Below are 68,346 nucleotides of genomic sequence, written 5' to 3'. Positions count from 1 at the left end.
ACCTTAACTGCCTCTCTAAAGATTCTGTCTCCAGAAACAGTCACATTCTGAGGTGCTGCGGGATAGGATTTCAACCAATGAATCGGGGGTGGGGGGTGCAACTCAGTCCATAACACCCTCAGTCCTCCGCATTCTCACTGCCACTGCTTGAGCTTCAGCCCTCCCACTTCTCTCCCAATGGCACATAGCTCGGCCCTCCAGTGCCCAGCACCCACGCTCTAGATACACTTCTTGGTCGGCCATCCCTGACAGTGATCAGGAAGCTTCCATAGCTCCCTGCAGATTTCAGAACGAAGACCAAACTCCCTAGCCTGGCATCCGAGGCCCTGCAAAACCTGGCTCCACTGGCTTTCCCAATCACCACTGCAATTAGGGCCAGGGGAAAAGACAGTGTTGGCTAGTGCCCTGCTATTCGTGGACCTATAGCATCTCTACCACCTGGGAGCTTGTTAGCAATGCAGACCCTCGGTGGGCCAGGCCCCTGACCCACTGAATCAGAATATGCATCACCTACACAGACCCCAGGCGGTAGATGGATCCTTCGTATGCACCCAGGAGTTTGAAAGTTCACCTCTAGAGGGACTCCTGGGAGCAGGATCTGAGGTCACCTGGTTGGCTCAGAACTTGACTTTGTCCCAACAGAACTATTTCATTCACAGCACTCTGAGATACACAGCAGATGACAATTCTGAGCGAACAACTGAACTTGACATCCCAAGGCAATTAAGAATGCCTAAGTCACAAGTACTAGAATAATCAAATGAAAAGGTTGCTGGAGCCAGCGCTCTGCTGGGAAAGGCACTGTTCTCCTCTTTCGTTTCCCTTCGGCAAACATGCATGGAAGCTTTGAAGAGTGCCAGGCTGGGTGCTCGGTGGGTGTTGGGCATATGGAAAGAAAGGAGGCATGAGTTGGTTCTGCAAAAGCTCACAAAACAGGAAAGGAGACAGACCATAAAGATATGCACTCAAGCCGAAACTGGTTTGGCTCAGTGGATAGAGCGTCGGCCTGCAGACTGAAGGGTCCCAGGTTCGATTCCACTCAAGGGCATGTACCTTGGTTGTGGGCACATCCCCAGTGGGAGTGTACAGGAGGCAGCTGGTTGGTGTATCTCTCTCATCCATGTTTCTAACTCTCTATCCTTCTACCTTCCTCTCTGTAAAAAATCAATAAAATATATTTTTTTTAAAAAAAAAGAAAAAGATATGCACTCAACGACCACGTTTAGACAGTGGTCGTTGAGTGCATATCTTTTTTTTTAATATATCGACCAGCTGCCTCCACCACAGCCCGCCCTCTCACTCTATTCCTCCAACTTCAGTTCTCTGGACCTTTGCACTCTCCATTTCCCCTGCCTCAAACCCTTCCCATGCCCCCCATCTCTGCCCACCCCCGTGTCTGGGTAAATCTTATTCATCTTTTAGATTTCAGCTGAGATGTCATTTCTCCCAGGAAAATGCTGCTGACCACCCCAACCTGAGAAGAAAGGCTCTTCCGTGTTCCCATGCCCACCCCCGACTCCCCCAGCCAACCACTTCCCTTATTGTGGCATTTTTCACAATTCAGAGTGAATTTCCTGCCTATTCACCTATCTCTCCCAGCAGGCTGAGATCATTATGAGGGCAGGGCCCTTATCTGCTGGGTTCACTGTATTTGTAGGTATTTCCTAAACATAGAAAAACAATGGTAATACTAGTCAGCTTTTTTAATTTAGCTCACAACGTGTGCCAGGCACTGACATAAGTATTTATATGTACTATATTCACTCATTTAATGGTGAGGTGTGTGCTATTTTCCCATATCGCAGATGAAGAAAGAGAAGCACAGAGAAGTTAAGTAAATTGCCCGAAGTAACACAGCTTGTAAGTGGCAGTGAAGGGATTCAAACCCAGGTAGTCTGGCTCCAGAATCCATATTGGAAGAGGTGGTGATTAATTCCATTGGGGAGAAGTTAAAAGGTCAGGGAGGCTTTATCAGAAATAACATCTGCCGCCAAGACCAGTTTGACTCAATGGATAGAGCGTTGGCTTGGGGACTGAAGGGTCCCGGGTTCGATTCCGATCAAGGGCATGTACCTTGGTTGCGGGCATATCCCCAGTAGGGGTTGTGCAAGAGGCAGCTGATCGATGTCTATCTCTCATCGATGTTTCTAACTCTCTAACTCTCTCCCTTCCTCTCTGTACAAAATCAATAAAATATATATATATATATATTTTTTTTTAAAGGAAATAACATCTGCCAAACTGGTTTGGCTCAGTGGATAGAGCGTCAGCCTGCAGACTTGGGGGGTCCCAGATTCAATTCTGGTCAAGGGCATGTACCTTCGTTGCGGGCACATCCCCAGTGGTGGGTGTACAGGAGTCAACTGATCAATGTTTCTCTCTCATTGATGTTTCTGACTCTCCCTTTCGCTCTGTAAAAAAATCAATAAAATATATTTGAGAGAGAGAGAGAGAGAGAGAGAGAGAGAGAGAGAGAGAGAGAGAGAAGAAAAGAAGAAAGAAAGAAAGAAAGAAAGAAAGAAAGAAAGAAAGAAAGAAAGAAAGAAAGAGAGAAAGGAAGGAAGGAAGGAAAAAGAAAAGAAACACCTGAACCAGGTTTTGAAGAGTGAAGAGGAGCTTGCCACAGGGGCGAGGAGCAGGGCTTTGCATACTGGACAACCTCCAACAACTTCTTTCAGTGCAAAAGCATTTTCCTGAAGGGCAAATGGAAAGCAATGGACAGGACTGGCCAGTGAGGCTTAGACAGGGTGAATGCCTTAGATGGCATCCAGTTTCAGCCTGAGTCACCCAGGGGTGGGGCAAGGCAGGTTACATATACCCTGGAGCCCTGCTCCTTCTGTCCCTTACTAAGCAGCCCCATCTCTTCCGTCCTCTCTGTCCTGTCCTCTCCAGTTGACCTGAGGGACTCTACCAGGCACCTCCATGCGTGCCATTCATTCATTCATTTATTCATTCTGCAAAGCTTTATAGATCTCCTTCTAAATGTCAGACAATGAGCTGGGCCCCTGACCTCAGGGGATGACAAACTGATGTGTAAGACAAATACATTAGCAGACTTTTATAATCCCCTCTGATTAAGCCACAACAGAGTCCTTTTGTCACCTTATTCTCAGGGTAGGCACACAGAATATATCATATGTATGGACCACTGAGGACAGAGTGACATGGGGATGGTGAGTGACAGGGTGGGAGGGCCGAGTTAGACCTCAGGCTTTCTTCAACCTCTCGGTGTCCCTATCACTCAGCACCTCCTCCCTGACCACAGGCCGAGGACAAGAGCCCTCAGCCCCCAGGTGTGTGGGTTGGTCTAGACCTGGGCTCTGATCTGATGGCCACGAAGCTTGTGTGCACGTATTAATTTAAATTAATGAAAATTAGATAAAATTTAAAATTCAGTCCCTCGGTCTCACTAACCACATGTGGCAACCATACTGAGCAGCACAAGTCATAGATCATTGGCGGCATCCAGAAAGTTCTTGTGAACCATGATGCTAGTTCACAGCAGCGACTCGCCTTTTGAATTCAAACATATTTGGGAATTGACAAGTCTTCATTTTACCAGAAAAAAAAAATTTAAGCAGTCATAATGATTTTTTTTTAATCACCTGGCCTATGTTGCTCAGTGGTTAACCACTGACCTATGAGCCAGGAGGTCACAGTTCAATTCCAGGTCAGGGCACATGTTGAGGTTGCATGCTCCATCCAATTTCCAGTCAGAGGCATGCAGGAGGCAGCCAATCAATGATTCTCTGTCATCACTGATGTTTCTATTGCTTTCTCTCTCTTCCTCTATCAAATCAATATATATATATATATATATATATATCCGAAACTGGCTTGGCTCAGTGGATAGAGCATTGGTCTGTGAACTGAAGGGTTCCAGGTTCGATCCCGGTCAAGGGCATGTACATTGGTTGCGGCCACAACCCCAGTGGGAGGTGTGCAGTAGGCATCCTCTCTCATCGACATTTCTAGCTCTCTATCCCTCTCCCTTCCTCTCTGTAAAAAGTCAATAAAATATATTTTTAAAAATTATATATATATATATATACACACACACACACACATATATATATATATATATATATATATATATATATATAAACCATGAACACTAAAAGTAATATGAAAGTTTTTTTTTTATTAGGCCTGGGGTTTAAAATGGCCATATTAAGACTGGCCGCATCCCCGCCGCCTCCCCGCAACCACCGGTCCCGCCGCTCCCGCCGCGACCTCACCAAAATGCCGTCTCAAATGGAACACGCCATGGAAACCATGATGTTCACGTTTCACAAATTCGCTGGGGATAAAGGCTACTTGACGAAGGAGGACCTACGAGTACTCATGGAAAAGGAGTTCCCTGGGTTTTTGGAAAATCAAAAAGACCCTCTGGCTGTAGACAAAATAACGAAGGACCTGGACCAGTGCCGAGACGGCAGAGTGGGCTTCCAGAGCTTCTTCTCGCTAATTGCTGGGCTCACCATCGCATGCAATGACTATTTCGTAGTACACACGAAGCAGAAGGGGAGGAAGTGAGCAGTCGCTTTGTCCTGATAAGAGTTCTCCCAATGGGTCCCTTAAGGAAGATATCCATGAAACAATTGGAGAAATTTGAATATTGATTGTGTATTGGATAATCGTGTTGTGGTTATGGAGGAGACTGCCTGTTATTTAGAGGATTTAGGGGTGACATATGAAGTTGTCTGCAGTTAACTCCCTTGTATCTGAGGGAAGAGAGAGAAAGAGAGAGAGAGAGAGAGAGAGAGCGACAGAGAGAGACAGAGAGACATGGTAGGGGGAGAAAATGTGTCTACATGTTAACAACTCATGAACCTAGGTGAATCTTATAGAAAGTTTGAGAATTCTTCAAAATAAAAGTCATGGGAGGGGGGATAAGCAGTGAAGACAGTGGTTACTCCACTGCCCAGCAGATCATGAGGGCTCTTTTTAGGGCTGCACTGATGTTCCAGTTCTTTTTTTTTTTTTTTTTCCTTTTTTAAAAATATATTTTATTGATTTTTTTTATAGAGAGGAAGAGAGAGGGACAGAGAGTTAGAAACATCAATGAGAGAGAGTCATCAATCAGCTGCCTCCTGCATACCTTCTACTGGGGATGTGCCCGCAACCAAGGCACATGCCCTTGACCGGAATCAAATCTGGGACCCTTCAGTCCGCAGGCCGATGCTCTATCCACTGAGCCAAACCGGTTTCGGCTGATGCTCCAGTTCTTGACGTGGGATGCTGGTTACATGAAGCTGCAGTGGGTTGAACTGTACCTCTCTCCCCGGAAATCTATGAAAGTAACCTTATTTGGAAGAAGGGTCTTTGTAGCTGTAATTAACTTAAGGATCCTGGGATGAGATCATTCTGTATTAGAATGGGCCTAAACCCAATGATGGGTGACCTTTTCTGAGAAAGCAGAGGAAGACTGAAACCCAGAGAAGAACGCTGTGTGGAGATGGAGGCAGAGATACCGGAGTGATGCAGCCACAGGCCAAGGAACCGCAGGAGCCCCCAGAAGCTGGAAGAGTCCAGGAAGGATTCTCCCCGAGAGTCTTCAGGGGTGACTGGTCCTGCTGACACCTTGATTTCAGGCTTCTCTCCTCCAAAACTGAGAGAATAAAAGTCTGTTGTTTTAGGCCACCAAGTTTGTGGTACTTCATTACAACAGCCATAGGGTGTTCACATAGTAGCAATTCATTAAGCTGTGCACTTACGATTTGTGTACATTTCTCTATGTATGTTATACTCCATAAAAATGTACTGAAAAATAAATAAACTGACTATTATCAGTATTCATTTAAAAAATGAATAGGCTGACGCTCTATCCACTGAGCCAAACCAGTTTCGGCTCATTTTAAATTTTTAAAAGAAAAGACCTAGGAAGGACATAATCTCAAAATAAAAACAGGCCCTTAAAACGAAATCTCGCTTTATGATACTTTTCCCCTTCTTTTTGCTAAGAATGCGCAAACATAGCCATTCTAGCTCAGCACCAGCTGCAGATCAGCCACATCGGAATCCCCTGGGGGTTTTGAAAAATACAGAATCCCAGACAGAGAGGTCACGAAGACAAGATAGGGAGTCCAGAAATAAACCCAAATGCATGTGGGAATTTAGGATATGCTAAAGGTGGCATTTCCATGTAGTGGGGAAGACAGATTATTCAATATGATGTAGGTTCAATTGGCTAGCCACTTGGAAAAAAATAAAGCTGTGCCTCTACCTCATTCTATTCACCAAAATAAATTTCAGATGGATGAAACTTTTAATTAAGGGGGGAAATACCCTAAAAGGACATCAAGAGAATATAAGGCGTTTTCTTCTTATAATCTTAAAGTAAAAATTGCCTTTAATAAACATTTACTCAATACTTATTCTCTAACTTTGTGCTTGGTGGAGACAAGGGGAGGTCCTTGCCTTCTAGAACTCTAGAACAGTGGTTCCCAAGTGTTAAAATTTCCCTGACCATTACAAATGATTTAATTAATTAATTTATTTGTTTATTTTTGCTTTTTAATAATTTCAGAGTGAGGGAAACAAATTTATATGCATCATCGCAAAGCAGTTATAAAAAAAGATTCATACATTTCACTAAGTAAAACCAGATGGTCACAAACAACAAAACAAGAACAAACAGCCTTGATGGGAAGGGGCGTGGGAATGAAGATAGATTGCTTGATGAGTGTGAGATTTCCTTTTGGGGTGATAAAAAATGTTTTGCTCTCGGGGAAAGGGAGGGAGGAAGAGACTGAACATAAACTGTGCACCTATGGATGAGGACAATGGGGGGTGGGGAGGGGGCAGAGGGTGGGGTGCAAACCTGGTGGAAGGGGGAAGAAATGAGGAACCTTTGTAATAATATGAACAATAAAGATTGATTTTAAAAAAAATGTTTTGGAACTAGTCAGAGGTGGTGATTGCACAACATTATGAATGTACTAACTACTACTGAACTGTGAACTTGAAAAAAAACACTTTTAAACGATTAATTTTATGTTATGTGAATTTCACTTCAATATAAAAATAAATAGGAATACAAATTTTGAAATCAACTTTTAAAAAACATTAAGTGCCTCCCTGGGAAAAAATTATAACATAAGGGGAAGATAAGAATTCATTTCCCTAATATACAAAGAGTTATGACAAATCAATAAGGCAAAGATAAACAATAGGTGTTGGTAAGGACATGGAGCAACAGACAACCTCATTTGTTGTTGGTAAAAATGTAAATTGGTATGAACTTTGGGAATGTAATTTGGAAATAATTTAAATGGACAGAACTTTTGACCCAGCCATTTCACTGCTGAGATCCTTCTCTTACAGATTTACTTACACAAGTGTTCATTGTACTATTCTGGCAGCTCAAGCAGACATATAGGTTCAAAGGTATTTTTTGCAGCACTGTTTATAATAGCAAACAACCTGAGTGCTCATCAGTGGGGAACTAGTTAAACATAGTACATCCTCTGGGTAGCGGATCCTACCCAGTTTCTAAAAAGAACAAGATGTTGTGAACTTCATATTGATTTGTTTTCATTTCTAAATTTTATTACTCCTTTAAAACAGGAGCTGCTTTAAAGAACTTCCTGTATTCTGAAGGTGAATCTTCACTCCTTCACTCATTGGGTAAATATTTATTATATTCAACTTTTAAAGTAACAGACTGGGATTCACTTGTCTTTTTATTCATTCATGTAATTACTGAGTGTCTACAATATTGCAATATAGTAGAGGCTCTCCTAAGTGCTAGATATACAAAAATAATAAAAATGCATTGTCTGTGCAATAAATAAATAAATAAATAAAAAGAACATGATGTATCTATGTGTGCTTAGGGAAAATTATTCAGACAAGAACTATTAAGGGTGTGTTTGGGGGGACCAGTGTCCACTACACTTAGTATTATATATCCAGTGTGTGCAGACCTTTAAACATTTTCTGGAGGGTACACAAGTAGCTAGTAACAGTGGTTATGTATAGAAAGTCACACTCAGATTGGAGGACAAGGAGATTTTTTTTTTTTTACCTAAACTTCATACCTTTTCATACTTGTCGAATTTTTTAAAACTGTGAACATATGTTACTCTTATGTATACTGCTTTTTGAGGTTAATTTTTTAAATTATGCAATAGCTTAGGCAAAGGAAACGTGTAGATAATAATGAAACAGCCCTGACGAGTGTTGCCCTGTGGTTAGAGCAGCTGCCCACACACCAAAGGGCCTCGGGTTTGATTCCTGGTCAAGGGCACGTGCCTGGGTTGCAGGTTCAATTCCTGGCCCCCGTCTGGGCATGTGGGGGTGGCAACCAATTCATCTATCTCTTTCCCTCCCTCCCTCTCTCCACTCCTTCTTAAAAAAAAATCAATGGCTTTGACATAGGGTTTCATGGCCCCTTCCCAGCACGTAGGTCTTCTTTCATAGGTCACTGTCAGCTTTCTGAAGAACATGATGTCCCGTGAACATGGTCCTCACTGGCATGATCTGACGTTGGCTGGGAAAAACTGTTTTGTCTTGGGTTACTTGTTCTGTAAAAACAGGATGTGGTTAATAGACTTAAAAGCGGTCCTACACAAGGGTCGCTGCTGCTCTCTGACCTCCCTGCATGGAGAGAGAACAGCCGCTGGCCGGCAATAAAGGCTCCCTAAATTTTAATTTGGTCTGGACTCCAGTGGTCTTTACTCGCATTCACACCACAACAGAAAAATATCCTTGAGTAAGAATTAACAACAAAAAAAACAAAAAACAAAAAACCCTATATAATAAAAGGCTAATATGCAAACAGACCTAACAAAGAAAAAACCGGTTGCTATCATGCACACTGACCACCGGGGGCAGACGCTCAACACAGGAGCTGCCCCCAGGTGATCAGTGTGCTCTCACAGGGAGAGCGCAGCTCAGCCAGAAGCCGGGCTCACAGCTGGCGAGTGCAGTAACAGTGGTGGGAGCCTCTCCCACCTCTGCAGCAGTCAGACATCCCCTGAGGGCTTTTAGACTGCGAGAGGGTGCAGGCCGGGCTGAGGGAAGCACCCCCTCCCCCGTGCATAAATTTCGTGCCCTGGACCTCTAGTAAATAAATAAACAAACTCAGGTTCCCAACACCCATCTATAATAATCAAAGCGTAATATGCAAATCAACTGAACAACCAAACAGTAGAATCACCCAGATAATCTTCCAGAAAACCATGCTATGACACCCACTAGCACCAGGCCAGCCAAGGCAGGTGCAATGCAATTGGTTGGGGGCCTGGCCATCACCCCATGATCATCCTGAAAAGGGAGGCCCAGGTCACTGGCTGGGGGGGCAATCAATTAGGGGGGCTCCACGATTGCCCCAAAGAGGGAGGCCCAGGCCACCCACGGGAGGCTGTGGCAGGTGGGCAGGGCCTCCCTCTCTGGGGCGATGTATCACGGGCCTCCCAGACTGTGAGAGGGCACAGGCCAGGCTGACGGACCTCCTCCCAATGTATGAATTTTGTGCACCGGGCCTCTAGCATTAAATAATTTAACATGACAGACACAATTTGAAGACCCAAGTGCATCTTTCTGTAACCTCACTCCCCTTCCCCTCCCTAGAGGCTACACCATTCTGAGTCTGATGCTATTAGATAACCATTTTTGTTCATTTGTTTGTTTCTTGCTGTTATTTACTTAAACAACAGAAATTCATTTCTCACAGTTCCAGAAACTGTAAGTCAGAGCTCAGGATGCCAGCATCCTCGGGTTTTAGTGAGGGCTCTCTTTCTGGCTTTGTTTTCACATGACAGAGAACCAGACATGCATGTTTTCATTTCCAGGCATTAAAAAAAAATCTTTGGCCATAGACAGTTTTGCTCAGTGGGTAGAGTATTGGTCTGTGGACAGAAGGGTCCTGGGTTCAATTCCAAGAAAGGGCAGATGCCTAGATTGTGGGCTCTATCCCTAGTACGGAGTGTGCAGTAGGCAGCCCATTATGATTCTGTCTCATCATTGATGTTTTGATCTCTTTCTCTCTGAATTCAGTAAAAATATTTTATAAAAATCTTTTATAACTTCCTGATCTATCAATAGACAGCATATTGTTTTGCATGTTTTATTCTTTATATAAATAATTAGGGACCAGGTGCATGAAATTCATGCACTGGTGAGGGACCCCTTAGCCCAGCCTGCCCCCTCTTGCATACTGGGAGCCCTCAGGGGATGTCCTACTGACTGCTTAGGCCCGCTCCCCATTGAGAGCGGACCTAAGCCACAGTCTGGCCTCCCTTTGTGGGAAGCCACCAGGCTGATCAGGGGAAGGTGTCAGCCCTATCACTCCACTGGTGCAGCCACTGCCAGTTACCACAGCCGCCAAGGTATTTTCATCAACACTGACTCTAGTCCCTTCACCATGTAAAAAATGACAACTTTCTTTAGGCATTTTCAAGATGTATCTTTCATAGGATATGACATTTCTTCCTTTATTTTTCTTTTTATCCTCACCTGAGAATATATTTCCATTGATTTTTTTTTTTTCCTCCTTCCCTCCGATGGCAGACTCAGCCCTTTCCCAAGCCTAAAGCCTCTGCCCCAGGGTTTAGGCTTGGGAAGGCCCCTGCTTCGATAGCCGGCTGGGAGTGACCTGGGTGCTGAGGAGGTCCCGGGACCTAGGTATGTATGCAAATTCACTGCCATCTTTGTTGGGTTAATTTTCATACTCACTCTGATTGGCTGTGAGTGTAGCGGAGGTATGGTCAATTTACATGTTTCTCTATTTTAGGTAAGATGTTCATCTATACAGTATAATTCTTAGACCCAGGCAAGTCGGATCTTGGACCCTGAGTTTTAGAGGGGTCTCCTTCTGGCCCTTCTCTGTCTGTGCCCCCCATGGGGCAAGGAATCCAAGGGAACATGCACACATGGAGTCTGTGAGCCTCTTGTAGACCACGGTCAAGTTACTCGGGACCCTGAAACTCCAGGCCCAAACAGCCTCCCGTGCTATGCTGTGCCTAAGCAGGGCTTTCTCCCGGGCGCACCCTCCTGAGGGTGAGCCATCTACCTAAGTGTGCACCCCGGGCCAAGGGGTGACTGTTTGGGGAGAGGGGGGGTGGGGAGTACATGGAGCTGAACCCTCACTGGAGTGCCCACACACAAAAGGAGGCATGAGGGGGGCAAGGCAGATGGGGATAGACATCCATTTGTATTTCTGCCTTGGACTCTCCTCCCTCCTCCCCCATATGCACATTAAATTCTATGCATTTTGACAACTTGCTTTTCCCCTCAACATTACATTTTTTAGCATTATCTATGGCAATATCTATAGCTCCAGTTTATTAATTTTCTCTCCCTTACAGCATGCCCTCAAAGTTTTAAAAGTTTCTGATCCCTGATGCCTCCTCACACAGAAGATTCTGATGTGGGAGGAGGGGCCAGATGGGCTGAAGCGAATGCATCTTTAGGAAACTGCAGGATGCAGCTCGGCAGCTCGGGTTAAGGACCACGGGGAGACAACCCCTCTCGGAGTGCCCCTGGCTTTGCACAGGCCAAACCTGTCCCTTTCTGCTGTTCCTCCTTGTGCGCCCAAGGTCTGGACCGGCTCTGCACAGGCCACCAGCCCAACAGCCTGGTTCAAGTCTGGGAGAGCTGGCGAAGGCAGCGGGCGCCCCCTGCTGGATGCAAGCGCAAGCTGAGCAGATTGGTCCCTCCTCCGTGGATCTCTGGCCACAGGCACCCAACCTTTCCCCCAGCTTTTACTAGTAGCAGCACTTGGACGCAAATTGCCATCTCTTCTGCTCTCCAAAAGTGTTCTCACATAACAGACTCTCTGTGGGGATCTTTATTTGGGATAAAAGAGTGTGTGGGTGAGAAACTGCCAGGCTCATCTCCTGGTTTATTCTCTGATCATTGTGTGACCTCAGGCAAATCATTGGACCTCTGAATAACTCGGTTCCTCATGAATAAAATGGGACAGTAATGTTGCCTAGCTCATAGGCCTGCTTTGAAGATTCGAGTTTAAAGGGGCACCTGCAGGACTAGTTGCTATGCGATGCCAGTTCCGGATTTCTCAGTGATCCAGAGCTTACTGGTCCGGGAACCGCTGTGTGTCTTTCTGTTGACTGACTATATCATTTAATCATCAGAACTCACGATGTGGGTGTGCTCATGTTCACCCCCGTTTTACAAAGGAGGAAACCGAGGCACAGTGAGATCAATCAAAGGCTCACAGCTCACAGCTTGTAATAACCATGATTTGAACCCAGGCAATTACACTCCAGAGCCCATGCTTTTTGGTGTTTTTTTTTTTTTAATCAATTTTAGAGAGGAAGGAGGAATGAGAGAAAGACAGACAGACATCGATCCATTGCCTCCTATATACACCAGAAATCAACTGGGATTGAAACTGAAACAGCCCAGCTGGTGTGGCTCAGTGGTTGAATGTTAACCCATGAACCATGAGGTCACCGGTTCGACTCTAGGTCAAGGCACATGCCTCGGTTTTGGGCTTGATCCCCAGTAGGGGGCATGCAGGAGGCAGCCAATCAATGATTCTCTCTCATCACTGATGTTTCTCTCTCTCCCTCTCCCTTCCTCTCTGAAATCAGTAAAAACCTATTTTTTAAAAAGCCTAGGTATGTGTCCTGACCAGGAATCAAACCTGAGAACCTTCAGTGCACAGGGCCATGTTCCAACAGAGCCACACTGGCCACAACCTGTGCTTTTATTTAGTTAGTAAACCCTCGCTCAAGGATATTTTTCCATTGATTTTATTTATTTATTTATTTATTTTTAGGGAGAGTAGGAGAGGGAAAGACAGAGAGAAACATCAATGTGAGAGAAACATACTAATTGACTGCCTCCTGCACCAGCCCCCACCAGGGCCCAGACCAGGGAGGAGCCAGCAACCAAGGTATGTGAACCAGGGACTTTTTGGTCCGCAGGCAGTCGCTCTATCTACTGAGCCAAACCAGCTGGAGCACAGCCCATGCTTTCAATCACTGCATTCTCATGGCAATTTGGGGGCATGTACTATGCCTATTATATAGCTGGGAACACTGAGGCTCAGATCACACAACTAATTAGTATTGGAGCCGTGGCCTGGACTTGACCCGTTCTGTCTCCTTGCATTATCTGATCTAATCCCATGGCAACCCAGCAGGCATGGTGACCCTGTGTGACAAGTTAGGGCATTGATCTGAGATGACTGAATGACTTGCTCAAGGTCAAAGAGCCAGTTAGTAGGAAGCTTTTCCTATTGGGAGCAGAGCCCAAGGACATTCTGTTCAGGGCCCAGCACCTCTGCAGCACCCTGCTCCAGCCCCTGGCCATCTCTTATCCTTATGGTCACAGCTCCTGTTCCTAGGAAGGTGAGTTTAGCACCACTTGCTTCCAGGCAGTCTTAGCACAGCTGTCAAAGTTGCGCTATCAAGCTGTCACTCACCTGAAACCCGGCCTCAGCATTGGCTCATGGAGCTTTCTATATGACATGGACGTCAGATTCCATTCCCCTGCCCTCAGTGGGAGGCAGCTGGCACCATGGAAGGAGCAGGCTGTTGGAGCCAGATAATCCAAGGTTGAAATCCAGCTGGACAAACATCCTCACCTCCCTGAACCCCCATTTCATGACTTTTAATATGGGGATAATGATCTGTGCTTTGCAGACTCCTCTGAGAATAAAATGCAATACAGTGTACACAGTATCTGGTACACAGTGGGTGCTAAGTAAACGTTAGCTCCCTTTGCTAGTTCTGTGCTACAGACTCTCATCTGCTGTCCATGCCCCTTCCTCACAGGCCCAGAGTCCCTCTTTACAGAATCGTCTGGCATAATCTTATTTTCCTAGCTAAATCCCTGCTACTGGGTCTCCGTTTCCTCGTCTATAGAGTGGGGTTCACTCATTCATTCATGAGTAAGTATCTAGTAGCTTTCTTGTGACTGTAAACTGTGCTAAGTGTTGGGACTATAGAAAACAAGACAGGTTAAAAAAGCATGAACATCCAGGCGCTGCGCCCCTCATGCCTCTGGAATGCTCAGAGGAGATGTTTACATAAATGTCACCTGCTGTGTCTCAGGAATTGCCATCACGAGCAAACACTATTAGGACTATAGACTGTTTTCTGAATCCAGCTGTTCTTGTCGAAGGCCTTTCACCATCACCTCCTATCCCCTCCAATACTGAAAAAGAAAGATTTAGGGAAAATTAAAGGAAGCTTTAATTTACACCAGGGGGAGTCAACTTACGTAGCTCATTATCCCCAGTGGTGGTACAGTTTTTGTGTGTGAGATATATATATATATATATATAATTTATTTTTATTTTTTTTTTTTACTTTTTAGAGAGAGGAAGGGAGAGTTAGAAACACTGATGAGAGAGAAACATCGATCAGCTGCCTCCTGCACACTCCCCACTGGGAATGTGCCCAAAACCAAGGTAAATGCCCTTGATCAGAATCGAACCTGGGACCCTTCAGTCTGCAGGCCGACACTCTATCTATTGAGCCAAACCGGTCAGGGCGTGCGGTGGTATAGTTTTAAGCACAGGGTTAGCTAAACCCATAGATAGCAGGAGCATGGTGAGAGAAGGTAGGTAGAGATGAGTCCCAGAGCACCCACATGCTAACTGCCTACTCTCAGCTCTGCTGCCCTCCCGTGGCATCTAGCACAAAGGCAGAGCACTGGGCTGGGGGTCAGGACACCAGGGTTTGAACCCCAGATCTGCTGACCAGCAAATGCATGACCTCAGACAAGCCATTTCATTTCTCTTGAGCTTCTGTTACTTTGTCTGTGACATGGGAATCTTGAGACTAGGAGGATCTCTACTTGTTGTATTGATTAGTTTAGAAATGCATGTAAAGCACCTACTGCAGTGCCTGGTACTTGGTAAGAGCACAATGAACCCTGGCTTGTATGATTACCATCTGCTGCAGGGGATCTGGCTGGAATTGCAGCCCTCTGCATGACACTAGGAAACTTGCGGGGGAATTTTGAGCCACTCAGCTTTCCCTCTGGGCTTGTTTCCCCACCTGCAAAAAGGAGAAATAGAACCATCCTGCCTGATTCAGAAAAGTAACATAAAACCCAGGTACTATTATCACTACATGAGCAATGATACCTTGTTCTAAGCATGGAGTTTGGAGCCAGATTGCTGGCTTTCAATCCCAGCTCCACCCCTTACTTGTAGATAAAATGCTTAGAAAATGAACAGATACAGAGTTTGTTTGTTTTTTAAATGTTCGTTGATTTCAGAGAGGAAGGGAGGACAGATAGAAACATCAATAATGTGCCAAAACCGGTTTGGCTCAATGGATAGAGCGTCGGCTTAGGGACTGAAGGGTCCCGGGTTGGATTCCGGTCAAGGGCATGTACCTTGGTTGCGGGCACATCCCCAATAGGGGGTATGCAAGAGGCAGCTGATTGATGTTTCTTTTTCATTGATGTTTCGAACTCTCTATCCCTCTCTCTTCCTCTCTGTAAAAAATCAATAAAATATATATTTTTTTAAAAACTGAGGCCAGAACTACAAATTGCATGTTCTGATATGGAAGAACCCTGGATCAGCAGCCACAAAACCAGGGTTGGCTTGCTTGTCTTTGTGATGGAAGAATTCTGGTATGTTGTTTCCAAGGAGCCATGACCTTGGACCATGATTTCCCCTCTGGACCCTGGGCTCTTCTTCTGTCCCATGATGAGACTTTTACCTTCTGTATGATAACATTCTGCAATCTTGTGATTTGCTGGCAAAGGCCAAGCTCAGGGTTGAGCCTTAGACGAGGGCTAGGAATGGGTACTGTGGGACTACTACTGAGTACCATGACATCCTTGAGGCAGGATGCATCCTAGCAGCATGGGGTGAGGGCTGGAGGGGCTCTCCAATGAGGAATCAGGTTGATGTTGGAAACTACCGGTTGAGTGCAAAATCAACCTATCATTATGCCACTGTTGACCCAACTCTCCAGGGCTGCTCTGGGGGGCCTGGTCCTGCCAGATGGGGGCAGAGGGAAAAGAGGGAGCCAAGTCCACCCAGATGGGGGCAGAGGGAAAAGAGGGAGCCAAGTCCACCCAGAGGCCTCGTGCTCTATTCCTCCTGCCAAAACCTGCTCCTATGAAAGGACCAGGGAACCCCCTCATGCTCAGGTGCATACAAATTACAACAGCTCAAAACACCTTTTATCTTTTGTAATAGATTTTCTTTAAAGGAATTTTAAGATTCCTCCACCCAAAAAAAAAAAAATTATTTTTCAAATGAAGAAAATAAGTTGTGTAACAAAGAGACTAAGGGATAAACCAGAGCACCAGGCTCCTTTGCAAAATGCTAAAAAGTCTTAAACAGAGGGTAGTGCCAAAGATGGCATTTCAGGCATCAGAAGGAGGTGCCCACCTTTCTGAAGGGCTGCAAACCGTTAAATACATCTAGACCATCTACACCGAGCAGAGAAGGACTGTGGAGGATGTCCTGGCCTCCAACTTTATCAGGGCAACATAGACAGCAGGCACGCCCATTAGCCATGGATGCCTGAAACCTTGGACATAGATCATGTAAATTAGCTATACATACATACATACATACAATAAAGGTAATTTAGTTTATAAATTACACAGTAAGATATTGACAATAAATAATAAGGTGGAAACAATTATGACAACATATTGTAATAAATGTTATGGAACATGGCATGGCCTCCCTCTCTGATAATTGATCTGATAAATGAGAGGGCCACTGTGACTAAAGGTAAGTATGATATATACAGGGTGGATGCTCAGGACAGGAATGACCCCCATCCCAGGAAGGAACCAGATGGCACACGATTCTATCACACCACTCAGAATACCGTGCAATTTAAAGCTTGTGAGCTGTTTATTTCTGGAATTTTCCATTTTAATATTTTCAGACCAACAGTTGACCCTGGGTAACTGAAACCTTGGAAAACAAGGCACTGGGGATAGAGGGGGACTACTGCATTATACAAAGCTCACTAAGGGCCAAGTATGGAAATCCTAGTCTCCATTTCCCCAAATGGTTGGGACTTGCCTCCCAAATCCTTTTACTTAAAAGTGACCTTGACCAGCCACATCCCATCCCAGGACCTCAATGTTCCCTCCCCCTCCTCTCCTCTCCTCCCCCCGCATCTGTACAACAGGAATTACAAGTTCCCCATCTGCCAAAACACATCAAACTTAATTAAGTAAGGATAAAAGCCAAAAAAAATGACTGATAACACTTCTCCACATCCAAGTCAAAACCTCCCGGTCGCTGCATGCTTTTCTGAGCTGTTCCGGGAGAGGCGTGGCCAGGCCCCGGGAGCCACGCCCCCAGGCGGCAGGGCGGCCTTCGCCGCGCCCAGTTCTGCGGCCCAAGGTGGGAACCCGGCGGAGTGACGCACCACTCCCTGTGTAACCTTCCACCGAGAGGGAAAGTAGTCCCCCAACCCGTAGCGGGCTCCGTCACCCATACTAGGCGACCTATAAATCCTAGCCCCTCTCCAGACTCAACTATGACTCTGTGGCCTCAGGGACACCTTCCGGCACACCGGAAACCGGTCTTTCTGCAGGTTGCCGGAGGAAGTAGTTCCGGCCCACGCTAGGCCGATGGGTCCCTCCGCAGCAGGCAAAATAAGATGGCGACCTCGTCTATGCCGGAGTCGGAGAGAAACGCGGCCACTGGAGCGTCAGGTAAGCGTCGGACAGAGTCAGGTCGCCCCACTGCACCCTGCCCTGAAGTGGACCCACAACTGCGGGAACACCCGACAGCAAGGTCCCGGCCGGCGGGGCTGTCCGAATAGGGCCCTGGGGTCCCAGGCCCTTTGGTCGCTCTCGCAGTTGCCTGAGCGGAAACCCGGCGCCGCCACAAGATGGCGTCGGGCCTGGAGCGCAGGCAGCGCCGGGGACAGCCCCTAGTCGCCAGGCCCCGGGACCGTAGCTGTCAGCCCCCTCCGCGAGGAAGTAGGGAAAGGGGGAGCGAGCCACTGACCAAGGGGGCCCGTGGGCTGTACCACCGGCCCTGCGCCCGGGGGAACTCGGAATGCCGGAGGGCGGGACCACGGAGCCCCGGCGGGACCCTTAGAGCAAGTCCACCGAGGAAATCGTGGAGGGGAGGAGAGAAGGGTCATACCGCCATTGACCACCTCCCCGGGACGGGGAAGGGCCCTGGACTGGGAAGCAAGGCTTCTCGGCCCCGTTTTCCCGAAGGTTCTACCTACGAGAAAGGCCCGCCCGGTCGTGGGGGGGGAAAGGGGGGGAGACTCAGTCTGTTCGTCAGCGAAATGGGCGCACGGGTGCCGCCGGGTGGTGGGCCGTGGTTGCCGGCGCCGGTGAGGCGGCCCACCTGTCGCCTCTCCTCTCAGAGTGAAGGCCCCAGACCCTGCGCACCCTTGCGGGGCGGCCCGCCGAGCCCATGGAGGAAAACGAGGTGGAGAGCAGTAGTGACGCGGCCCCGGGGCCCGGCCAGCCCGAGGAGCCCTCCGAGAGCGGCCTGGGCGTGGGCACCTCGGAAGCCGTGTCCGCCGACAGCAGCGACGCAGCGGCAGCCCCCGGGCCCGCGGAGGCCGACGACTCCGAAGTGGGGCAAAGCTCGGACCGCGGCGGCAACTCTCTGGTATGGGCCGTGCTGGCCGGCAGGGGTGGAAGCAGGGACCCCGGGCAGCTGCCAGCGCCTGGCAACCAGGGGGAAGCGGCCAGCAAGGCTGGCTTGTAACTAAGACTTGGTTTTGGTTTACTGTGAGTCCCCAACATGGATTTTTCTCATTTGCGCCTCAAACCTTGTCAAGCACATACCACTCTTTCCCACATCTCACAGAAGAGAAACCTGAGGCACAGAGTGCTGGCAGAGTCAGGATTCAAATATAGGCGGTGGTCTTACCCATTGCCCTACCCACTGTCCTCACTCTTCGGGAGGTGGGTATCCTGGTTCCGGTCTTGCCTCTTCCTCCTATTTACAGAGTAGCTCTTGGAGCCGCAGTCTTTCTGTCTGTAAAACGGAGCAGGAATACTTGCTTCTGAGCATGCTCTGTTTTGAGCTCCCACCAGAGGTTCTCTTTGCTTTACAAAGTACTTTGTAAAACCATTTCTTCCTGACCCCCTCCCCAGTGTGATCTTCAGCAAGCTTCCCAATTTCTTGATCTCAGTTTTCTCGCCTGTAAAGTGGGAATGATGAATATACCTACCTCAATAGGGTTTTTGTAAGAACTAAAGGAAGTCATTTTGCAAAGCAATTAAAACAGTGCTTAGCACATAATAAACACTCAAGTATTAGCCATTGCTGTTGTTATCTGCAAGACAGAGATCAATTTCAAAACATCACATTATAGTGGTGCACCCAGTGGCCCCCACTTTGGGGTCCAGAGTTCCGTTAATTCAGCAGAGATGGGCCTACATGTGCCCAGCTTGGGTTGGATTCTGGTGATACAGCAGGAACAAGACAGATGTGCTCCCAGCCCTTGTAGAGGGTAGGATCAGACCTGATCTGGGAGATGTTACACTACACAGGAGATAGTGAGGTGATGTCGGGACACAGGCAGCCGTAGCACTGCAGATGGAGAGGTCCTAACTTGGCCTTCACGGTCAGGGTCAGCTTCCAAGCAGAGGTACCAGCTCAATGGCAGGGAGAAAGCTGGGTAGGCTGTAGCCATGGTGTAATGCTGGGAAGCCTTTTAGGCAATGGGAATAGCTTATTCAAAAGTGCAATGAAAACAGCTATGCCTGGCTGTGGTGTGGGGTATGTGGGGCCCTTTGACCAGAGCCAGGTACCCTGGGACTTGTTCTTGGGGAGCTCTGCAACTAGAGGGCTTCTCTCACTGGTACTCAATGGGGTTGAAAGTGTGAGTAACTGCTCACCATGTGCTTGGGCCTAGGAGCTCTGCCTAGCAGGTGGTAGCCTGCTCTGCCCCATCCCTGGCTCCTAAACGCCCTCTTTTCCTGTTTCCTATCCCCCAGGAGGAGGTGTCTGAGAGCAGCTCAAGCACGGACCCCCTGCCCCATGGCTACCTCCCCGATTCATCTTCTGTGTCCCATGGGCCAGTGGCAGGGGGGACCGGTGGCCCCCAAGCTCTCGTGCACTCCAGTGCCCTCCCCGACCCCAACATGCTGGTGTCCGACTGCACGGCTTCTTCCTCGGATCTGGGCTCAGCCTTTGACAAGATCATCGAGTCCACCATCGGGCCGGATCTCATCCAGAGTAAGTCAGGAAGAGGGTGGCAAGAGTCAGCCCCCTGGGGCCTCCCTGCAGAGTCCAGAAGAACCATCTCTGCTGATCCCAGCTGTGCAAACTAGGGGAAATAACTCTCCCACTCTGAACGTGTAACATGGCAACAGGAACTCCTGCCTCATAGTGGTAAAACGGTGTGAGGACTTAATGAGGCAGCACAGAAAAGCTCTTAGCACAGTGTCTGGCATGTAATAAGTGATCCTTAAATACAGAAACAGTAACGCCTGACTTTATACTGAGGTCTGTCTAAACATTTTATATCCACTGGCTCCTTCATCCCCCAGGGACCCCAAAGCATAGGTGCTACTGTGATCCTTGCAGTATAGATGAGAAATCTGAGGAACAGAGGATGTAAAATAATTTACCCACTGTCACTAGCAACTGTTGAGCCATGAGCTCATACTGTCTGATTCCAAAGCTCATGATTTCCCAAACTCTACCTCCTATTAATGATGCATGTAAAGGACAAGCCCTGGGATGGTCTGGAAAGCCAACCCTAAGGAACTGGTGCTGGAACTGGCCCTTAACCTTGGGGAAATTTTGAGAGGAAGGAGGGGGACTCCAGGTTTAGCTGGGATAGCCTTGTCATCTATATGACTGTGGGTCATCATGGCACACAAACCAGGTTTCCCAATAGCCCTGCCCTGGCTGGATGGGCAGGGGTTAGGCATCTGAGGCTCAGAGGGATGATGCAGCTGGTTTGAAGTCACACAGGTGAACCAGAATGAATGTGGGCAATGGCAATTGTCAGTGTCAGCTGGGAATTCCCTCCCCACATCTCTGTCTAGGCTGCATAACTGTAACCAGTGCTGAGGACGGTGGGGCCGAGACCACACAGTACCTGATCCTGCAGGGACCAGATGATGGTAAGACGCCAGGCTCCAGACAAAGGAAGCCCTGCAGAGGGCTGGACTAGGAGAGGGAGGCTTAGCCACAAACTCACTGTGTGATCTTGACAGTTTAGCCACTGCTCTTGGCCTCAGTTTCCCCACTATTACTCTTATAAGGAGTTGGGTTCTAGGATCCCCGGGCCTGCCTGAGAAGGACAGCTGTAGCTCATGGCCAGCCTGCCCTCCACTTCCCTTCCCTCTGCTTCCCTCACCAATCTCCAGGTGCCTCCATAGCGTCGCCAATGTCCAGTTCCACTCTAGTCCACAGCCTGGCAGCCATTGAGGCCCTGGCCGACGGCCCCACGTCCACATCCACATGCCTGGAGCCATCTGAGGAGGCACGGGGTTCGCCCAGCTCCCCAGCACAGCCTCCCCCAGCTTCTGGCACTGAGGAGCCAGATCTACAGAGCCTGGAGGCCATGATGGAGGTGGTGGTAGTACAGCAGTTCAAGTGCAAGATGTGCCAGTACCGGAGTAGCACTAAGACCACACTATTACGCCATATGCGGGAGCGACACTTCCGTCGAGGTACATTGATAGCAGCTTACCTGCCGGGACTGCATAGGTGGGATGGGGTGCTGAGAGGCAGACATGGAAGCTTGTCTTACCTCTCCCACCTTCCCCCAAGTAGCAGCAGCACCAGCACCAGCACCAGCTGCTAAGAAGGGACGTCCACGGAAGTGGGGTACCTCGACCAAGACAAAAGAGGAAGAGGCACCAGAGGAGGAAGAGGATGATGACATTGTAGATGCCGGTGCCATTGATGACCTAGAGGGTAAGCTACATGGCTTCCACCCCCATCAACAAATATTGGGCTCCTGGCCCTCATGGAGAGCCAGGAAAACAGAATTGACACAGATGCAGTCACAGGTGCTTCCGTAGGAGTTGGGTGCTGGGATCAGAACCTCTGTGTGTAGTTGTGTGGGCTGTGCACCGTAAAAGCGCCAACCACAACTAAGGGCCATGTTCACATTTATCCAACAGAAATAGAATGCAAACCACATAGGTACTTTGCTTTTTTGTAGACAGATATTTTGATTAATCCTCCCCTGAGGATATTTCTTCCATTGATTTTTAGAGAGAGTGGGGGAGGGAAGGGGAGAAGAAACATCAATGTGAGAGAGATGGGTTGGGGAACAAACATGAACACACAACCCAGGAATCAAAACAGGCTGATGCTCTAACTGCTTAGCTATACCAGCCAGGGCCTTATTTTTTTTTTATTTTAAGATAAAAAAAGGTGAAATTAAGTTTATTGTATATTTTATTTACCCAACATATCTAAAATATTATTTCAACATGCAATCATTATAAAATATTATTCGTCGTTTTACTCTTTTTTTCACACTGATTTTTAGAATCCAGTGTGTATTTTACACTTAATTATGTCTCAGTTTAGACTAGGCACGTTTTAGGAACTCAATAGCCACATTCAGCCAATAGCTTCTGCATTTTCATAGACTGTATCTTGCACAATCATAGCGTTTATAGACTTGAATGTTTATTTCAACTATTTCCTAACAGTGTCTGTAAAATGTCCTTAGGAAGCAGTGTCTTTTTCTAAATCATGGCCAAGTGCTGTAGAAGCCAGTGGTAGGTGTCAGGAAAGGTGCAGAGGAAGGACTGCAGGAGCCTGGAAAGGGATGTGCAGTCAGCCATGGGACATCAGGAGGGCGTCGGGAGGAGGCGTCACTGGTGGGCATGAAAGAGGAGTGGGCAGGGATGGGGAAGTGGGCCTCTTCCCGGGGGAGCAGGGCAAGGGATCAGAGCTGAAAGGGTGGGTCCAGCATGATGCCCACCTTCTCGCACTGTTGCCGCAGAGGACAGTGACTACAACCCAGCGGAGGATGAGCCCCGCGGCCGGCAACTGCGACCCCAGCGCCCCACACCCAGCACACTGAGATCCCGGAGGAGGCCTGGCCGGCCCCGGAAGCTGCCTTGCCTGGAACCCTCAGACCTCCCAGAGGGTGAGACTTGGTCGTGGAAGGGAACTTGAGGGTGAGGCTGAGGGGTGACCTTCCCTGCTTGCCTCTGTGGAGTCCTGGAGATAGTGAGAGTAGCCTGGCTCAAACCAGGAGAGCCAGGAAAACAGAATTGACACAGATGCAGTCACAGGTGCTTCCGTAGGAGTTGGGGTGCTGGGATCAGAACCTCTGTGTGTAGTTGTGTGGGCTGTGATGGAGGGGAACTCCCTCTAAGACCAGGCTTGAAAAACCCTGAGTTAAGAAAAGTACATCAGCTTTATGAAAAGACTGTTCGGTGGTAAGTGGTCACAGCAGGAAGAGGTTGAGTCTTTATAGCTGAACTAATAAGGTAATATTTAAGTATTATTATTGAAATAACAACAAAGTTGAGGCCTAAGACTGTCCAAGGAGCACAAGCTTAGAGCATTACAGGCTGGGACGCCTCATGGGCATTCATGCCAGCTCTGCATGGTACTAGCTGTGTGACCTGTAACATGTTACTTCACCTCTCGAATCCCCTTTTTGTAAATCCAAGTGATAGCACCTGTCTTTTAGGGTTGCTTTAAGTCATAAATAGGCACCAAAAGGCACATGGTAGCTGTCTTTGTACATGCAGTTTGGAGGAAATTGTTTTATTTTTTAGTCTCATTTTAAAATAACTTTTTACTGAGATATATGTTTGGAAAAGCACATCGAAAGTGTACAACTCAGTGAATTTTCAAAGTGAACACACCTATATAACCTAGCACCCCAGTCAAGAAACAGAATGTTACCAGCATTGTCTGTGTCATTTTTAATTTTTAAAACGTTGTATTGAGATATTGTTGATGTGTTTGAATATATGACACTCCTATCTGCCCTCCAGCTACCCTAGAGAAACCAGTGTTAAAGTGCTGCTGTTGCTTCTCAGACTGGAATGTTCTCATGAGATCACTAGATAAGCAATTATTATCTTCATTTGCCAAATAGGGAAAATGAGACACAGAGAGGGACTGGCTTTGCCTAAAGATACACAGCAAGTCAGCTACAGAGCTGAACCTAGTATGCAGGTCTCCTGACTGAGAGGTCCCTAGGTCCTCTGCTGCCCTGACTGTCACATTTAAGTCATGCTTTGCTGCACTCTAACCACCAGCTGGCTGCGTCTGTGCTGTGACCTGATGTGCCCATTAGTGGAGGGTGGCCGAATGTGGGGGGAAGTATTTGGCTGGCCTGTGTCTCATCTGTCCACACCTGTCCTGGTGTGTTGTGACTGATCTGTGATCTGACATGTCTGTGGCAGGTATGGAAGGAGAGCCTCTAGTGAGTTCCCAGAGTGGACAGAGCCCTCCAGAGCCACAGGACCCCGAGGTACCCAGCTCCTCAGGCCCAGGACACCTGGTGGCCCTGAGTAAGGCCGATAGGGTCCCTGTGGAGCCCAGCGTGAGCCAGTCGGACGCAAAGAACTCAGCACCCACCTGCCAGGAAGAGCCCGACGCCCCACCCCGCCGCCGCGGCCGACCCTCCAGGCGCTTCCTAGGCAAGAAATACCGCAAGTAAGGGGCACGAGAAGGGGTCAGGGAGGCAGCCGGACAGCCCCAACCCAGCCAGACCTCTCCTCACCACCCTCCTGGCAGGTATTATTACAAGTCACCCAAACCGCTTCTGAGGCCCTTCCTGTGCCGCATCTGCGGCTCCCGCTTCCTGTCCCACGAGGACCTGCGCTTTCATATAAACTCCCATGAGGCCGGAGACCCCCAGCTCTTCAAGTGCCTTCAGTGCAGCTATCGCTCACGCCGCTGGTCCTCGCTCAAGGTGTGAGCTGCAGCTGGAAAGGAGAGTAGCTGGGAAGGGGAAGGCACAGGGCGTGGGAGGAAGGGAGGCTGGATGAGAAAAGACAAAAGCCTGGTGGCACCGAGAGGGAGTGGAGGTAGAAGGGCCTTCCAGGCACCCTCTCCTGCTGTTTCACGGGGCACGTGTCTGGGCTGCCCTGGGCGGTTTTGCAGATCGCACACTGCACAGCAGCACAGCATCTTCAGGTGTGCTATTGTGTAGGGGACTTTACAGATTTGCTTGTTCACCACCATTGCCAGCAGGTGGCAGTAAAGTTGGTTTTATCTAGTGCAGTATGTTAAAAAGGCTTCCAGCAGATGGCAGTAAAGTGTCTCATGAGAGGGGCCCAGTACTCAGGCCTTGCATCTTGAGGCAGCCCCAGGAGGTCCCTGTTAGGTGTCAACAATCCTATTTTACCGACCAAGGAACCACAGCTTGGCTGGACCAAAGTGAAGCAGCAAGTTGGCTATTATTGGGGTTGGGGGGTTCTCAGGAAAAACAGCCAGAGCCCCTGTGCTTTCTGCACACAGTGCTTCCTCAGACAGCGTCCTTTGACTTGGAAGTTTTCTCTGGAAACCCAATGTGAGGGCAGGGGTGGCTATCCCATCTTGCAGTGGGGAAGGCATAGAGACTGTGGAGCTCTGCTGCCTAGATTCAACTTCAAGTTCACAAGGTCTGTGGGACCTCAGCAAGTCTCTTCATTCTGAGCCTGTTTCCTCCTCTATCAAATGGTGCAGAGCAGGTCTGCTTGTTGGGGTGGGTCCCCAGCCCTCATAGGCCCCAGCACTGGCAGCACTCCTCTTTTTTCGAGCCTGCTCCCATGGCAGTTCTAGAGCTGTGGGCACAGGTGAGGTGTGGCAGGAGGGGAATCTGAGCCCCAATCCACTATCTCTATGCCTCTCTCCCAGGAGCACATGTTCAACCATGTAGGCAGTAAGCCCTACAAGTGTGATGAATGCAGCTACACCAGTGTCTACAGGAAAGACGTTATCCGACATGCAGCCGTGCACACCCGGGACCGGTCAGTGGATGTGGATGGAATGGGGACAGGGTGGGAAAGTGGGAGCCCAGAATAACAATGGTTCCAGTTAGTACCAGCTCAGGGCCAGGCCATTCATTGCACAATATAAACATTGGAAAGCAAGGCGGTTTATCCCTGACCACTTGGCTCAGACAGAGCAGGAGCAGGCAGGGCCTTGAGGTCCTTTATTTAATCTCTTCCCAGCTACAAGCTTTAATTTTCCTTCTATAAAATGGAGACGGACATTGTTGGGATCGAAAGATTTTTCAGACTCCTGGTCCACACTCATCTTTCTTTCATGGTACTGAGAGAGCAGACTTAGGACAAGTACATGGCAAAAAAAAAAAAAAAAAAAAAAAACCTTAGGAGCCTAGTGATTGCTCGCTGAATTAAATTAGACCTTCAGCTTCACAGGAGGACCAGTGAGCAGAGGTGGGAAACAGGGATCCACTAGATGGATCTGTTAACAAAAATTAATTAAAAGATAATTTTATTGTGTATGATTTGCAAGTCAGAGAACAGTCCTCGGTATGAACCAAAGACTTGCAGGGTTCTTAAAAGGAGGAGGATTGCCCTAACCGGTTTGGCTCAATGGATAAAGCATTAGCCTGCGGACTGAAGGGTCCTGGGTTTGATTCTGGTCAAGGACACTTGCTAGGGTTGCAAACTCCATCCCCAATAAGAGACATGCAAGGGGCAGCCAATCAGTGATTCTCATCATTGATGTTTCTATCTCTCTCCCTTCCTTCCTCTCTGAAATTAATAAAAATATATTTAAAAAATAATTTTAAAAGTAAAATGAAAGAAAGGTTGCTAGTGAAACAAGGTTATAAACTTACATTATTGGTTTTATTCTTTCACATCTTACATCATTCAGTTTTTGATCAGTCGTGGCAACTGGATTTTTCAACAGTCAGCTGACTCTGGTCAGTAAGTGGGGCTGTGATGCAAAAATCCAACTGTTGGGCCACATATTATGTTGTAAAAGTTCTTATAAGTCCTCAGATCTAAAACCATGTGTGTGTGAAAGCCAGCTCTCCAAGGTGCTTATAGGTTTTCTTCAGAAAATAAAAAGGAAGGGGACACCAGGTCAGCCGACTAGTACAATAGCATTCTTTCCTGTGAGACTTCTCAGAACTTCAAAATGTACTTTGTGACAGAGAAAGAATATGCCATTCCCAAATGGAGTGACGTGCAGACCTCTTAGCTTTCCCCCAGCAAACTAAAAGAAAGGGGCTTGGGTGGGCAGTCGGGACCCTCGGGGCTGAGGCTGGGTCTGAGTGGATTGGGTGGGCTCAGAGAAGCGATGGTCTAACTCCTGTGACTTTCTTCTCCAGGAAGAAGAGGCCAGATCCCGTAAGTCTGGGGCCTGGCCTGGGAAGGGAGCCTGCTGCAGAGCTGCTTGGGGGGTGGGGCCAAGAAGCAAGATCTCACCATCTGACCCCCTCTTGTCCCTCCTCAGACCCCAAAGCTGAGCTCCTTCCCCTGCCCTGTGTGTGGCCGTGTCTACCCCATGCAGAAGAGACTCACACAGCACATGAAGACTCACAGCACTGAGAAGCCCCACATGTGTGACAAGGTAGGTGGGGCCAAGGGCTGGGCAGGGATGGGGGCAAGAGGCCTCCCTAGGTGATCCATCACCCAACTCAGCCCATCCCTTTCAGTGTGGGAAGTCCTTTAAGAAGCGCTACACCTTCAAGATGCACCTTCTCACACATATCCAGGCTGTCGCCAACCGCAGGTATGGCCTTTGGGAGGCCTCTGGGGCTGGAGCAAACCCCACCCCCACCCCACTGCTGAGCTGCCCTCCTCTGACCACCCCCAGATTCAAGTGTGAGTTCTGTGAGTTTGTTTGTGATGACAAGAAGGCGCTGCTGAACCACCAACTGTCCCATGTCAGTGACAAGCCCTTCAAATGCAGCTTCTGCGCCTATCGCACCTTCCGCGAGGACTTCCTGCTATCTCACGTGGCTGTCAAGCACACAGGTCAGGCTAGTCACCCTTCCTGTCAGCCCTCCTCCTCCTCTCCTGCAGCCACTTGAGCAGTGCAAGCCCCTCCATTGTAAAGGGAATCCCCTTTTCGGGGGCCATTCTAACTTCAGTGCTAGTTCCAGCTCAGCCCACTGCTCTCAGGGTTGCCCTGGGCCAATCACTTTCCTTCTCTGCGCCTTCCTCAGCTGTGAAATGGGGGAACAGAACTACAGCTTGGTGGTTATAAAAGTGAGTTCCACTTGTTCTCTGGCCCTGTCTGTGCTGGGCACTGGGCTAGAGATCGGTCTTAGTTAGGCCCTGCCCTCAGGATGAAGCAGCAGAAAGATCATCAGTCTGTGCTTGCCCATGGAGGGTGTACAACAGTTGGTTTTTATTCTCCTTGGTTCCCAGCCCTCTGGCAGGCACACTAGGGAAGATTAGAGAAAGGAAGCCCAGGGGCTCCTTCAGATTTCTGTCTCCCTGGGAGCTGGTGATTCACAAGAGGAGGGTGTTATCATGTGACCTTGAAAGTAGGCACTGGCAGGAAGGCTTGAGTGCAGAGGGCAAACAGGTTTGTTTCTGTCCTGGCTCACCACCATGGGCAGCGCATGTGTCTGAGCTCAGAAAGGAATGGGGGAGTTGGAGAGGTCCTTGGGTGGTGAAGGTTTCTCTGGGAGGATGGATGAGGGAGTGGGTAGGCACTAGCATCCCCCACATGTGCCTACAGGGGCCAAGCCCTTTGCTTGTGAGTACTGCCACTTCAGCACGCGGCACAAGAAGAATCTGCGCCTGCATGTTCGATGCCGACATGCAAGCAGCTTCGAGGAATGGGGACAGCGCCACCCGGAGGAGCCCCCCTCCCGCCGCCGCCCATTCTTCTCTCTGCAGCAGATTGAAGAGCTGAAGCAGCAGCACAGTGTAGCCCCTGGACCACCCTCCAGCCCCCCAGGACCTCGCGAGGTAAGCTCAGCCAAGCAGACAACAGACAGGAAGGGCTTGGGACATTCACCAGGATGACAGTGTGACGTCATCCTCATCTGCACAATGGGTGCAACAAAGTGACCCCTGCCTCTGGATTGTGGTAGAGTAGCTGAGGCATAGACATGCCAACCCTAAGCTCAAAGTAGGGGTGGCTGTCCAGTGCTAGTAATAGAGAGGGAAAATATCAGCAGCTTAATCGTGATGATAGTTTATTTTCTCATATAAAGGAAATCCTAAGATCACTCTAGGGCTGGTGTGGCGTCTCCATGGTCAGTCATTAGGGACCAAGCTCTTTGTATTTTTTTCACAGCCCTCTTAGGAAAACCCCTTCCATCTTTGTGGTTGCCATGCTTCATTATAGCTGCAGGAGCTCCAGCCTTCCTAGCCACATCCTAGACAAGATGGGGAAGGGGCAAAATGGATGTCTGCCATCTATCCACCTGTCTTCCTTGTGAACTTTACCAGAAACTCCTGTTCAGCCATGTGACCACACTTTACCTAACTGCAAGAGAGGCTAAGAAATACAGTCCTGTAGCTGAGCATGTAGCCTCTTCACTCCCCCACCAAAAGATGGACCATCACCGTGTGCTGATAGAACACGGGCTCTGGAATCGGTCTTGTGTTCAAGTCCCAATTCTGCTACTCACTAACTGTGAGGTCGTAAGCCAGATATTTCACGTCTCTGAGCCTCAGTCAGTTCATCTGTAACATTGAGCTGTTAATTTAAAAGTGGTTGTAAAGATGAAACAAGCCAACACATATAAAATGCCCAATACAATGTTAATCAGCTTAACAATAACCCACAACCTTCGGACCAACTAAAATGCCCAATACAAAGAAGAAGCGCAGTACATGGCACTGGAATCTGAGCTGCTCTCTCAGGATTGGTTCTGTCCCCACCCTGCAGGTTCCCCCAGAGGTAGCACCTTTCCAGTCACCTGAGAACCCCTCATTGCTCTGTTCTGACACCCTGGGTGGCACCACCATCATCTACCAGCAAGGTGAGCTCTGAGGAAGGGTGGGAGCCAGCGTGTTGGGCATGGGCAGGGCTCGTGCTGGAAGATGGGGAGGGTGTTGGTGCCAGTTTTACAGCCTTTTCTAAGTCTCAGGTCCCACCAACCCAGGAGCTGAGGAGTCAGCCGCCATAGCCACACAGACAGCTTTGGATCTGCTGCTAAACATGAGTGCTCAGCGGGAGCTGGGAGGTGCTGCCCTGCAGGTGAGCCACCAGGGGACCTTCTCTTCACTAATATTGGGAAGAGAGGAGAGTGATGAAGCAGACATGCCGCACCCGTGGGGAGCTCCCAGTTAGTGGGTGAGACAGATCCCCTGACAACCAGTGAGTAACATGCACAGGAGGGGCACCAGCTGTGCCAAAGAGGCTTCAGGAGGGCAGGGAGGGCAGAGGATCTCTCCAGAGTCACCAGCAACCTCTGCAATGCTGAGCAGTGTTCACTGCTCCCCATGCCTTCTAGGGCCTGTTCTCCTGGCTCTGTGGCTACCCTGTGCCTGTGGGTCTGAACTAGCTTCCCACCTAACCTAGTGCCCTCATTCATGACACCTCCTACAGCCTGAGGACTGGGGGGCTTTCTCCCGCCCAAACCTCTGTCTTATCCATGCACCTCAAGCCCACACTTTCCTGAGTTCATCATCTTCTCCCCCTTTCATCCAGCTGTTCGGGATCACCTTTATCCCCATCTCCTCTCCCTCTGCACCTCCTTGCACTTCTACAAGGCAGAGAGAAGTTGTGTGCCTTCTGTCTCCCAGCCTCTTGAAAAGATGTAGAATATGTGAGATGATCAATTTCAATAGCTTGGAGCGGTAACATGCTGCTAGGGGCTGGGAACAGACAAAACTCCATGGAGGAGGGAGCCTGGTGTTGCACCCGGAAATCTTCATAGGATTTAGTTTGAGGCATTTGGGGTTGTAGAGAAGTTTTACATTTTTATATAGTTAAGTGTATCAGTCTTTAATCGTTTTTGCCTTTAGTATTCATCCCTAGAAAGGCCTCCTTCACCCCAAGACTATATAAAATTCATTTGGACTTTTTTTCTTAGGGTTTCATTTTTTACACTTAAATCTTCATTTCATTTTATTTTTGGTGTATGCAGAAAGGTTGGGGACTAACTTAATATTTTTTCCAAAAGTTGTCTAGTTTAATATATCAAATAATTTTCCCCAGTGGTTGGAAATGTCCCTTTATCATTCTCTAGATTCCCACACCTGTCTGCTCTTCTCGTGCCAGTATAATGCATTTCTTAAATTACAAAACTATATGGTTGTAAAAAAACAAAAAGAACATCTGTCCTACAATAAGGTGAAAGTTCTTAACTTTCCTCTCTTCCCACTTTTAGCAGGTTAATAAGCATATCTCCAGTTTTGTCCATATGCACACTAACAGACCTTTTGTTCCTTAAAAAAATGGGGTCACACTAGTCATCTCATCAATAACCTGTCTTCTTCACTCAGCAGTGTGGGGGGTTTGGCCTGACAAGCATATACAGGTCTCCTCAACATCTCCACATCACATCTCCACATCCTTCCATCAGACCGATGTCCTAACATTTACTCGTCAATCCTTTATTAGCTGAGTTGTTTCCAGTTTTTCATTAATTCAAGGCAGTACTTTAGTGCACATACATTTTCAGGTGCTCATAACCTTTTATTTAAAAAATAAAAAAAAACCTACAAGTAGAATTGGTGGGTTTGGAGGTATAAAGCCTCACAAAAAGATATGCCAAATTATATGACCACCCCTAGAGCATGTTTCTCTATGCTCTTGCCAACAATGGGTATCATCAGTCTTTAGAAATTTCTTCAGTGTAATAGAAGTATATTTCATGGTCATAACTTATAATTTTGCAATTATAAATGAAATTGAACTTCTGTATGTTCATAGACCATTTTATTTCTTCTCTGTCTTCTGGGTGTCCTGTATTAATTTTTTTTTTTAATATATATTTTATTGTTTATTTACAGAGAGGAAAAGAGAGAGAGACAGAGTTAGAAACATCAATGAGCGAGAGACATCGATCAGCTGCCTCTTGCACACCCCCCACTGGGGATATGCCCGCAACCAAGGCACATGCCCTTGACCAGAATCGAACCCGGGACCTTTACAGTCCGCAGGCCGACACTCTATCCGCTGAGCCAAACTGGTCTCGGCCTGTATTAATTTTTAAATTGAATTGTAAAGTCTTTTTTATTATTCCTTTGCAAGAGCTCTGTATATAAGGGATTATCTCTCATATGAATTGTTAAATCCCAATCACACACCCCCAATTTCTTTGTTTCCTGATTTCATTTTATGATTTGTTTTGTTCTAGGTTGTAGCATATTTCTGTCATAATTAGAAAAATCTCCCTATCCCAGGATTATAAAATTATCCACACTTTTTCACATATTGAGTTTTATTATTATATTTAGTCTTTAATCCATTTGAAGCAGACTTTGGAGTGAGATCTGAGATCACACTCTATTTTTTTCTTAAGTGGTTTGCCACTTGTTCCTCTACCCCAAGATTTCTCAACCTTGGCACTTTGGCCAGATGATTCTTTGTTGCAGGGCCGTCCTGTGCATCCTGGGATGTTTAGCAGCATCCCTGCCCTCTACCTGCTGGATTCCTATTGCACCCTGCCTGCCCCCAATTGTGACAACCAAAAAATGTCTCCAGACATTGCCCAATGCCCCTGGGGGGTTAGTATTGCTGGACCCTCTTCTTGTTAAGTGTAATTCCAGCAGCTGGGTGGGATCTGGAAAGGCAGGCTGTGTTTTGGCAGGAACACAAAGTTAGGGTTGTGCAAATGAGTGCTGGCAGCGCAATCTGCCCAGAGCCTGGGTGAGCTTTGAGATAGGAAAGAGCCTTGAACACTAGCTTCTTTGGCGCAGACCTGCTCAGAATGCATTGTGCTGTTGCAGGTGGCCGTGGTGAAGTCAGAGGATGCGGAAGCACAGTTAGCATCCCCTGGTGGGCAGCTCTCCTCAGCAAGTGCAGCTCCACAAGTGGTAACCCTCCACGTCGCAGAGCCAGGGGACGATGTGGCAGCCGAGAACCAGCTAGGCCCCTCTGACCTACAGCAGATCACCCTGGCACCCAGTCCATTCGGCGGGGCTGGGTACAGTGTCATCACAGCACCCCCTATGGAAGAGGGGACATCAGCTCCTGGCACACCCTATAGGTAAGGCCTGCCACTTGCAAGGACCCCTTCAGCCATTTTGTAGTCATGCAGCAGGGAGTCAAGAAGACCCTGCCCATTCATACCTAGTTGGTAGGAGGTAAAAATCCTACTCTAGATAGATAGATAGATATAGATATATAGATATAGATATACAGATGTATTAAAAGCCAACAACCGGAACACTGACGACCAGAATGACAAGGTGCTATGACCATTGTTTGCTATGACACCCACTGCAGCCAGGGAATGGGCCTGGTCATGGGTGGGGCTGGCAGCCAACCTCCTGCAGCCCCTTCCCTTAGCCTGCCCTGCCCTGATCAACCCCCCTCCCCCCCAACTACAATAAGGGGCAGAGCCAGCCTGCCAACCACTTGCGGGAGGGCCCCCTCTCCTTCCCCCTCCCCATTCCCCTCTTCCCTCTTCCCCACACCCCCTGCCCTGAATCAGCCCCACCCACCCCATTTGGAGGCAGGGCCAGCCAGCCCACAGCTCCTCCCCATGGCCAGCCTCACCCCCAATTGCCTGTGGGCCACCCCCTGGATTGGGTGCCCCCCCTCGCCCCAACACACACACACACCAATGGGTGCGGGGCCCATCAGCCAATTGCCCACAGCCCCTCCCCACTGGTTGGCCCTGCCTATTGGGCCCTGATCAAACCCTGATCAGGATGGGCTGGCTTGCCAGCCAACCTCCAGCCATCTCCTCCCGACTCCCCACCCTGATCACCAGCCGGACCCCACCCATACACGAATTTATGCACTGGGCCTCTAGTGCATACATAAAGTGATTGTACCATAGGGGAGTGCTATCTTCCTCAGGAGGTCAGAAGTGATCTTTCGGCCACTTAGATGTTCCAGGCACTTGACATTTGTGAACTTACCTACACCATTCTTGTGAGATCCACATTTCCTCACTTCACAAATGAGGAAACGAGCTAAGGAGGTAAAATAACTCTAAGGTCAGCCACATAGGTGAGGATTTTAGCCCTGCTCCCTTTGGTTCCAAAGTCCTTGTGCTCTTTGTTCTGAATGATTCCTGAAGGTGTTTTCCAGTTCTGACCTTTGGAATGAACTCTGGCCTCTTGCTGGCATTGGAGGCCTGGCATCTGCTCATGGCTTACTCCACATAGAGTGAATTTGGGGCAGAATTGTTTATACCTCATCTGTTGACCAAACCCCTGGGCAATCTGAGGAAGCCCTGGATTCAAGCACCAAACTATGTAGTTGGGATGGGAGTCTGGCTAGGCTTGCACTTGGGCAGTCATCTCAGCATCTCCCTCTACTCTTGGGTTGTGGTCCCTGTCAGCCCCACCTCTCTTAACTGGACCAGATTTAGGAACCCTCAGGCCATCCACCCCCACTCCATCATGCCCATCAAGGGGCAGGATTACCACTTGTGAGCAAGACAATTCTCTGGACACAGCACGAATGACAGAGACAGTAGAAGTTCGGCTGGCAAAGGGGCCAGGATTTAATCCAGGGATCCATCTGTGGTGCAATCACCCCTCAGCTGATGACTTTGTTGGGGTCCTCTATCCCCTCCTAGTACCCTGACTCACCCTCCTCTCTCTGCCCACAGTGAGGAGCCCCCAGGAGAGGCAGCCCAGGCTGTGGTTGTGAGTGACACCCTGAAAGAAGCTGGCACCCACTACATCATGGCAGCCGATGGGACCCAACTGCATCACATCGAGGTGAGGCTGGATAGCTCACCACACCCCATTTCCCTTCCCATCCCTCCCTCCCTCGGTGCCTCATGCTCCCATCTCCACAGCTGACTGCAGATGGCTCCATCTCCTTCCCAAGTTCTGATGCCCTGGCCTCTGGAGCCAAGTGGCCACTGCTACAATGTGGGGGGCCATCCAGAGACGGTCCTGAGCCCCCATCTCCAGCCACAACCCACCCGGTAGAAGACCCCCAAGGCTCTGCCTCCCCACCTCCGACAACTAGTAAAGCCCTGGGCCTGGTAGTGCCCGCCTCCCCACCATCTGCAGCGTCAAAGAAGTTTTCCTGCAAGATCTGTGCCGAGGCCTTCTATGGCCGAGCTGAGATGGAGAGTCACAAGCGGGCCCATGCCGGGCCGAGTGCCTTCAAGTGCCCGGACTGCCCTTTCAGCGCCCGCCAATGGCCTGAGGTCCGGGTAGGTGCTGTTCCCTGTGCTCCGTTGTCACAAACCTTAACTGAGTGCCCCCTTGAGCCAGCCCTCTCTAGTTAGAGATAACTCGGCAAGTTTCTCAGGTTGCTCAGTCTGGGGAGAGACCAGACATGACTGATGCCTGACCCTGTCCCCAGAGTGCACCATGCACATGGCAGAGCACAGGCAAAGAACATGTCTGTGGACTTGGCGTGCTAGGAGATGTCATGGAGGTGGGCCCGCATATATCATGCTGAGGAAAATTCGAGACTTTCAGAATACGGAGGGTGCAGAGTTCAAGGGAGGATCTGGGGCAGGTTCATGATCCAATTTGGGGGGCTCCCTCCCAAAAACCCCTTCACCCAAGGATTTTGTTTTCAGATCCAACCACACACTGAATGCTCACACTACCTCAGTAAGGGAGCAGGGCCTAGGGCCCGAGAATGTCAGGGCTGAGGGAGATGGCTAGAGGTCCTTTTGTCCCTACCTGTACCCTTATGGATAAACTGCATCTGAGAGCAGGGGCAGGATTTTCCCAGTGATCTAATGACAGAGCCTCTGGCTTTTCCCAGGTAACCAGTACCAAAGCTCGGTCTGGTTTGTACTCTGCCCAGTTCCTGATTCACCTCAGAGAACATGTTCCCTGACTGCTGTCCGTCCGGACCCAGCTGATGCCCCTTACTCTGCCCCTTCCGCAGGCCCACATGGTGCAGCACTTAAGCCTGCGGCCCCACCAGTGTAGCCAGTGCAGCTTTGCCTCCAAAAACAAGAAGGACCTGCGGCGGCACATGCTGACCCACACCAACGAGAAGCCTTTTTCATGCCACCTCTGCGGGCAGCGGTGAGGCTGGGTATAGACAGGCTGGGGCTGCCGGGCACGCATGGTAGGGCCACCTCTGAGAACTTTGTCCTTCCCCTGCAGTTTTAACCGGAACGGGCACCTCAAGTTTCACATCCAGCGGCTACATAGTCCTGATGGGAGAAAGGCAGGGACCCCTACTGCTCGGGCCCCAGCTGGGACCCCCACCCAGACCATCATCCTGAACAGTGATGACGAAACACTGGCCACACTGCACAGTGAGCTGCCCCAGGGGACCCAGGGTAGACCAGGCACTTAAGCCTCTGCCCTAGAGAGCACCCTTGGGCTGTGGTGGGGCCCGGGGCATTTCAGATTTTCCTGGAGCCCCTGAGTGAACACCCTCCCCTCTCTGCCCAGCCGCACTCCAGTCCAGTCATGGGGTCCTGGGCCAAGAGCAGCTACAGCAGGCACTGGGCCAGGAACACATCATCGTGGCCCAGGAGCAGACAGTGACCAATCAGGTGAGAGCCTGCACTGGGGGCCCTGCCTGCAGGTCAAGGGAAGGGGTGGGGCACATGGAGAGCTGAGGCTAGAGCTGGCTTGGCTGTGGCAGGAGGAAGCCACTTACATCCAAGAGATCACCACAGCAGATGGCCAGACAGTACAGCATCTGGTGACCTCCGACAACCAGGTGAGCTACTGCTGAACACCTCAGCTGTGAGTGCCCCTCCACCAGGCCCCACAGTGGGAGGAGCAATACTTTCCAAGCCACCCTTCCCAGGATGAGTGTTTGCAACGGCCAGTGGTGTCCCTGGTCCCTCTGCCCTAGCACCTGCCTCTCCACCCTCCAGGTACAGTACATCATTTCTCAGGACGGAGTTCAGCACCTGCTCCCTCAGGAATATGTTGTGGTCCCAGAGGGCCATCACATCCAGGTAGGCCAGGCCTCGGGTGAGAATGGGATGTGAGGAGGATGGACAACCTCCTTCTAGGATCACCGAGTTGGCTTCCTCTCTCCAGGTACAGGAGGGCCAGATCACGCACATCCAGTACGAACAAGGAGCTCCATTCCTTCAGGAGTCCCAGGTAGGGCCCTTGGGGAACCAGATGAAGCTGAGGCATGGGCAGAGCTCTTCCAAGGCCAGGTCTCATTGGCTTCTCCCCTCCAGATCCAGTATGTTCCTGTGTCCCCAGGCCAGCAGCTCGTCACACAGGCCCAGCTAGAAGCTGCAGCACACTCGGCTGTCACAGGTATAGTATTGGACCCTGAAGACCATGGGGCCCGGGGCCCAGGCCCAGCTTCTGGAGCCTCAGCTCACCATCCTTTCCCCTCCCCTGGCAGCGGTGGCTGATGCTGCCATGGCCCAAGCCCAGGGCCTGTATGGCACAGAGGAGACAGTGCCTGAACACATCCAACAACTGCAACACCAGGGCATCGAGTACGACGTCATCACCCTGACCGATGACTAAGCCCCAGGGGCACAACACAGACCATGGATATTGGGGCTAGCCCTGTTGGGGGTGGAGGGAATCCACCAGGACTCACCTCCCTGCTCCACCTAGGATCTCCAGATACTGAGCAGCCAGCATCCTGTCACTCCAAGGGAGCCAGACCTGTGCTATGGGGGTTGGGGTGGGGCAGCTATGGGCACCAGCCAGGACATGCTGGGTGCCCCAGCCTGCAGGCAGGCTTTGGGAAAAAGAAATTTATTTTTGTTTGGATGGACCCACTGGCCTTACTCTCAATAAAGGGACCAGAGTCCAGCTCTAGCTGGCTCATTTGTCCACTTGCTACTACAGCCTGAAGCAGGCAAGGACTTGGGGAGAGGACAGGTGGAGCCTGTTACAGCCACAAGTAGGGACTGAGGTGGAGGCAGCGTAGCCTGCAGAGCATCCAGTCCGGCCTCTCTAAACCACAGTGGCCCCACACAGCCCATGAGGGCCCCCAGCTTCTTCCCCTGGGCCCCAGAGCAGCAGCCTGTGATGGCTCTGAGCTGTATTTCCTCCTGAATCCTGACTTGAGTGTAAAACATACCTGGCTGCCCACATAATGTGGTGGTTCCAAGGCCAGCAGGCGTCTAACTTTCTACCTGGGCAGAGCTGCCAGCCCAGCCCTCAGCTCCCCACCTGGATTAGCACAGGCTCAGTTCTGGGAGTTAGGGATTTACCAGGTAGATGGTGCAGGGCTCTGGACTCCAGACCTGCTGGGCACAGGCTGAGGAGTAGGACACTGGAGCCCTGGGTCGGGTGTTAAGGCCCAGGGGTCATGAGGTGAACCTGGACATACAGGGTGTAATCCCAGAAAGCTCCAGGTTTCTCAGCTTTCTGCCCTCAAGACCCTCACTCGTCTGACTGAAGGGTTTCTATATTTACTTTTACAAATGAAACAAGGTGGCACAGAAGGTAGGAAGGTGTGGGGCCTATTTACAGGGAACTTGAAGTTTGAGGTGAGAAGTGGGGGGGGGGGGGGGGCAGGGAGGGGGAGCCTTGGCAGAGCCATAATCTTCCTATGTCATTGGCAGCCCAAGAGCAGAGTCCCACCAATCCAAGCTAGCACCCTGGGGCTCCTCCTCCCCGCAAGATGTGTTAGGTGGGGTGAGACTCTCTGCTAGGGCCCTGCTCTCGGCCTGAGTCCCGGTCCTTAGCCTCCGAGGAGGATGAGGAGGAAGAGCTGGAGCCATGGCTGCGGCCTGACTGCCGGTAGGCGGCGGTCAGCTCTTGCAGCTTCTCAGCAGTTGGCCCCCACTTGGCAAAGCCAGGGTCGTTCTGCAGGAAGAGCACGGCTGTGTTGTGGACCACCTTGTAGTGCATTTCTTCCCTGCGGGCAGAGGCAGCAGCTCATGGTAGGGCTCTGCTGGCCCAATCAACCCAGCCCTCTCCCCCTGCCCTCCCTGGAAACCCACTTCTTGCAGACGTGTTGGGACCCACTGCGGTACTCATGTTCAAAGGCGGGCAGGACCAGCTGGTGGCGTTTGAAGCGGCTCTGCTCCATGCGGGTGAGCGCCGGTGTTGGGGGTTCCCGCCACTCAGGGATGAACACGATGAAGGACAGGGGCTCCGGTGAGCTCTCGAGCAGTTTCTGTGGGAGGTGGCACGGGGTGGATGTCAGAGGCTTCCCTCCAGGTGCTGGCAATCTTGCTTGCCATCCCCCACCCCAGAATAGCATACCCACCTCGAAGTGAGAGACCATGGCATCCATGAGCTCCTCGCAGAATGGAGGGTTAGCCTCAAAGGAACCACTCAGCGGGGAGAAGTCCAGGCAGGGCCTGGGGACAGAGGTGAGCATTCTAAGTCCCAGAAGGTTCCAGGTTCCTCAGCTTTCTCTGCCCTCAAGACCCTCACTCATTCTTACTGGAAGGTTTCTGTATTTACTCAGCCAGAAATAGGTGCTGCCCCCACGCTTAGGCAGCTGATAAGGCCAGAGTCCAACATTCGTCCTTAATTCATCCTAGAGCAAGGTGTGGCCATATCCATTGGACATATAAGGACAGAGAGGCTCAAGTCCTTTGATGACCCAAGTCTACCAAGCCTATTAGTAGAGGAGCTGGAGCTCAAATCCATCTCTGACCCCACTGCCACCATAGCACATGCCACACCCAGGATTTCCCTAGCTGCTGAGCTTCCCTTATTGCTGGCCTGGCCCTGTCTTCTTGCTGGAGACCATCTCCTAGTATGTTCACCTCCCTGTTAGTCTGTAAGGCTTCTGAGCTCTGTATCACCATTTCTCTTCCTTCCAGTATTCCAAATACAGACTAATTCACTAAGAAACCCACAGGCTTGGTTGGGGATAGGGTGTTAATAGGCCCCCAGAGGTTTAAGGATATGTCCAAGGTCATGTATCTGACATGGTGAAGGCAGGGACCACACCCTAGGTGGATTCCAAAGCATTTAGAAAGCAGCTAGCTAAGGTAAGATCGGCCCTCTGGCTGACAGTTTCCCAGGCCTGGGCAGGGGGGCCCAGTAGTCCCCTAGCTCTCACCCGCGGGAGCCAAAATAGCCATCTGTGTCAGGGAAAGCAGAGCAGTACTGGCGGAAGTAGCAGTTGAGGGGTGAGGCAAAACACTCAAAGGTGACACTGAAGAGTCGGTGGAGGGCCTCGAAGACGTGCACTGGCAGCGATCCCTGCAAGCCTGTCCCCTCGTAGAGGCCTACGCCAAACATCATCTGCAGAATGGCCACAGTCAGCATCTGGTGCTCAGTCTCCCCCTCCAGAAGAGCCCTCCCCTGCTGCCCCGGCCTATACCTGGTACCGTCGGAGAAGACACCAGACTCGGGGCAGAAACTTCTCAAAGGCAGAGTCATCAATGCAGCTATAACGGTAAAGGAGCCACTGTAGGACAGAAAGCAGTGGGTTTCAATTCAGCACAGGTGCCTCCCTTGTCACTGGCCTCTTGCTGAAGACTCTGGGTTAAGAGAGATCCAGCCCTCCCTTCTTCCATCCGCCTCCCCCTTCCCTCAGCTCTTACCAGCTTACTGAAGTAGTTGCGGCTGACCTTGACCATCTCTCCCTTATACCGGATGCAGACCACGTTATTCTCTATGTGCATCTCCACAGTAGGCATGGGGGGCGCAGGCACAGCTAGCCGTACTGGGTAGCAGTATACCAGGCGGGGCTCCACCTCTGGGGCCTCCACCTCCTCTGTGGATAGGAGAACAGTGAGGGACCGCCCTGGACACCTGTGTCCACTGTGTCAGGGGCTTCCCACCTCATCCAGTGACCAAGGAGGTATGTCCCACCCCACAGAGGAGTAAGTGCAGCTCCGAAGGTTCAGTAACAAAGGACACATGGGGGACCAGGTGATTAGTAGAGGCAAGCACAGGTGGCCTGTCAATGTGCCATGCCTTGGGGCCTGGCAGGCAAGCAGGTTCAGATGCCATGCAGAAGTAGAACTGCATCACCCTCATCACAGTAGTTACAATACCTCACTTAGGGGTCTTCTGGGGCCAACCACTTTAACTTACCACTGAATCCTCACATGATCCTATTGGTCAGGTATCATACCTCAATTTGAGAACACTGAGGCTTACAGAGTTTGAACGAAGGTCCAGCTAACAGTCCCTGCCTGTCTTTCTCTCCCACCTCCTCTCATTGCTTTGCCATTTCCTAGAAGAGTGCTGAGAACCCTGGCCAAAGTACACAGCAGGTTGTGTCCCAGACGATGCTGGGAGGAATGAGCCACCCCAAACCAGTCTATGCCTTGAGGTTGTCTCACTTGTCCCTTCAATCAGGGCCTAGGATAGAGCTCATAGTACAGTCCCTTCCACCTGGCTTCCTACCTGGGATGTTGTTTTCCTTGAGGATGGCAAGGTGCTTCTCTCGGATTCGTTTGACGTAATCCAGGGAAATGTGGTAGATCTTACTGCAGATGCCTTCCACAGAGTCCTTGGCCGCGGCCGAGACATGGGGGCCACACTGTTTGCGCAGATGTTCCAGGCGATCCTGGAGGAGACAGAGCTCTGGTGAGCTGGCAGGCAGGGGAGGCTCTGCTACTTACTAGCTGTGTCGTTAGGTCTCTGAATCTCTCTCTCACTGTTAAGGACACATGAAATACTTACCTAGCAAGGCAGCTGGAATATTAAATATGGTCATTCCTGCTAAGGGCTTAACAAGCCCCTGGCATATATAGAGTAAGTGTCCAATAAATGCCATAATTTAATGTTGGGGTTACATTGTGCCAGATCCCATGATTCTTGGTAGAGAAACAGACAATTGGGCATAGTCCCCTTTTACAAAGCATTTGTAGTTATTGGAGAGAGATCATTACAGAATGGGATCCTTCCTTGATCATTGTAGATTTGAAATTTGAGCTTTTAATAACTTGCAAGAATAATTACGGGCATTTGTAATTTTGCTGAGTCACACATGTGAAAGTTGGATGAGTGAAAATGAGTCACTCTGGCTATTGAGCACACACCTACCTTTGTCAGTCTCTACGTGTCAAGTACACAGTTACTATCGTGAGGTGCGAAACCTTGTCTCTTGTGAAAAATAGTCCTGAAAAGAGAGCCCATTGCTAGTGCTGGTGAATTAAAGAAGAGATGGGTTTGGACCAGAAAAAAAAAATGTTTTGGACACATTGAAGTAGGGAGTTGAATTGAATCTTGTGGTAGCTCTTCAATATATGAACACACACACATCTAAGAAAAGACAGTTTGTTAGTCTGTTTCCAAAAGATGTTGATTGTTCATTAAGTTGAAAAGGCAGCTACTGATGGTAGCCAAGCACAAAATTCCATTAAGAATCTTAATGGAAATGTTCTTTGGGGAAAAGTCAGGAGCCTGGACAAACAGTTCTATTCACATGAGTTTGGGGACTGATGAGTGTCAAAGGTCTGCTGATCTGCTGAGCAGGTCGTCCTGAGGCCCTGCCCAGCCTGGGCAGGCAGAGTGGGCTTCTGGGAGGAAATGGCCACAGAGCCTTCCCATTGACCTTATCCAGGGCCACTCACCATGTAGTCCTCCTTGGAGGCTGAGTGGTCCTTCCGCAGCCAGCTGAAGGTGTCCTCCACGTTCCACTTGACCACCTTCCTGCTGTCAGGGGATGCACTCCTGCCAGAGAGCACGGGGACCAGCGGTTAAGGGTCTGCTCTAACCTCCTTACTCCGCCCATCCCACTTCCAGTGGTTTTTAGCTATCAACTCCTCGATTTACATCACAGCCTCTCTTTTGCCTTTGGGAGCTAACCCCACTTCTGCCATCGAACACAATGACAGCTCTGTTGAGTGTGAGCCAATGGCCTGTGGAACCAGCCCCTCTTCACAGACCCATCCTGCTGGGGGCAGGAGAAAGCCAAACCTGGACTCGATGAGCCGCCTGGCCGCCTCTGCGTATTTAAAAAGCAAGCGCTTAGCTTCCTCCCGGAACTTGATTCGGGATAACCTAGATTAGAGAGTGGACAGGGTTAGAGTCCTTCTAAACAGAACTGGGCACAAACTAAATAGCCCTGGGTCATCCTCAGTTGTGGAACTATACCTGATGGGAATGTCATTCATGATTTCACGAAACATGGAAGGCGACACAACTGGCTCACAGTTGCTTGGCAACATGGGGTCAGAGCCTTTGTCCACCACCTTGCGTTCCAGCATCCAGCGGTTGAAAGATTCCCGAGGGGGCTCAATGCCTGCAAAACAGGAAGACTAATGAAGGTCTGAATTCAGGAGGCATTGTGTGGCCATTGGAGGTGCAACAGGAAATAAGACATGACTGCTGTTGTCAGGCTTCCATTCTAAGCAACATCTGACAATCACTAGTTCTTCAAAGTATGTTACATAAGGTAAGAAAGGGAGAGGGATGTCTATATTTCAGCAAACTTAGGCAGATTTATTTACTAATTAAAACTACCATTTACTGTGCACTTTCCATTCCACTTACTCTTTGTAGTAATCCTGTGAGGTAGGTCCTCTTTTTATGTGCTTTTACAAATACATAAAAAGGCTCTGAACGGTGCCTGGCAAATAGTAAGCATTCTGAAAGTGTCAATAATTGTTTCTTGTTTTGTTACTGACCTTAGCCACCCTTTATGTAGGCACTGTTATTGTCCCTATCTTACAGATGATGGAACCCAAGTGCAGAGAGGCTAAGTGAGGAGCCCAAGGCCACAGAACCAGCACTTAGTGGAACTGGGACTCCAACAGGTCTGTCCCCCCATAGCACATGCTCAACCACTGGGTTCCAGAGTGCCATTCCCAAGCCCTACTGGCCAACCCCTGCTCCTGCTAAGGGTGGATGAAAACAAAGGCCAAGGCCAGGAGACAGTTACCTTCTCGCTGCTGGCACAGCTCCCGGTAGTGCTGCCGAAGCTTCAGGATGAGCTGGGAGCGGAGCAGCTCCACCTCAGGATGCGGGGGCAGCACCTCGGAAGGGCCCCGGTGCTTGATGACAGCGTTGGTCTGGATATCTAGATCCCAGTACACCCTAGGGGGATGGAGAGGAGCAATGAGGAAAGCAGAGAAAAGGGAGGAGGGGCACCCTACCCATCACCACCACCTCAGTCGTAGGCACCAACAATGGGTGTCCCCAAGCCAATCAACAGGGACTCACTCAGTGGGTCGGAGGAGAGCTGCCTGCTGTTTATCTTCAGGGGATGTTCCCCAAATCTTCAGTGTTGGGGTTCCTGGGATGCTGGGGGAACTGGGCACCGGTGGACCTGTGGGTGTCACAGGGATTTCGATCTGGAGCAAAAGAGTCAAAGGCATCAAGTTAGAAGAGCTGGCCGATGGCTCCAGCGCTGTGTACACTGGGGCGCTGGGCACTGGGCTCCCCTCCTGACTGGCCTGGAATGCCCAGCCCTTGCAGGGAACCTGCTAGCTGCCTACAGGAAGCTGCAGGCACTCACCTTGGGCTTCTTCACACCATTGCCGCTTGGCTGCTCTTCTGAGAGCTGCCGCTTTCGGGACTTGTTCTCAGTTGGAGGGGTTTCCACCAAGCTTGAGTCTTGGGGCAGTGGGGTCGCATTCAGCCCCAAAGGGTCCGACTGGAGGAGGGAGACCAGCAGAGTTGCAACCAGAGCCAGCAGCTTAGGAGTCCCAGTACTGCGGAATCCTGATGGCCCCCACCCCCTGCTCCGACTCCTCAGAGAAGAACAGGGGGCTGGGATGCAGAACACTGGGCACTACTCCTGCCTGCTACTTGCAACTGTGTGACCTTGAGAGTTACTTCCCTTCCTAATTCCCTTCAAAACGGCCATGATACCTCACCACTGATTGATGATTAAACAAGTCAATGAATATGACCAGCTTAATGTGACATCTGGCATGAGGTCAGCACTCAACGTGTTAGTGTTTTCCTTAAGAACCAAAAAAAGTCAGGAATGAAAGGAAAATTCAAGAAACACTTGTTTTTTAAAAAGCGAAGCCCTGTGATGGAACTCCTTTGGTGACAAAATATGCAAGTGATGGTGGGCAGTGGGCCCTGAAATCACATCAGGTACAAATCCGGGTCTGCCTCTTACTGGCTGTGAGGTCTTGGGCCAGTCATTTTGCCTCTCTGAGCCTCAATGTCTTCATCTGCAAAATGGGAATGCCAACTGGCTTGACTGTTTCTAAGAAAAGAAAGACTGTCCAAACTGACAGAGATCCAGAAGCCCATGCTCCCACCAGACTGCCCGTACCTCCCTTACCACAATGACCTCGAAGATCCCAGAATGCGCGTGCCCTCCCCTTACCAACCTTCTTATCTTAACCACTAATTCAGAGAAGCATTCAGGAACCCCCCCCCCCCCCCCCCCCCCCCCCGCCAGACCCAGTCAGGATCCCTGATGCACCCTAACATCCTCCTTCACAAAAGCGCCACATTGTAATCCTAGTAGTCCCCTCCAGTAGATCCCTGAGTTCAAGGGCAGGACCATGTCTTTCTTGTTCACACTGCATCCCCAGCACAGTGCCCAACGTGTAGTACAGTTCAGTATCACACTATTCTAGTCTGTTTATATGAGTCTAGATTCCATGAGAATGAGACTGTTCTGTTGTCATAGTACCCCCAGAACAAGGCGAATAATAATGTTCAGGGTACATTTGGGGAAGATCCAGATGCCAATGGCTGCTGTGAGACCCTGCCCGAGGCTGGAACTTACAATAACGTCATGCTGGCCCAGCACGGGCATCTCCCACAGAGACTGGTTGGTGAATCTGTTGAAGTAGTAGGGCCGGTTCTCCCTCCTGCTCCAGCACTTCTCCCAGCCCGCATGTACCAGCTCCTCTGCAAACAAGCATGGAACCCAGCCTGGGTCAGGGCTCCTGGGCCACCCTTCTGACCCCGCCACCCTGCCACTACCCCTTGTCAGTACCTGGGAGGTCCTGTGCCAGGCGGATGGGCTTTGGAGAAGAGGGCTGGCTCTGATTGGAGGTGCCTGGGGAGTGACTCAGCAAGGATGCTTCCTCCCGGGGGCTGCCGTGGTTCTCATTGGCCATCTCAGCGCCCACACTGGACCTGCCACACACAGAACCAAAGGGTGTCAGGGCCATCAGGGCATGGAGGTCATTTCCACCCACCACCCTGCAATTACAACCTAGAGGGCCCCAGTGATCACCTGCAGATGTGGGAAATCAATCCCGTGCCGTCCTGGAGGGACAGCGTGGTGCCATAGGAGCCCTGGAATCTAAGCTGCAGTTTCCTCAACTGTAAAATGGGTGTACTCCTATTGCTCCTTTTGCCTGAAGTATGCTTTCCCTAATTCTCTGCCTGGCTTGCCACTAGGTTCTCATCCTCCAGGAAGCCTTCCTTGACTCTTCCCTCCCCAAGCAAGGCAGGCAGAGCCCCTCCGTAGGGCTATAAATATCTACATTGTAGCACTCAGTCTGTGGTCTATGAGCTGGGTTTGTCTCCCCATTAAACTGTCAGAACTCCCAGGACTTGGAATTGGGTCCAGTTTAGCCCTCTCCAGAGTGCTCAGCAGGGTACCTGTGCTCTACTGAAAATATTTACAAAGCATCAAGTGACAACACAGAACAGGGTCTACCTTTGAGAAGCTATTCCCACAAGAAGGAACTGCCTCCTCTTTCCTGCTCCTGTCCAGTAAAATCTAATTGGCACAAAGCACAACCCACAAGGGACATGACATCGAAATAGAGCCTCATTTTATACTGTAGGGCGGGAAGCGGGAAGCAATCTGTTGCTAAAAGGAACCAGTGGAATCGAGGAATGTTGAAGTCAGTCCTTCATAATCTCCAGGTGAAATTTTATTTAAATACCAGGAAGGTCAGCTCCTTCAGATGTGTATTACTTACAAACCCCACCAAAAATACACCCAACATGTCTCGATGAACAAAGTAGTTCCCAACCTGGCCGTCAGACTCCTAGATGGCCAACTGTGACCAGACTGGTGATCCTCATGGTGTTTTCAATATGTCACAATACCCCAAAGAAGTCAAACATACCCACCGAAAGACCACAAAGGCACATTTAAACATCAGTTATCTTTGCTTGCTGAAATTTTATCAATTCACTGTGGTCACACTGATTATCTCATGCTGATCAGAAGCTCTGATTGGCTGTTGACAACATCATAGGAGTCATTGGGACATTGATTTTATTGTACACTCAGTCGGAGACATCTTTTGTTAATTTGGAAAGGGAAAAGTGAATGGTTGTTTCATGGGTACAGTTTGGCAAATAAAAATGCAGGGAGCAAATGGACATCCATACAACAGAAAGGGGCCATGCTAACAAAAAGGTTTGGAATCACTGACCAAGGGGAGAAAAAGCTGTAGTTGTCTTGGTTCTCTGCGGAAGAGGGGTTCCTGGTGCCTTGGGGCTGAGCCCACAGGTCTCAAGGCTGAACGAGTTCCCTCTTTTCTCACCCTCCAAGGTCTGCAATACTAGCATGAGAGGATTTTCTTCTCTGGCCGGGTGGACCCCGAGTCACAGGGTCCCACAGAGGCAGGGAAGAGGCCTGCAGAAAGGCTCAGCACGTGGGTGGGCTGGTCAGCAGTAGAGTGAACGGGGACCCAGGGAATTCCTTGCATCAGCAACTGCAGAGCAAATAAAAGAAAACAGTCACAGACCTGTGGAACACTGCGGAGCAGGGACAACAACAAGATGGGCAAACTGGAAACCTCCCTCAAACACTGTGGGGGAGCTGGGGACCCGGAATAAAAACGGTTCTTCTCAAGCTTCCCAACCTATCAGGTTCACCCTCTTAGACATGCAGTCTATAGAGCTCTGTGTTGATGAGGGCCCTGGGCCTAATTTAATGTTCTGTCACTGTCTTAAAATATTTAAATTTTTAACCATGGGCCCACATTTCATTTTGCACATTGGACCCTTCATATTGCCCTGCCAACTGAAGTATCTCAAGACAAGAGAAAAGTGAACAACCATACATATCACAGATTAAGGACAAGCTCTCAGCCACCCACACTTCTTTGAACTAAGTCTCTAACGAACACACACATGCAAATGCATTATATAACAGGGTGTTCATCTTTACTGAAAACTATTTTCCCCAAGAAACACAGTGTGATACTGATGCACCAGTTAGATTAGCTATGCGGAGGCGGCACAGCTTACTGAAGCCAAATGGGGACACTGCAGTGTTTCCAAAACCCGCTATGCATAAGAACCAGGTGGCTTGTAAAAAAAAAAATCAGATTCCTGTCCCTCACTTCACATCTCAGGAGTCAGAAATGGGGAAGGGAGGTACACAAGAATGTGTGTGTGTGTGTGTGTGTGTGTGTTTAAATGAACGTGAAGAGTGGGACTGAGAGATGGGATGACCAGCCTTTTTGCTTTATACCATTTCAAATCGTTAGCAGTTTTTTACAATTAAAATTTTTTTTAATTTCCCAGCTGATTTGGATGCAGCAGGTAATTTATCAAAGTACCAGTGGGGCCCGACGGGCATGGCTCAGTAGTTGAGCACCCACCTATGAGCCAGGAGGTCACAGTTGGATTCCTGGTTGGGGCACGTGTCTGGGTTTCAAGCTCCGTCGTGCAGGAGGCAGCCAATCAATGATTCTCTGTCATCACTGATTTTACTATCTCTCTATCCCTCTGACGGCAATAAAAAAAAAATTTAAGTACCAGCTGGGGTTGGGCAGACCCAAGTTCCAGAACCTTCTGCTAACCGATTTATAAACCTCACTCAATCTCTATGGTCTCTATGCCTAGAGTCTAGCATATTTACAGCCTCAGTAAAACACAAATATTATTATTAAGATGGCGTTTTTATTGATTCTGTAGCTCGCTGGCCGCCCGCATACGGCAGTTTGACAGCCAAGCAGTTTAAGGATAAACTATCAGCGCAACCAACCAGAGAAACCCACCACAACACAGGGTCCATTCCAGGACTGGAGAAAGATGGGGGCGGGATCGTCTCAGTAACACGCCAATCAGAACCGTCCAGCCCAGTAGGGCGGGGTCAAAGGACTTGCAAAGTGCGCAGGTGCGGGGGCGCGCGAGGGAGGGGCGACCCCCCGCGCGCGCACACCTTCCCCTCTCCCCCCACCCCAGCGGGGGCGGGCTGTTTGGCGCGCGCGCGTCGGCCCATCTCCCGGGCTCCGCCCCCCGCCCTGCCGCGCGCTCCCGCCCCCGGGCTGAGGCGACTCAGAGTCGGAGCCCGACACAAAGGCGGTGGCGGCGGCGGCAGCGGAGGGGCCTTGCAGGCCGCTCCGCCAGCGCTCTCCGGGCCCACCTCCCTCACCCAGGCCACCGGCCCGGCCGCCCACCCTCAGGCCTAAGATGGCGGCGGCGGCAGAGACGAAGCAAGCGGTGGCCCCGAGTGAAAAGCGTCGGAGAAGCCACCACCGCCCGACTTCGGACTCCCGGATCCTGGCCCGGCTCGCAGCGGTACCACGGCTTCCTGGCGCTCTTACCTGCCCGAAGTGGACTCGAGGGGATGCGGCGATACGTTCTGCTCGGCCGCCCGTTTTGCCGCCTCCGCCTCTCCCTCCCCAGCGCCGCTCCCGCCATCTTGTGTCCCGGGCCGGGACTCCGCGCTGCGCATGCGCTGGTCCCGCCTCTGAGGGACCTCGCCGCTCCCGGCCGCCATCTTGAGTGTGGCAGGACAGTCCGGGTCGTCAAGCCCCGCTTCTTTTCGGCCCCCTCCTCTACCTCTCGTTTTCCCCTGCTCCTCCATGCGGGTCTGAGGAGCGGGAAAACAGCTTGGCGGGCCCTGGGGTGTGTGATAGTGGAAGGAACGAACTCACAAGGACGCTCCCTGCCTCAGTTTCCCACGCGGGCACGCCCGCTTGGCGGAAGGACCCGGGTGGGCGGTGCGGGGCGGCATTGGATTGCGTGTTCGCACCAGGGGGCGCGGGCGGGTTTGAAACGCAGGCCCGGCTCGGACGCCGCCCGGGGGCGGAGTCCTGATGACGTAGCTGCGGACGCAAGGTGCTCCGGGGTCCTAGCCCCGGCGCTGCGCCGCTTCCAGCCTGTCGCTTGTCCTCTCTGGGCCTCTGTCTAGGATTTTACAGCCGCTTTCCATGTCCAGGGTGCATGCAAATTGGGTCTCCCATAATGAGGCTGCACAGGTTATAAGTGCTCTTGAGTAGAAGAAAGAACGCAGTGGGAGGCAATAAAGATGGCTTTGCTGGTTGCAACTGGCTAATTCTATATTTTACACTGTAGCCCGACCGGTGTGGCTCAGTGGTTGAGCGTCTACCCAGGAATCGGGACCTTTATGGATTCCCCGTCAGAGCTCATGCTGGGGTTGCGCTTGATCCCGGTAGGGGGCGTGCAGGAGGCAGCCGATTGATGTTTCTCACGGATGTTCCTGTTCTCTCTCTGAAATCAGTTAAAACATTTTTTTAAAATCTTACACTGTAGCCCTAACCGGTTTGGCTCAGTGGATAGAGCATCGGCCTGCGGACTCAAGGGTCCCAGGTTCGATTCCGATCAAGGGCATGTACATTGGTGTGGGCACATCCCCAATAGGAGGTGTGCAGGAGGCAGCTGATTGATGTTTCTAACTCTCCCTCTTCCTTCCTCTCTGTAAAAAAAATAAAATATATTTTAAAAAAAATAAAAGATGAACTGAACTCTCGAAGATTTCAATTCATTTAAAAAAAGAGCCTTACACTGTAGAGATCAACCAAAGGACTTGTATGCATGTATATTATATAAGCCTAACCAGTGGTCACGGACAAGGGGGAGGGGGGGAATGGCAAGGGAGGGAATGGGAATGGGGAGATGAGGACAATTATGTGATACCATAATCAATAAAAAATAAAAATATTACACTGTAAAATAATGGCTTTGGACAAAGTTGAGAAATTGTCAACTAAATGCATGTGAAGGGCATTCCAACACTGACATTTATGGCCACTAGTTGCTTTGCAAATCTTCACTGAGACCTCAAACCAGCTACAAAAGCTAGGCCATCAAGAGACTATCAGTTACTACCGTAGGTACCCGGTGCCCTGCTCCAAGCAGAATACTTTGGTAGAGGCCCGCAGACTCACTAGCTCCACCTTCTGGTCTCTCAAGTGTGTTGACTTCGCAGTGGAAGACAAAAAGGCCCCCTGCTGTTTGAGCTTCCCATGTGGAGCCAGAGGCAGGCTTTCTGGTGTCCGTGGTGTCTGGCCCCAAACAGCTTGGTGAGGCTGGGAGTGTCAAAACTGGAGGCAGTAGGAATAGTAAATAAGAACCAGGGTTCTTGCCCTAGCCAGTTTTGCTCAGTGGGTAGAGTGGCGGCCTGCGGATCTGAAGGGTCACGGATCTGAAGGGTCCCAGGTTGATTCCTGTCGGTACAAACGGATTGCGGGCTCGATCCCCAGTAGGGGGCGTGCAGGAGGTAGCCGATCAATGATTCTCATCATTGATGTTTCTCTTCCTCTCTGAAATCAATAGAAATATATTTAATAAATAGCCCTACCCAGATAACCCAAGGCGGAGTGGCTCAGTTTGGAGCATTGTCCCATCCAACAGGATGGAGGTTCCATTCGGTCAGGGCACATATCTGGGCTGCAGGAGGCATGTCGATGTTTCTCCTTCCTCTCTCTCTCTCAAAACTAAAATTAAAGGGGGGGGGGCAATGTTAAAATATGTACACAGATAATTTCATTTAAAAATTTTAAAAATTAAAAATAATTTTTTTTCAGGAATAGTATATGCACAGCCCTGGTTGCTACTGCTCAGTTGTTTGGAGCCTGTCCTGCACACAGAAAGTCATGAGTTTGATGCCCAGTAAGGGCATGTATCTAGATTGCTGGTTCAGTCCCCAGTTAGGATGCCTGGGGGAGTAAGCCAATCGATGTTTCTCTCTCTCCTCTCTAAATCAATAAACATGTCAAAAGAAGAAGAAGAAGAAGGAGGAGGAGGAAGAGGAGAAGGAGGAGGAGGAGGAGGAGGAGGAGGAGGAGGAGGAGGAGGAGGAGGAGAAAGAAAAAGAATAGCACACATACAGAAGTGTGCAGAAAATAGAAATGTATTTGTCAGAAGGTGAATACCTGGGTAAAACACTCAAGTTATTGTCAAGCAGAATCCCCCCCCCCCGCAACGGGGCAATCTCCCCACTATTTCTGTGATGGGCTGTGCCAAGCACTTTACATACTTAGGTTTGTCACCTAAGCAAGCACCCTAAACACTAGTCTTGTCTGCCTGTTCCTTCAACTTGATATAAGTGGAATTATACAGTCCTGTTTTGTGCCTTCTTTTGCTCAACATTGCATTTCCAAGACCCATCCATGTTGCATGTAGCTATGATTAGTTCATTTTCATTGCTGTGTTCTGTCTTCCAATGTATATCTACTATTGGGGGATATTTGAAGCTTTCTACCTCATATCTGTCTTCTGAATTATTATAGTAGTCTCCAAACTGGTCTTCTGTTCCTCCAACCTTGCTTCTTTCCTAGTGTATAATCCACCCACCAGTCATAGGGCTTGTTAAGTTTGATCATATTGTAAATCTAATCAAGTCACCTTGGGCTTAAAACCTTTGAATGCCTCATCAATGCCTCATCAGTTGTCCCAAACTTAGCTCGCAAGGCCACGGTTATAATGAGATACTGTGGTAGTGCATTGGTGATGGGCTGTGCCACGCACTTTACATACAGTCATGTTATTCACCTTCAACCATCTCTCCTTCACCCAGTCCCAGCCATCTTGAACTACCTCGGCGTACCAGGTTGTTTCTTGACCCTGGGCCTTTGCATGTGCTCTTCCTTTCCTTATCTCAATCAGTCTTCAAGTCTTAGCTTACATGTCACCTCCACCAGGCAGCCTTCCCTGAACTTACCTCCACCAAAGCTGGGGCAGGTCCCCTCTCCTGTATATCCATATCGGCCTGTGCTCTGTGTCTGTTCCTTTTTTTTTTTTTTTTTTTTTTTTTTTAGAGAGAGAGAGAAGGAAGGAGATAGAGACAGAAACATCGAGGTGAGGAGAGTAATATTAATCAGTTACCTCCAGTACATGCCTAACCGGGTATGTGCCCTAACTTGAAATTGAACCTGAGACCTTTTGGTGCATGGGACGACACTCCAACCAACTGCACCACACAGGCCAAAGCTATGTCCATTTTTCATCCACTAGGCTGCGAGCTTAAGGGCAGGGCCAGGGCTAGTTTTCCCTGTTGGCCTCACGCCCAGTGGCATGCCTGACAGTAAATATTGTTGACTGTGGGCAGACTACACTGGGTTGAGTGTGGATGACTTTTTCGGGTATCCCTGTTTCTATTCCAGGCTCCGGTTTCTGGGATGGGAACACCAAGGCATTTCTTTGGGATGCCAAGAAAAGCACGAGTGGTCCAACTTGGCAGACTTCCCTGCGTCCTCCACTCCTGAAAGGGGAGCAAGCAGCTGAGCAAAGATCCTGGGGCTTACAGGCACTCTGTCAACTTGTCTGGACTAGGAAGCCTCTCCGAACAGCAGGGCTGGGTTGGGAGAGATGGTTGGGAAAAGCAGGGCTTCTCCAGCAATAGCCAGTCCTGGCTGGGAGCCAGCCTCAATGAGACAAAGCAGAAATATAAACACACAGGCTGAGGCCACCACATATCTTCACCCCCTCGTTCTTTTCCGCAAAAGCAAGCAGCAGCTGCGGGCACTGCCTGTTCCAGCCCCCGAGGTCCTGGTGGTGAGGAAGCGCCAGCATGACCCTGGTCCAGGCTGCCCGTCCAGGCTGGCCCAAGCTCCCTCCTCCAGGAGGCCCTGCTCTGTGGTCTCGGGTGCACGAAGGCCGTTTCCAAAAGGCATGGGCCTGGCTCCAGGAAGGCGATGGGAGGGAGGCTTCCACCCCACACCGTGGTTTCTGCAGGGAGTGGCCCTCTGGCCATTCTGGGGAAGCCACTCAGGCCACGAATAGATGAAGGGACTGGGGCGTCTCCTCTGGTCTCCGGCCCCCGTCAGTGTCTGATGTGGTGTCCTGCTCCCTTTCACCTCCTCGCTGGGCTGGGCCCAGTGTGTGCTGGGGCCTGTCCTGGGACCTTGAGAACCAGCACTAAATAAGGCAGGCTCTTTGCCCTCAGGGAGTCCACACAGGAGTGGGCGAAGCAGACACATAAGCTCTTAGCTGCAAGGAGTATGTCCAGGGGGTGGGCATACAAAGGAGAAGACTTCCCAAGAGGTGGCTGGGAGCTGAACCTGATGAAGGAATGGGATTTTCCAGGTGGCAAGGAAGGAGGAGGCTGCAGCCCGCGCCAGATCCTGGAGGTGTGGACAGGTACAGTGTGCTGGGAGAAGGAATCAGCCTGAGCACAACCAGGGACCGGAGGTAGAGGTCGAACTAAGCACAGAACCCCAGTACAGTGTCTGCCCTGGGTTTGTGCTCAGCCTCCCCAGACGATGGTTGGGACACATCAGGATCGCAACCAAGGTACATGCTCCTGACTGGAATCATCCTGGGACCTTTCAGTCTGCAGACCGACGCTCTATCTACTGAGCCAAACCGGTTTTGGCCACCCAGAGCTCTTGTGACTGTTTGTGACTGTAGTGTCCCACCACCATCCTGCCCTCTCCCTCTGATGCCCACTCCCTCTGATGCCCATTTTTCTATTTTGAGCAGAGTGACCAGGAACCATGGTGTTTACACCCATATGAGCCGGGTCAGCAGAATTAAATTTCAGACTTCTTCAAAAAAAAAAAGTCAGGGTGACATCTGGCAGCTTCCTGAAATTCTGAGATCAGAGGAAATGTTGACTTAGAGCCCTCGTGGGGGTTGGAGGGAGGATACCAAGTGAGCTGGGGTCCAGTGGAGGGGTTCCTAGGACACTTGGCTTTTGACCCAGAGATCTCAGTCCTGGCTGGGAAGGGCCTTTGAACAGCTTTATTGGGATGTAATTTGCATGCCACTAGATTTGCTGTCACCAAAAGAGAGTTCAGTGATTTTGAATAAATTTACACAGTTGTGCAGCCATCACCACAACTCAGTCCTAGATTCCCATCACCCAAAGCTCTTTTTTTACAGAGAGAAAGAGAGAGGGATAGAGAGTTAGAAATATCAATGAGAGAGAAACACCGATCAGCTGCCTCCTGCACACCCCCCACTGGGGATATGCCCGCAACCAAGGTACATGCTCCTGACTGGAATCATCCTGGGACCTTTCAGTCCGCAGACCGACGCTCTATCCACTGAGCCAAACCGGTTTTGGCCACCCAGAGCTCTTGTGACTGTTTACAGTCAATCCCTCTCTGCAGCCGCCATCTCAGGTTAACCACTAACCTGTTTTCTTTTTATTCTTTTCTTTTTTTAATATATTTTATTGATTTTTTACAGAGAGGAAGGGAGAGAGATAGAGAGCTAGAAACATCGATGAGAGAGAAACATCGATCAGCTGCCTCTTGCATACCCCCCACTGGGAATGTTCGCGCAACCAAGGTACATGCCCTTGACCAGAATCGAACCTGGGACCTTTCAGTCCGCAGACTGACGCTCTACTGCTGAGCCAAACTGGTTTCGGCCTAACCTGCTTTCTGTCTTGATAGATTTGCCTTTTGCAGACCTTTTATATGAATGAGATAATATAAAATGTAGTTTTTGTCTTGCCTCTTTTATTTTGCATAATGTATTTGAGATTCATACATGTGCACAGCATGTATCAGGAGTTCATGCTTTTTATATTGCTGGACAGTCTTCCATTGTATTGATATTCACATTTTGTTTATCTGTTTACCAGCTGGTGGACATTTGGGTTGTTTGCACTATTATGAATAAAGCTGCTGTGAACATTCAAGTACAAGTGTCTGTGCGAGCATACATTTTCCTTTTTGTTGGGTGGACGATACAGGATAAGGGTGGAGGGCAGCTTATCGGGACCTTGGAGTGGAATCGCTGTAGAATAAAACTTTATAAGGAACTGCCAAATGTTTTTCCAAACCCATCACACTATTTTAACATGCCTAGCAGTAAAGTATGAGGGTTCTTGCCAATACTTGCTATTGTTGGTCTTTTTTTATTACGACCTGCTGAGGAACTTTTTTTTAAAGAACAATTAATTGGCTTATTGATTTTTTATTTTTTTAATATATCATTGATTTTTTTACAAAGAGGATGAGAGAGAATTATGGATCAGCTGTCTCTTGCACACCCCCCACTGGGATGTGCCCGCAACCAAGGTACATGCCCTTGACCAGAATCAAACCTAGGACCTTTCAGTCGCAGGCAGGGCTCTATCCACTGAGCCAAACCTGTTTCGGCTGATTTTTTAGAGAGAAACATCGATGTGAGTGCTCAACAACAATCAGCTGCCTCCTGCACTCCCCCTACCAAGGGTGGAGCCAGCAACCCGGGCATGTGCCCTCGACCAGGAGCCCAAGGAACCACTTCCTGGTGCCCAGGAGGAGGCCCACCTGAGCCACACCAGCGAGGGCCTGCTGGAAAACACTCACTGACACCCGGGTCCATCCCAAACCAATTGAACCAGAATCTTGGGGTTCGAGGCCCAGGCATAGGTATTCAAAACAGAACAGAACAAAGACAAAGACTCCCTACCTAAAAGCTGCTCACGTGCAAAGGTTTGAGAACCAGTGCCCTAACTTTAGGTCTGATTTCTGTCCTCCGGGCACTTAGGGGGAGCGCGTGCTGGCCGGCAGCCTCTCCCACACCAGGAAGCACATGGGTTTGGGGGTGCCCAACACCCACAGGCACACTCCTGGGGCAGACGCCTGAAGAGGAAGGGGCCTGGGAGGCCTCCCTTGTGCACAGCCAGCTGAGATGCTGAGGAGGAGGGGCGCCTCCCACGACCTTAGGGTTGCTCAGGCTCCAAAGAGATTAAGAAAGTATGACATTCCTGGCTGCAGACCAGCTGCAGATAACCCCAGAGAAACAGGAGAATGGTGGTGCCAGCAGGAGCTCCAGGGAGCTTAGCGGCTCAGGGGATCATCAGGCCAGGGCCACACGGTCTGGGATACAATCTCTTCCTTTCAAAGGGTCTGCAGACAATAACAACCACCATGTTCCATGGACCAGACCCTGTGCCGGGGCTAGGGAAACCTCAGGCTCCCACCCCAGGGAGCTCACAGTCTGCTGGAAGAAGCAGGCAAAACAGAGTTGAACAGCATGATGGGTAATGATGCTGGAAGCCTCTGGGTGGGGGCGACATTGAGGTAGAGATCTGAGTGAATGAAGAAAGCCAATTATGCGAAGATCTCTGTGCAAAGATGTATCTGGTAGAGGGAAGGGTTCATGGACAGCTCGAGGAGGAGAGAGTTTGGTGTTTTCCAAACAGAGGTAGACAGTAGAGCAATAAAGAGGAAGGAGCTAGACCCTTTCGGTGGTCATGGCCAGAATGCAGCTTTTATTTTGTGTGCCATGGGAGGAGAGGGCAGTGGATGGTTTTTAGAGGGGTGGAAAATGCTATAGTTTCTATTTTTAAAGATGGCTTTGGTTGGTGCAGAAGATAGAACTATAGGGGCAATAGCGGAGCAGGGAGTTGGGGCAAGCTGTCAAGGCAAAAGATGAAAATGGCTTGGACTAGCGTTGGTGCAAATGAAAGAGAAAGTATACTAGTAGATGTAGACATCTTTGGGAGTTGGAGACACAATTATCTACCGACATGTGGTAGAAAGAAAAAAGGAGTTAAACATGACTCCTATTGTTTTTTACTCAATTGAGCATCTGGGTGAAGGGTGGTGCCATGATCTGAGATGGAGAAAACAGAGTAGCAGAATTTAGTACTGGGGGTGGGGTGGGATGAATTATGGATCTAGCTGGGTGAAGAGAGGAGGGAAACTGGAGGGCTAAGATGTCCTCATGATCCCTGGATAAAGGGCTGGCAATCCTTGTCAGATCAAAGTCTGTTTATGTCAGCATTTGTGTAGTATTAGAACATCGTGAAAATTTTTTCAAGATGCTGGAATGTTCGGGGTGCTTCTTACAGTTGTTAGGGAGGCCTTGAAAAAATAAAAATAAAGAGAGAGAGAGACACACACACACACTCAAGCTGAAGATGGTAGCCCATTCTTATTATCAAAAGAAAAAGTCATGCCCTGGCTGGCTTGGCTCGGTGGATAGAGCATCAGCCTGCGGACTGAAGGATCCCAGGTGTGATTCTGGCTAAGGGCACATGCCTAGGTTGCCGGCACGATCCCCAGTGAGGGGGGTGCAGGAGGCAGATGATCAATGATTCTCTCTCATCATTAATGTTTCTATCCTCTCTCCTCTCCCTTCCTCTCTGAAATCAATAAATAAATATATAAAAGAAAGGAAGGGAGGAAGGAAGGAAGGAAGGAAGAAAGGAAGGAAGGAAGGAAGGAAGGAAGGAAGGAAGGAAGGAAGAAAGAAAGAAAGAAAGAAAGAAAGAAAGAAAGAAAGAAAGAAAGAAAGAAAGAAAGAAGAAAGAAAGAAAGAAAGAAAAGAAAGAAAGGCATGGCTCAGTGATTGGGTGTTAACCTGTGAACCAGGAGGTCACAACTTTATTTCCAATCAGGGCATATGCCCAGGTTTGGGGCTTGATCCTCAGTGGGGGGCAAGAAGGAGGTAGTCGATCAATGATTCTCTCTCATCATTGATGTATTTATCTCATTCTCCCTCTCCCTTTCTCTCTGAAATCAATAAATATATATTTATATATTTTTAAAAAGAAAAAGTCAACCCAAACCGGTTTGGCTCAGTGGATAGAGCGTTGGCCTTCGGACTGAAGCGTCCTGGGTTCGATTCCGGTCAAGGGCATGTACCTGGGTTGCGGGCACATCCCCAGTAGGAGGTGTGCAAGAGGCAGCTGATCGATGATTCTCTCCCATCGATGTTTCTAACTCTCTATCCCTCTCCTTTCCTCTCTGTAAAAAAATCAATAAAATATATATATTTTTAAAAAGTCATTACCTCTTGCTGCTCCCTCCCTTCCTGTCACTTTGAAATGTTATTGCTGGCTTATGAGCATGTAGATAGCATAGCTACAGGTCTTCCACCCCTTCCGCAACATAAGAGGCTGGGAGCCCCATGCCGAGTGAATGACTCATAAAAACAAAGACGGGGCTTAGAGGACCATCTAGAAAGGGGCCCCAGGGGTCAGAGTCTGCTAGCAGGCAGGCTGCAAGGGGCAGAGAAACTGGGAGGCAGGTGGAGTGTGAAGAAAACGGGAGAAAAACATCAGCGAGACCAGTGAGCTGCTGGAGGTCAACGCGGGAGCTGAGTGGTAGGGGTGCCAGGGGCAGGGCCTGAGAATAACCCAGGCGATGGGGAAGCCACGCCTGGTGAGAAGCATTAGAATTCTTGAGTTTCAAACCTGGAAGGGCCTTCGGGACCAGGTGGCGGTCTCCTTGGACAGAAAAGAGGAACTGGTCTGCGAGGAGGAAATGGGAAAGAAAAGGAGAAGGCAGAAGCCAGGTCGCCAAGGTTTAGATGCCACAGAACGCTGCCAGCAGCTCCGAACTGAACTCAGAGCCATCGCCCTTTACTTCCCGGCTCCCCATTTGGTAGATGGCTAGCCCCCCAGGGGGACATTCTGTCCAGCTGTTTCCTGGAAACAAGTGGTCATTCCACCTGTTTGGGAGACATACTCTCCTGGTCTGAATCTGCCCCCCACACACACACACACTCCTCCCCTAGTCCTAACTGGGTCCCCTGTCCCAAGTCCCCAGGCTCACCCATGCTGACCAGCACAAACACATGCACTGCAGTGTTCATGGGTGCCGGCAGCATGAGAGGGCGGAGGTCACTTCCTGAGGGATATCCAGGGTGTGTGTGGGGGTGGGAGAAAGGTCAGGAGGGGCTGACGCAGCTTCTCCAAGCCATGCAGAATCCAAAGAAAACACAGCTGGGGACAGGGAGAGGGAGTGGGGAGCCGGTGATGCATGTTGACATCTTGGGCAGAAATCCAACGTGGTGTCCTGTGGTCAGTGTTTACTTGCTGAGACCAGTTACTTCCTCCAGCTTTATCTCAGTTTCCCAGTCTGCAAAACAAGGGCAGTAAAAGCTACCTCAAAGGACTGCTGAGGATTAAATGGGATCGTTAAAAAGAGCAGAGGGGAGTGGTGAAGAGCACGGGCTCTGGAGCCAGACTGACTTGACCAAATCAGCGTCTCTGGGTCTGTTCTCTGGTCTGTACAATGGGACGATGATACCTGTCTTATAGGATGTTATGCCATTTAAGTGAATTAATATTTGTAAAGTTTTTGTTGTTAAAAAAACAAACAAACAAAAAAAAAACTAGTTAAAAAAAACTAGCCGAAACCGGTTTGGCTCAGTGGTAGAGCGTCAGTCTGCGGACTGAAAGGTCCCAGGTTCCATTCCAGTCAAGGGCATGTACATTGGTTGCGGGCACATCCCCGGTAGGAGGTGTGCAAGAGGCAGCTGGTCGATGTTTCTCTCTCATCGATGTTTCTAGCTCTCTATCCCTCTCCCTTCCTCTCTGTAAGAAAATCAATAAAATATATTTTAAATAAATAAATAAATAAATAAATAAATAAATAAAAAATCTTAACTATTAAAATTAAAAAAACAACAACAAAAAAAAAACTAGTTAAGCTCTGGTAGGTGTGCTAAGTGGTTAGAGCGATGGCCCCTGCATTGAAGGGTGTCAGGTTCTATCCCAGGCAAAGGCACATACCTGTGTTGGGGTGTATTCAGGAGGCAACCAATGGTCGATCTTTCTCTCTCTCTCTCTCTCTCTCTCTCTCTCTCTCTCTCTCTCTCTCTCTCTCTCTCCTCCCTCCATTCCATTCCATCTAAAAGCAATAGAAAAAACATCCTGCGGTGAGGATTGAAAAAAAAACACCCAACTAGTTAATAGTAATAACCAGAGACATTTATTGAGCCCTTTGGTGTGCTAAGTACTAGGTTCAGCACTTTATATATTTTGTTACGTTAAAATTTCCCTACCAGAGAGGTAGGCAGGTGCTGGGTCATTCTCATGTGCAGATGTGAAACCTGAGGCCCATCAAGAGATTTACTTTTCTTTTAATGTGTTCTTTTTTTTTTTTTTTAAGTCCTCAACTGAGGACATGCTTATTGATATTAGAGAGAGGAAGGGAGAGGGGAGAGAGAGAGATTGGCTGCCTCTCACAGGCACCACAACAGAGAGCCAAACCCACAAGCTGGGTCTGTGCCTGCCAGGGAATTAGACCCACAACTGCTCAGTGCATGGGACCTTGCTCCAAGCAATGGAGCCACGCCAGCCAGGGCAAGAGATCCTTCTGAGATCAGAGGCCAAAGTTGGGATCTGACAAGACCGCCAGGCTGCCCCAAAGGATTATCAAGGAAGCCCAGCGTTTGCTGGCAGAACCAGTTCCTGGAATTGGAGCAGAACCAGATAAGAGCAACGCCCGTTATTTCCATATAGTCATTGCTGGCCCCCAGGATTCCCCCTTTGAGGGAGAGGCTTTTAAACTTGAACTCTTCCTTCCTGAAGAATACTGGATGGCAGCACCTGAAGTACGTTTAATGACCGACATTTGACATCCTAACGCAGAGAAGTTGGGAAGAACATGTTTATATATTTTGAAAGGGAAGTGGTCCCAGCATTGCAGATTCGCACTGTTCTGCCATCGATCCAGGCTGTTAAGTGCTCCCAATCCAGACAACCCAGTAGCAGGTGACGTGGTGGAGCAATGGAAGACCAGCAAAGCCCACACCATGGGAGCAGCTAGAGCAGGGACTAGACTATATGCCAGAAAAAATATTTAAATCGATCTGATCACCAAGTGTGCATCACTTCTCCTGTTCTGCCAAGATGTTTTCCTTTCTTCTTTGCATTTAATGGACACAGTCTTAGAAATACTACAGAATCAAAGCCCAGACATCTCCAGTCCTTTGGTGACTCAATACACATTAGCAAATCTAGATCTTGTCCTGTTCACTGTTTTGAAGTACAAGAGGTCTCTGCACAAAACGGAGTACGGTCCGTCCCTAGGACGGGTACGGTCCCTAGGCCTGGCCTGCTATCGCAATCATGGCCATCTTCCCCAGCTGCCTGCAGCCAGCCCCGTGCCCCACCACCCCCAGCCCCCGCCACCCACCACTCATGGCTGGGATAGAGACCAAGAGGTGGTCAGTGCACCTCATAGTGACTGGTCCAGCAGTCGGTCATTCTGCTGTTAGGGTCAATTTGCATTTTACCCTTTTTATATAGGATGAGCAGAGGCTACCATCTGGGTTGCTGGGAGATGTTTATAAGCAGTGACCCCCTCTCTGCTTTTGTTCACTCCCCCATCGTGGTTTAAGTATAAAGCACCATGAATGAAGGTGGTTGTCAGGGTTAGCTGCAGGGGTGTGGGTGTTTTTTGTTTGTTTGTTTTTCTTTTTAAGTATTTTCCTTTTACTTTATTTCACTTTTTAACATCTTTTATATATTTTTTATTGATTTCAGAGAGGAAGGGAGAGAAAGAGAGAGGTAGAAACATCAGTGATGAGAGAGAATCATTGATTGGCTGCCTCCTGCACGCCCCCCACTGGAAATTGAGCCCACAACCTAGGCATATGCCCTAACGGGGAATCGAACCAGTGACCTCTTGGTTCCTGGGTTGACACTCACCGGCTGAGCTACACCTGGCTGGGCTGTTTTTCTTTATTTTATTGTTGTTTTGAGGGAGGAAGTAGTTTAATTTTACTTTTAAGAGCTCCTGTCCCCGTTTGTGGTGATCTGATTACACTGGTTAAAAGCAGCTAACCAGCCCCTTTCCCCAGCTGCCGCTAAGGTGCTCTGTTCTTCCGAGGAAGCTAAGGCCGCGTTGGGGTGAGGCCCTCACTTCATCCGGCGACTAGCACCGTTCCCGGCAGCGCTCGCCCAGCACCCACCCTCGCCATGGCCTCCGTGTCGGAGCTCGCCTGCATCTACTCGGCCCTCATCCTGCATGACGATGAAGTGACGGTGACGGAGGATAAGATCAATGCCCTCATCAAAGCAGCTGGTGTAAATGTTGAGCCTTTCTGGCCTGGCTTGTTTGCAAAGGCTCTGGCCAATGTCAACATTGGGAGTCCCATTTGCAATGTAGGGGCTAGTGGACCTGCCCCTGCAGCTAGTGCTGCACCAGCAGGAGGTCCTGCCGCCTCCACCGCTGCTGCCCCAGCTGAGGAGAAGAAAGTGGAAGCAAAGAAAGAAGAATCTGAGGAGTCTGATGATGACATGGGCTTTGGTCTTTTTGACTAAACTGGCTCTTTTGTAACACAGTCAATAAAAGCTGACCTCTGTTAAAAAAATAAAATAAAATAAAAATAAAAGCAGCTAACCAGTTCTTTACAACAGCTCCAACCAGGTCTCCCTTTATTTAGACGCTGTAGATGGACACGTGTGATTGTGTGAACCAAAATGGGAACATTAAAGAAACACCAGGGCCCAAACTATCACTGTGACTTACCGTCAATGTGGAACCCTCCCTTCCAGGAAAGCTTGTGACGGTTTTATATGGCTTGTCTGGAGACTTGTGTAAATTTTATGTTTTAGTAAAATATTTTTTGTTAAAAAGAAATTTGCTTTTTAATTTACATCCAAGGGCGGCAAACGACAGCCCACTGGCCAAATCCAGAGAACAGGGTGTTCGCTTAAATATTGTTTAGAGCTGCTTCCACACTACCATGGCAGAACAGCTGTGACAGAAACTGTAGGGCCTGCAAAATCTAAAATATTCTGTCTGGCCCTTTACCAGGAGAGCTTGCTGACCTCTGTTCTAGAAAGTGACAGAAGCAGGAAGGACTTGAACCAGGTCCGTCTGGTTCCAAAACCCCTCGCTGCTTTGTATCCCGTTGTTGGTTGTTCCTGTGTTTGCAACATCCCTGTGCTGGCTGCACACAAAGGCTTTCTTCTTGTCCCTTTGAGGGAAGTCTCCCCTCCCCGCTCCAAAGCCAGAAGTGAAATGCAAAGGGATTTGGGGAGTCTGATCTCCCCATCCTCAGGCCAAGCTTTGGGAGGAAGGAGGAACCCAAATAAGGGAGAGAGGCGGACGTAGTAGGCAAGTTCCTGGAATCAAGGCCAGTGACTGTCCCTTGCTGTCCCCCAGCCCAGGCCAGGACTGTGTTTGGAGTCAGCTGGCCTGAGACTGGCAAGGTGCAGGGGTTGAAAAGAATCCCAGGCTTGTGTAGGGTTCACCTGCTCCCAGGGACCTCTGAGGGCTCCACACCAGCTCAGCCACTCAGCAAATACTTCGCCCCGGCTCTGTGCCAGGCCCTGTTCTAGACATGGGGAAGAAATGGAGACTCGGATCCCAGCTCTCCAGGGATAATGTCTCCATTAGCCAGTAACTTAATAAACCAATATTAAATCGTAACAAGATCTACCAAGAAAATAAGCCAAGCTGAGGTGATTGAGAGTTACTGCTAGGCAGTCAGGGAGGACCTCTCTGAAGAAGTGAGACTGAAAGGACGAGGAGCCGGCTGTAGGGTGATTAGGTGGAACAGCATTCCAAGCAACAGGAACAGCAAGTGCAAAGGCTGTGCGCAAGGAAACTCAAATGGCAGGTTAAAGGAACAAAAAAGGGCAGAGTGGCTGCAGCAGAATGAAAAAGGGCTATCGGCAGAAACTGGTTTGGTTCAGTCGATAGAGCGTCGGCCTGCGGACTGAAAGGTCCCAGGTTCGATTCTGGTCAAGGGCATGTACCTTGGTTGCGGGCACATCCCCAATAGGGGTGTGTGCAAGAGACAGTTGATTGATGATTCTCTCTCATCGATGTTTCTAACTCTCTATCCCCCTCTCTTGTTCTCTGTAAAAAATCAATAAAATAAAATAAAGAATTTTTTTTTTTAAAAAGAAAAAGGGCTATAGTGGTGCCAGGTGACACGGGGTAGGCCCTATCACAGGCCAGGAAATCAGGATAAGGAAGCAGAAGTTTATTCCAAGTGTGATGGAAAGCCACTGGGTAGATTATTTTTTATTGATTTCAGAGAGAGGAAGGGAGTGAGAGAGAGGGATAGAAACATCAAGGATGAGAAAGGATCATTGACTGGCTGCCTCCTGCACTCCCCACACTGGAGACTGAGCCCTAAACCCAGGCATGTGCCCCAACCAGAATTGAACCGTGACATTCTGGTTCATGGGTCAACACTCAACCATTGAGCCACACTGGCTGGGCTGTAGCTAACTTTTTTTTTTTCTTTTTTTTTTTTTTTGAGCCCTTACTCAATGGTAGGGGCTTATTAAGCCCTTTTAATGCATTAACTCATTTAACGCTCACAAGCAAGCCAGATGAGAAAACAGGCCCGAAGAGGTTAAGCCATTACTACAAGGCTGCATAGCTACATTTATAGCCCATTGGGACCAAAGGGGTAACGGTCAGTTGCAAGGGATAAGATCTCATACAGACAACAATGACACAAAGGCAGAGCTTGCATTGCAGTTAATGAGAGGAAAGAAACTAACATCCACCAGGTTTCCTCCAGGAAGAGCGAGGGTTACTAGAGTTCAAACGTACTTCTCAGTACTTCCTCCTCTGGAATCCTTGTTCTCTTACTCCCTTCCTGCCTTGCTTGCCTGCTGTTTGTGCCCCTAGTCCTAACAGCTAGCATTTACTTGGTGCTAGTGGTGTGCCATGTGTCATGCCCAGCACGTGCACTGTGCCCACTTAGTATATTCTTGCAGTAAGCTTATCGGTTCCGTTTTAGGATGAGGACATTGAGGCTCAGAGCTGCCTAAGGGAGGGGTCCGAGAATTGGCACTAAGAATATATAGCCAAGGATTTGAACCCTGGTCTGTCAGACACAAGAGTCTCAGCTTTGAGCTGCTGGGCTGTGACCACCCACGGGCCACCTTCCCATGAGCACTCAGTTCATGGGCTCCCCACCAGAGGCCACGGGGTGGCCTTTTCCGTTAGCTGCCTGAGGAGGGCTAGCAACAGTGCCCACCTCACAGATTCCGAAGCTAACTTAGTTCATGTGATCTGCGGAGACCAACCGTCCTGGTTCGCCTGGTACTGGAGGGTTCCCAGGAAGGGAGACATTCTGTTTCTTCCTTTTCTCTCAGGGAATTTTTGTTAGCGTTTATGTAAGCCACGCTGATGGCATCTGGGAAGCAAGATCTCAAAGGCTCCTGAGGCATTCCGTTTCAAAGCCAGGAAAATCCTGAGCAAACCAGGACAAGTTGGGCAGGAGCGCTTGTCGCTCAATGCGTATTCAATGGACATTCGTCATTATTGCTCCCCCTCTCCTCTTTGATCAGTTTGACAACCACAAGGTAGCAAGCACCCACTCTGCGCTGTCCTGGGAGCTGCGGGCACTGTAGGCAGTAGGTCCTCGGAGGGAGATGGGGGCGGGGTGTTACTGTTCAGAGAGCCCAGCTCCAAGGGTTCACACACAAAAACCCAGTTCCCGGGCCAATGCCAAACCTCCTTGTGGGGTGAGTCCAGCAGCCTGTGTGGACTTGCTTGGACCCCCTGGGAGAGGTTCCAGGGCCCTTGAGGAGAGGCAGTTGGGGGTCTCGTAGTGAAGCCTGGCAAGGAGCGGATGGTGGGTGGAAGGGAAGGAACAAACGTGCCTTTGGCATTGACTTTCTGGCTCGCCCTGGGCTCACTAAAGGCCCACGAGGCAGCTCCTTTAATCACACACATTTTGCTACACGAGGGAACTGACTGACCCGTGGGGTGACTTGCCCAGAACCGTGCAGGAAGAGAGGGCCAATTGGAATCTGTACCAAGATCCCAGCGAAGCAGGGGTTGCTGGTGCGGGTGCCAGCGGGCCGGCCCCTGCACTTCCCTCCCTCCGCCCAGCGTGGGTCCCCCACTTGCCCTGACAGAGGCCGGGCTTGTCACGGGGCTCTTTACAGCTCTCTCCACTGTCCGGGCTGCCAGCGGCCCGCCCCATCCCCTCCCAGCCCATGAGGGAGGCGGAGGGAGCGGGAAGAGGAGGGGGGTCGAGGAGGCCGGGCTTTATAAAGGCGCCGGGGACCCGCGGCCCGCCAGACCCCGCATCCCGGACCCGCCGCTCGGACCCCGCCGCCCGGACCTCCAGCGCCGCCGCCGCCCCCGTGACTGCGCCGACCCTCCCTTCCCAGCTCCACGGCAGTGAGTTGGGGTGCGTCCCCATCCTCCCCCAGACCTTCGCCGAGCAGCGCGTCTACGGAGCCCAGGGTGGGGAGGAGACCCCATGAAGGAGGGCGCTGAGATGGGGGGCACCAGGCAGATTGCGGATGGTGGGGATTTAGGACCCAGGGGAGCTGGCAGACCCTTCCGCCCCGCGCCCCTGGCCCCCCCAGGCTCCGGGCCTTGGAGACCGCAAGCTGCCCCCCAAGAATGCGCGTGCAGCCGTTCCCATGGTAGCGTGCTGGCCGGGCCCGCCCTCCGCTAAAGAAAAGGAGAGGTTGTTGGGGAGACGCCGGACTGTTCCCCGGAAGGTCCAAATTCGTCTCGGGACGGTTGCACTTGGGAGCCAAGGATGCCCCCTCTCCCTCCCCGGTGCCCCACATTCCCTGGAAGCCGGAGCGCCAGCCGCTACGCCTCTCCGAGCCTCACTTTCTGCATCTGTCCAATGGAGGCACCGTTACTGGTCCAGGTTTCCCGAAGAGCTATCTCGAGGGTGACGATCCGGACCAGCCCCGCCTTCTGGTTGGACATCCGAGGGGAGTTTAGTGACCCGGTGACTCCCGTGACCCCACCTCGCCCCCAGGCCCGCTCGCCATGGCCCACCTCGCAGCCCTCCTCCTAGCCCTGCTGGCGGGAGCTCAGGCCGAGATCCCCGGCTGCAAGATCCGCATCACCTCCAAGGCGCTGGAGCTGGGTAAGGCGTGGGGGCGGGCGGGGCGGGTGGGTGTGGGGTCACCCTGAGGGTGGGCGCGGGAGCTGAGGTCTCGCTTCGGCCTCAGTGAAGCAGGAGGGGCTGCGCTTTCTGGAGCAAGAGCTGGAGACTATCACCATCCCGGACCTGGGAGGCCGCGAGGGCCGCTTCTACTACAACATCTCCGAGTGAGCAGGGGCCCCGGGGCGGGGCTTCCACCTGGGGGCGGGGCCAAGTGGATGAGGCGGTGCCTAATAGGATGGGGCCAGCCGGTGAAGGTGAAGCCTGCCACCATTGGTGGGATCTAGCGGATGGGCGTGGCCTAGGAGATGTAGGCGGGACTGAGAACAGCAAGGTGAAACGGAGACTTGGTCACAGAGCACCAGAGGAGAGGAGTCTAGAAACTCGCCAGTGGACGAGAGTGGGGTCTAGGGCACCGGGTGGAGCTAATGGGAGAGGTCCCGAGAGCAGAGGAAGGCCTGTAGTTTAGGGTGATGGCGACAGGTGGCTCGGATCTTAGATGATGGAGACAAAAATCCAGGGTGTGGGAGGGAAGGGAGTGCAAGCAACAAGGCTTCCAAGAGAAGAGATGAAGCTTACTTTTGACACCTGAGTCAGGAGAAGCCCATCTTTGAAAGCTATCCTAGCCCAAGTTGAGCCACCCAAGTCCAGGGCGGGCACTTGAGGGGCAATGGGATGACCCATTCCACGCCTCCGTTTCCCCAGGCCTGGACTGGAAGCGGAGGGGCTGAATTCCCCGTGGTTGGGCGGGATCCCCTCTTGGCCTTGAATGTGACCCTGAGGCCTCCTGCAGGGTGACGGTCACGGAGCTGCAGCTGACATCCTCTGAGCTCCACTTCCAGCCAGAGCAGGAGCTGGTGCTACAAACCAGCAACTCCTCCCTGGGGCTGCGCTTTCGGAGGCAGTTTCTCTACTGGTTCATGTGAG

General features: G+C 50.2%; 5 protein-coding genes, 2 long non-coding RNA genes and 1 pseudogene across 31 annotated transcripts in view; 5 read left to right on the top strand and 3 right to left on the bottom strand.

The window, feature by feature from the left end:
• The first annotated feature begins 4,168 nt into the window (after nt 1–4,168).
• LOC118707742 (protein S100-A10-like) lies at nt 4,169–4,586 on the top strand. The gene has a single exon (XM_036418546.2). The coding sequence runs from the start codon at nt 4,243–4,245 to the stop codon at nt 4,534–4,536; it is 294 nt and encodes a 97-aa protein (XP_036274439.1). The 5' UTR covers nt 4,169–4,242; the 3' UTR covers nt 4,537–4,586.
• Nucleotides 4,587–14,825: 10,239 nt separating this feature from the next.
• LOC118707744 lies at nt 14,826–17,558 on the bottom strand. Its single transcript, XR_004984381.2, has 2 exons — nt 17,447–17,558; nt 14,826–14,978 (listed from the first exon to the last, which is right to left on the bottom strand). It is a non-coding gene; the product is annotated as an uncharacterized LOC118707744 (long non-coding RNA).
• On the top strand, nt 17,333–50,862 carry ZNF335 (zinc finger protein 335). Of its 21 annotated transcripts, none has more exons than XM_045574382.1 (28): nt 17,492–17,625; nt 18,297–18,547; nt 19,885–20,125; nt 20,944–21,021; nt 21,268–21,573; nt 21,674–21,820; nt 22,866–23,012; nt 24,289–24,541; nt 24,623–24,800; nt 25,727–25,839; nt 27,177–27,195; nt 27,302–27,418; nt 27,504–27,580; nt 27,665–27,825; nt 28,538–28,770; nt 29,699–29,792; nt 29,895–30,010; nt 32,710–32,969; nt 34,548–34,659; nt 34,740–35,105; nt 35,798–35,940; nt 36,022–36,176; nt 36,316–36,419; nt 36,512–36,589; nt 36,750–36,833; nt 36,919–36,984; nt 37,068–37,149; nt 43,450–44,719. In XM_045574382.1, exons 2-28 carry the CDS (start codon nt 18,347–18,349, stop codon nt 43,476–43,478), a joined length of 3,960 nt encoding a protein of 1,319 aa, XP_045430338.1. In that variant the 5' UTR covers nt 17,492–17,625; nt 18,297–18,346; the 3' UTR covers nt 43,479–44,719. The 21 variants fall into 21 exon arrangements, 20 of the variants coding, with proteins under 20 accessions (XP_045430339.1, XP_045430345.1, XP_045430343.1 ...); XM_045574378.1 differs by lacking the exon at nt 43,450–44,719 and adding an exon at nt 37,241–37,668 and having other exon boundaries at nt 17,494–17,625; nt 21,307–21,573; XM_045574376.1 differs by lacking the exon at nt 43,450–44,719 and adding an exon at nt 37,241–37,668 and having other exon boundaries at nt 17,495–17,625; nt 21,689–21,820.
• Nucleotides 32,187–58,394, bottom strand: LOC123651498. The gene is made up of 2 exons (XR_006740267.1): nt 58,358–58,394; nt 32,187–32,661 (listed from the first exon to the last, which is right to left on the bottom strand). It is a non-coding gene; the product is annotated as an uncharacterized LOC123651498 (long non-coding RNA).
• On the bottom strand, nt 38,250–46,915 carry PCIF1 (phosphorylated CTD interacting factor 1). Of its 2 annotated transcripts, XM_036418539.2 has the most exons (16): nt 46,777–46,915; nt 45,683–45,825; nt 45,470–45,594; nt 44,234–44,371; nt 43,939–44,069; nt 43,658–43,812; nt 42,871–43,018; nt 42,694–42,777; nt 42,348–42,447; nt 41,176–41,338; nt 40,365–40,537; nt 40,142–40,228; nt 39,878–40,062; nt 39,071–39,164; nt 38,802–38,977; nt 38,250–38,716 (listed from the first exon to the last, which is right to left on the bottom strand). In XM_036418539.2, exons 1-16 carry the CDS (start codon nt 46,803–46,805, stop codon nt 38,485–38,487), a joined length of 2,163 nt encoding a protein of 720 aa, XP_036274432.1. In that variant the 5' UTR covers nt 46,806–46,915; the 3' UTR covers nt 38,250–38,484. The 2 variants fall into 2 exon arrangements, with proteins under 2 accessions (XP_036274432.1, XP_036274427.1); XM_036418534.2 differs by having other exon boundaries at nt 38,802–39,164.
• Nucleotides 58,395–58,940: 546 nt separating the features above from the next.
• LOC118707884 lies at nt 58,941–61,389 on the top strand (annotated as a pseudogene).
• A 999-nt stretch (nt 61,390–62,388) lies between these two features.
• On the top strand, nt 62,389–62,901 carry LOC118707535 (60S acidic ribosomal protein P1-like). Its single transcript, XM_036417946.1, has one exon. The coding sequence runs from the start codon at nt 62,507–62,509 to the stop codon at nt 62,849–62,851; it is 345 nt and encodes a 114-aa protein (XP_036273839.1). The 5' UTR covers nt 62,389–62,506; the 3' UTR covers nt 62,852–62,901.
• A 3,696-nt stretch (nt 62,902–66,597) lies between these two features.
• Nucleotides 66,598–68,346, top strand: part of LOC118707532 (phospholipid transfer protein) — a 10,972-nt gene continuing 9,223 nt past the window's right edge. The window contains exons 1-4 of one of the 4 annotated variants that reach the window (XM_036417940.2): nt 66,598–66,699; nt 67,177–67,401; nt 67,487–67,586; nt 68,213–68,341. In XM_036417940.2, the coding sequence (XP_036273833.1) occupies nt 67,302–67,401; nt 67,487–67,586; nt 68,213–68,341 (329 nt within the window). In that variant the 5' untranslated portion in view covers nt 66,598–66,699; nt 67,177–67,301. Of the gene's footprint in view, nt 66,700–67,161; nt 67,402–67,486; nt 67,587–68,212; nt 68,342–68,346 lie in introns of those variants that run through there. The other 3 variants (XM_036417939.2, XM_036417941.2, XM_036417942.1) reach the window with 3 other exon arrangements.

Source organism: Pipistrellus kuhlii, unplaced genomic scaffold (genome assembly GCF_014108245.1).
Source record: "Pipistrellus kuhlii isolate mPipKuh1 unplaced genomic scaffold, mPipKuh1.p scaffold_m20_p_6, whole genome shotgun sequence".
NCBI lineage: Eukaryota > Metazoa > Chordata > Mammalia > Chiroptera > Vespertilionidae > Pipistrellus > Pipistrellus kuhlii.
This window is presented reverse-complemented; position numbering and strand designations above follow the sequence as displayed.

Excerpts from the sequence above, each read along its gene's own strand:
- LOC118707742 (XM_036418546.2), top strand. The coding sequence starts at position 4,243 with ATGCCGTCTCAAATGGAACACGCCATGGAAACCATGATGTTCACGTTT.
- ZNF335 (XM_045574372.1), top strand. The coding sequence starts at position 18,347 with ATGGAGGAAAACGAGGTGGAGAGCAGTAGTGACGCGGCCCCGGGGCCC. Across the intron at positions 21,022-21,267 it reads CCTGCAGGGACCAGATGATG|GTGCCTCCATAGCGTCGCCA; the intron begins GTAAGACGCCAG and ends ACCAATCTCCAG. Across the intron at positions 27,826-28,537 it reads CGTGGCTGTCAAGCACACAG|GGGCCAAGCCCTTTGCTTGT; the intron begins GTCAGGCTAGTC and ends ATGTGCCTACAG.
- PCIF1 (XM_036418534.2), bottom strand. The coding sequence starts at position 46,805 with ATGTTTAAATGTGCCTTTGTGGTCTTTCG. Across the intron at positions 44,070-44,233 it reads ATGGTGTGAAGAAGCCCAAG|ATCGAAATCCCTGTGACACC; the intron begins GTGAGTGCCTGC and ends CTTTTGCTCCAG. Across the intron at positions 40,229-40,364 it reads GCAACTACTTCAGTAAGCTG|TGGCTCCTTTACCGTTATAG; the intron begins GTAAGAGCTGAG and ends TCTGTCCTACAG.
- LOC118707535 (XM_036417946.1), top strand. The coding sequence starts at position 62,507 with ATGGCCTCCGTGTCGGAGCTCGCCTGCATCTACTCGGCCCTCATCCTG.